The sequence below is a fragment of the Nomascus leucogenys genome, chromosome 6, assembly GCF_006542625.1.
Source record: "Nomascus leucogenys isolate Asia chromosome 6, Asia_NLE_v1, whole genome shotgun sequence".
NCBI classification, from domain to species: Eukaryota; Metazoa; Chordata; class Mammalia; order Primates; family Hylobatidae; genus Nomascus; species Nomascus leucogenys.
Genome location: NC_044386.1, coordinates 100,578,608 through 100,650,696, shown reverse-complemented (window position 1 = coordinate 100,650,696; position 72,089 = coordinate 100,578,608). Strand labels below are relative to the sequence as shown.

At 41.8% G+C, this 72,089-nt stretch overlaps 1 protein-coding gene and 1 pseudogene across 2 annotated transcripts; one reads left to right on the top strand and one right to left on the bottom strand.

The window, feature by feature from the left end:
- Window positions 1-18,249: 18,249 nt before the first annotated feature.
- On the bottom strand, window positions 18,250-32,125 carry CFAP161 (cilia and flagella associated protein 161). The gene is made up of 7 exons (XM_003275419.1): window positions 31,974-32,125; window positions 31,013-31,102; window positions 30,253-30,485; window positions 28,870-28,954; window positions 23,527-23,685; window positions 19,532-19,605; window positions 18,250-19,087 (listed from the first exon to the last, which is right to left on the bottom strand). The coding sequence occupies exons 1-7, from the start codon at window positions 32,040-32,042 to the stop codon at window positions 18,892-18,894; spliced, it is 906 nt and encodes a 301-aa protein (XP_003275467.1). The 5' UTR covers window positions 32,043-32,125; the 3' UTR covers window positions 18,250-18,891.
- A 15,910-nt stretch (window positions 32,126-48,035) lies between these two features.
- Window positions 48,036-49,166, top strand: LOC100603250 (annotated as a pseudogene). The gene is made up of 2 exons (XR_178469.3): window positions 48,036-48,288; window positions 48,464-49,166. The product of XR_178469.3 is annotated as an acidic leucine-rich nuclear phosphoprotein 32 family member B pseudogene (transcript).
- The last annotated feature ends 22,923 nt before the right edge of the window (window positions 49,167-72,089 follow it).

Genomic DNA, 72,089 nt, shown 5'->3' with positions numbered 1-72,089 from the left:
GATGCCTGCAACCCCTGAAGCCCCAGAGCTCTTTTAGCTCTGCCATTCATAGGTGGCTTAAGTATTAACAGCTCAGTGGGCCCTTTGTATCTGCACTCATGGCTTTTGAGCTCTTATCTATTGTTCAGGAAAAATGAGGTTGCGTGAATGAATTGAAGGATGGTAAATGCAGGGGATTTTATTGTCCCCAATGAAAGTGGCTCTCAGTGGGAAGGGGAGCTGAAAAGGGGATGGGACAAGTAGGTAATCTTCCCCTGGAGTCCAGCCATCTCAAACTGGATTCTTCTCTGAAGTTATGCCTTCAAGCTCTTTAAAGTCTAGTCACTTCTCTCCGATGTCTAGCCATAGTCCCCAATGTCCAGTGGCTTCTCCCCTCTGCCAGCTGAGTCTGGGGTCTTTATAGGCACAGGATGGGATGGGGTGGGGCCATGGGTGATTTAGGAAAAGGCAACATTTGAGCAGGAAAACAGGGATAGAAGTTCTCACTTTGGGCCTCTCAGTCTCAGGCTTTTTGACTTGAGAGTGGGGCTTCGCCAGGGATCTGCCCCTGTCTGCCTAGAATTTCTCTGCCTCCTGTCACTGTCAATAATATATAAGTATAAACTCAATTTTATTTAAATTATGACTTAGCTGTGATGTTTATTGTATCAGTCAGACCTTCCAAAGTGACTCAGGGATCCAGGCTGTCTCCACCTTGTGTCTCCATCATCTTAACACAATGCTTCCAGAGCTCCACATTGGAGGATGAGAAAGCACAAAGAATTAGACAAGAGTTTTTCAATGCCTCAGGCCAGGAGTGATATATGACATTTTTACTCATGATCTATTGCCTAGAACTTATTTTCTGACCACACCCAACTACAAGGCAGCTAGGAAGAGCACATGGACATTTAGTGAGTATTCATTATCTCAGCCACATTCTGGTCACCAAATGTCCCTCTTCTCCCTCCTTTCTCCACAAAACAAACAAACACTCAGTCTTACTCCATGGGAGACAACACAAAGTCCCATCCAGTCCAGGCACCCAGCTCAAAAGATTAGAATCTCCAGAAGATGCACAGTGGTCTCTGCATTGAGTCAGATGTGGCTCCTTGTGGTCAAGGAGACTATTATCCTAGAACGGGGGTCACCAAATATTTCCTCAAAGGGCCAAAGTGTAAGTATGTAAGGCTTGCAGCCTATAGCATCTCAGTTGCAACTCCTCAACTTGCCATTGTAGCACAAAAAGCAGTCACAGACAGTATGCAAACGATGAGCTTGGCTTTTGTAAATAAATCTCATTTTATTTACAAAAACAGCCAGAAGGGTCCAGGTGCAGTGGTTCATGCCTGTAATCCCAGCACTTTGGGAAGCCAAGGCTGACAGATTGCTGAGGTCAGGAGTTCAAGACCAGCCTGGCCAACATAGAGAAACCCGATCCCTATTAAAAATACAAAAAAAAAAAAAAATTAGCTAGGTGTCGTGGTGCATGCCTGTAGTCCTAGCTACTCAGGAGGCTGAGGCATGAGAATTGCTTGAACCTGGGAGGCAGAGGTTGCAGTGAGTCAAGATCGTGCCACTGCCCTCCAGCCTGGGTGACAGAGTGAGAACCTGTCTCAAAAAAAAAAAAAAAAAAAAATAGGCAGAAGGCTTGTAGGCTGTATTTGGCCAGTGGCCAATAGTTTGTCAACTGCTGATCTGAGAAGTCAAGTTACCTGCCTTCTACATACCAGTATTCAGTGGTGGAACAGAGACAAGACAATAGCCATAAGGACTCTCATTCAAAGAGGAGAAAAAATGGGAGACTCCAGCAGTCATAGAACCATAGAAATTCTGCAATCCTACTGGACAGCCATTGTGAGGACCTCTGACCTCGAGGGTGGGAGATGTTCCCTAGTTAGTCCTTTAGGCTGTTCTCTGGAGGGCACTCCCGTTTTTATTGTCCTCCAAGGATGTATTTCAGAAGTTTCTTCCTTTTCCCTTGCCTCCTTGGCCTCATCTGAAGTTGGTTTCAGAAAATGTGTCCTCCTGGGGGGCTGCATAGCTTTCCCAGCCTGTTTGCCTCTTGGAGTCTCAAGAGTGGTTATAGGTCCCAAATAATCACAGGCCTTTTAAGGCCAGAATCATGAGAAGGGAGGTTGCTTTGTTTTGTTGGTGCACTGGTGTACGAGTCTCAAAGTTCAGCAGTCAGTTCCTCTTCCAAGAACCACACCCATTGTTCTTAGAAGGCTTGGTTTCCAGAGCTGCTTTATTTCTTCATTCTAGGCACCCCAGCTTCTTTCACTCAATATGTTGGTGGCTACCTTGAGGCAACTTGGAGCCATAGGTGTCAAGGCCACAGCCTTAATCTAATATTTGCTCTGATACATTTTAGCCAGAGGGAAATTTTAACAATAGGTATGGAACACACACTTCGTTTGACTTTTGCCTTAATTCCAACTGGAAAGCACACTCTTAATTTGATATTTGCCTTTGGCCATTTAAAATCTTTCTAAATTCCATTACTTAGCATTTATCATCTAAAGGCAGTTAGCTTTGCAACTTTAATTTCTGGCCTTTCTCTATTTTCTTTTATTACTCCTAGAAACTAGTCAATTATTTTCTGTGCTTATCTCTTCCTTGTAAATTTTGTTAAGCACAGTAATAATCAGTACATGCTACCAACATTCTATTTTCAACCCCTTCCCCTAGAGCTACAAGCTCATCAGGAAGTGAATAAGCCTTCCAAGTTATTGCAGGCTAGTCTTACAAATATTTTACCACTGTACAGCAGGGGCTGCAGGGTTTTCAGTATGATTCCGTTTCCTCACTGCTATTGCCTAACCAATCTGTCAATGCACATATTTTAGTTTTTTTCCTCACTGCTGTTGCCTAGCCAATCTGTCAACACAGCATTCCATTTCTACTACCAATTTCTAAATTAATTAGAACAAGTCAGGAAATATTATCATCACAAATGAATCCCAATATTCAGGGGCTTATACAAGTAATGTGCTTTCTCACAGAAAGTCTGATATGAGTCTGATGGCTCTATATGGCATATAAAATGTATGTTAAGGAGACACATGAAAAATTAACAGTACAGGTACTTATATCCAGTATAAGTATATAGTGAGCATTCACTTAATCCAGTGAGCATTTATTACTTTTTAATCAGAAGAATTCACAAATATTAAAGTCAATAGGTAATTCAGTTGCTTAGAGGGTATGGTTCCTAACAATTAACTGACTTTGTCTTCGGACGTCTAGTCCTCTGAATGGGTCTTTCAAGATTACACATTAGGCCAGGCACAGTGGTTCACACCTGTAATCTCAGCACTTTGGGAGGCTGAGGTGGGAGGATTGCTTGAGCCCAGGAGTTAGAGACCAGCCTGGGCAATGTGGTGAAACCCTGTCTCTACAAAAAAATACAAAAATTAGCTGGCTGTGGTGGTGCACACCTGTAGTCCCAGTTACTCGGGACACTGAGGTGGGAGGATTTCTTGAGCCCAGGAGATGGAGGTTGCAGTGAGCTTAGATCATGCCACTGCACTCCAGCCTGGGCAACAGAGCAAGACCCTGTCTCAAAAAACTAAAGAAGTAAAAAAATTACACACTAGTATATAGGCCCCTCTCTCTACTGGAATGGCCCTCACTCTATGAAGTCTTCCCAATTACAAAGCGTCCCTGAGTCTCTCCCTCTTCTGTTCTCTCACATTCCTATTTGTGTAATTACAGCATTTAGATATTGTATATTATTTATAATATAGGAATATGCTTTTCTTTTTGCATTTGTTTCCATTCTTTTCCTAGGCAGTGTGAGGCATACACCTGCCTGGAGATGGGAGAAGAGGCAAGCAAGTACAGACCAGTAGAGTAGGAAGGCAACACGAGTCATTCAGCTTCTGGCATCCGCATAGGATTTTCTGGATCTCCAGCCATGCAGTAGTTCTATAAGCTAGATTTATTGCAAGAAAGAAAACCAATTGGTATTCTTACCCCCATTCCTCTTTGGCTTATTAGGAGGCAGGCCTGGTTGCTAAACTTCAAGATTCATTCCATAATAGAAAGCAAATACCTTCGGCCTTGGAGAGAGACAATGACCTAAGATGCTACCCTAGGGGAGATGGTATAACATAGAGGAAGTAGAGATTGGAGCTAACACCTCTGGTCTCAGAGAATAATGGACAGAAGAGCAGATTGGTAAGAGAAGGAAAAAGGAGCATAATATTGATACAGGCTGTTTTCTTGACCCCTACATGGGACCCATGACAAGGGTGTCTTGTTTACTCAGCCTGCCATGCTCAACCCTTCATGGGAGGGAGCATGTAGGAAAGCAAGTGCAGGCTGCTTCAGTGCCAGCAGAATCAAACTCTATTTACTCGGGCCCGCTGTGCCCCACCCTTCATGGGAGGGAGTGCATAGGTGAGCGAGTGCTAGAACCAGCCAGCCACTTTGGCGCAGGCAGGAGCAAACTCCGTGCAGGCCTCACAGCAGCATCCAGGTGGGGGCATTTTCCTAAACTTCCCTAAAATATCAGGATTAATATATAGATAGAAACAGGAAATAGAGAATCTCTAGGCAGGCAGGGGAAAGCTGGCAAAGCTCAATCTTCAAGCTGAAAAGTCTGAAACCCATGGCCCAAAATGAGAACTTCTATCCCTGTTTGCCCACTCTTTCCCAATTGGTTCTTTCTGAATAATGTCTTTTTACCAACTGAATATTGCCTTTTCCAAAACTACCTACAGCCCATCCCACCCTCCATCCTGTGCCTGTAAAGACCCCAGACTCAGCCAGTAGATGGGAGAAGCAGCTGGATGTCGAGGACAGGCAACTTGACTTTGGAGGAGAGAGGCAGAGAGGTGACTTGACTTCAGGGGAAAGCCCAATTCAAGCTGGAGTCACCTCTCCTATACAACCATAGGGAAATCATGACTTGCAGAACTTAAAGGGAAACCACATCAAAGTAAACTCATGATTTAGCAGGATCAGGGAGATGGGGCTTGAGTTGAGCACAAACGAGCTGCTTTTCATTCCTGTGTGCTGTGCTCATGATTGAAAAGTTCAATTTGCGGAAGAAGACAAGCAGAAGTTAGCTGAGGATTCAGCAGGAGAGTTTACTAGAGAAGGTCCCTGCTATAGGGACAAAGTGGCCTGTACCTGAAGGCAGTAGGGCAGCCACAGTGCTGTCGAGAACTGAGGGGAGGTTTGGTCAACCAAGAAGGACTATACAGTACTAACCACTCCAGCCACAGACAACTATGGCCAGTATCAGCAGAGGGAGCTGGTCAGCCTTCAGCAGTCATCAGCCCAGAGCAGTCCAGGTGCCTCATGGCAGAGTTCAGCAAGGACCCTCCAGGACAACTCATGGACTCAAGAACCTGCCTTTTCCCCTGCTGCCATGCACAGCTTTTAAGCCCTTCACATGCACTACATACCATCTTGGGTTAGGGAAGGATGGTGGGGACAAACCTAAGAGATCAAAAATTTTACCTAAAGGGACTGTTTGAATTATTGCATCAGAATAAGATTTTATGGTTTATTTAAATCTAATTCATCTCCTCCCCATCACACCTTTGCCAGGTGGTAGAGATTTGTTAAGAAAATCATATAGCTGTAGAGAATAGGAGTCCTTTGTTTTGCACATTTAAATTGTTGTGTGAAGTCTGGCATGGAACACACCTGTAGTCCTAGGTGCTTGGGAAGCTGAGACAGCAGGACTTCGAGGTTACAGTGAGCTACAATCACACTGCTGTACTCTAGCCTGGGTGACAGAGCAAGATCCTATCAAAAAAAAAAAAAACAAAAGCCTGTTATCCCCAGCACTTTGGGAGGCCGAGGTAGACAGATCACAAGGTCAGGAGTTCAAGACCAGTCTGGCCAACATAGTGAAACCCCAGCTCTACTAAAAAAAAAAAAAAAATTAAAAAATATTAGCCAGGCGTGATGGTGGGTGCCTGTAGTCCCAGCTACTGGGGAGGCTGAGGCAGAAGAATTGCTTGAACCCGAGAGGCAGAGGTTGCAGTGAGCCAAGATCGAGCCACTGCAGTCCAGCCTCGGTGACAGAGTGAGACTCCATCTCAAAAAAAAAAAAAAAAAAAAAAAACCTGCAGTGGGAGTAAATGTTCCAACTGCAAGTAAATGGTGTAGTGTTTGCACATAACCCATGCACATCTTCTTATATATTTTAAATAATATCTAGATTACTTACAATACCAATACAATGTAAATGCTATATAAACAGTTGTTACACTGTGTTGGTTTTTATTTGTATTATTATTTTTTTCTTTTTTTAGAGATGGGGTCACTCTCTGTTGCCCAGGCAGTGGTGTAATCAAAGCTCATTGCAATACCTCAAACTCCTGGGCTCAAGCAATCCTCCTGTTTCAGCCTCCCAAAGAGTTGAGATTACAGGCATGAGCCACCATGTCCTGCCTCATGTTATTTTTTATGGTGGTATTATTATTTTTCATTGTGAGTTTTTTTCCCCTACATTTTCTATTCATAGAGATTTATAAGAGTCAGCAGTTAGAGATGAGAAAAGGGATTTTTGGAGAAAACTGGTGGTGTTCTCTGTCCTTGCATCATCCCCAAAGAGGGATGAGAATATGTCCCCCTCCACCTGAAGTTAACAGAAGAGAGCTTCAAGGAGGTCACCCAGGGATATTGATTAGCACCCTCTGCCATTTGAAGGAAACCCAGTACTGGTGCTGACTCCCACCTGGAAAGGCTAAAAAGAGAGAGAAATGAGGAAATATTGAGTTGCTGCTTTGGTGGCAAGAAGAAAGAGTGGCTTCATGGGGCTGGATATATGCACCCAGAATTTGTTGGAGCTGGAAGAGTCCATGGCTCTTTCCTGTGGGCCAGATGTGGGCTAGAAGAGAGAGGGAGAGAGAGAGAATGTGGGATCATCCTAGGCCCCATCTAAGTGGTGTCCTTGAAAGAGAAGACAGACCTCAACAGGAGGAACCCAAAAGTATGGGGGATGCCCAGAGGCTGAGAGCAAGCAATGAGTTGGATGAGAGACCAATCTGCCTTCCATAGAAACCCTAGGAAAGACCCCGCAGAGTGGGAGATCCCCAAGGAAGTCTCAAAACACTCAAGATAGACAGTGACCTTGGCCATCTGCCAAGACCAGAGAACCCAGAAGCTAGATCTCTCAGAACTGGTGTCGAGAAAGAACTTTCCTGATGATCTCATTTATTTTCCTGCCCTCAAACTTCAACCCCAAAAGGGTCAGAAACTGCAGCTGGCGAGGTGGAGAAGCAATTCTACCAGGGGCCTCCTGCCAGCAGTGAGCCGAGCTGGAGGAGAAGTAAAGATTCAACTTTACATTAAGTTCAGAATTTCATTATGACACGGAAAAACAACATTGTAATTGCCAAACTGAGCCTGTGTTTGGCAACATAAAGTGGTCCAAGATCACTTTACCAGCTAAGGGACTAGTGGAGCAGTGTTTATCCTGGGGACAGGAGGAAGCATCTCCCTGGGACTAAACTAAAGGGCCCCTGCTTGGGCAGTAGGAATGAAGGCACTTTATCAATCCATTACTTGCTTGTTCCATGTCTGGGATACATAAGGAAAACAGAGAAGGACAGACAGGTACATAGGGAAAGAGAGAGAGAGACAGATAACAGAAAAAGGGAGATAGGAGAAGCGGCAGGGGAGAGACGGGCAGGGGAGGAGAGAGAAGAGGTGAGCAAGTAACCATGAAGAGTAACAGGAAAAGAAGATACAGAAAGAGAGGAGGAGAGAAATAAGCAATGGGTCCATGCCCCCATCTATCCTTTATCTTCGACTTTTGTTTGCCACTTGTAACAGGAACTGTCCTGTCCTGCCCAAGTTGCCTCTGTGGCTTCCTACTGCAAGTACCCGGGGCTTCCCCTTAGGGCTTTCTCTCAGCCCACTCCCTGCAGCAGGACAAAAAAGCCAAGGAGTTCTCGTCCCCAGAGCGGTCCTCAATCAAAGACAGATGTGAGATGAGAAGCAAATCTCCCCATGTGCTCACCCCTCAGGTGGGGTTTTGCTGAGGCACGTCCTGCCTCTCAGGTTCTGTAGTGGGATGGAGTTCCAGCTGCTCCCAGTGCTACCTGCTTGATAAAAAGCACCTTTTATTGACTTGCCTCTCTTTCCTGTCTCATATCACCTCTCAAATGAGCTGTTTGCACTCACATCCTTGTCTGCTTCCCATCTCTATCCCAGAAGTAGAGGCCACTCCCTCCCCTCTGTCTCCCAGGGGGACCCTAACCTCCTCCTCTTTCCATCTCCAGCCACCTGCGACAGGCCTCTGTCTGTTCAATGTCCCTAACCCATAGCATTATCCCTACTCAGAGGGAAGGAAGGATGTAAAACCAAGAGGCTTCTCTCGCCATTCTCCCACCCTTCCCAAAGGAAGAGACCAGATCTCAGCTCAGGGGATCCCGCCAGCCCCAAGCAAGCCAGGCAGTGTCCTGGTGTGGCAGCTCCCAGGCCCTGGCAGTGCAGTTCAAGGGTGGTGCTGCTTCCTGCCCGTCTGTTTGGGAGCACATTCAGGAGACATGAGCAGATGTTTGGCAAATGTTCAACCTTGTCCATGTCAGCCAACAATAACACAGTGCAGAGATGATGCAGGGATGGAGGAAGGGAGGATACTTGCTTAGTGGCTAGGGATGGCCACAGGAGACACCATCTCCAGCTCCTTCTGGGTGGGAGAGAGGCAGGGTGTTCATGTATGACTTGCACGCGTGAGTTACAGCATGGGACGCACAGTGCCAATATTCTAGGGTGGAGCCCTGGGGGGATCCGCCTGTTTTTCTCAGCTCCCCAGACAAAGCCCACAACCCCAATGCCAGCCTGGCTGACCAGGGAGGCCTGCAGAAGCTGCAAGAATTTGGGTTTATCAGAAAGGGAGGGCCTGGGGCAGGACAGGCTAAAATGTGGCCCACAATCCCCTCCTGGACACATGAGGGCATCTCGAATGCTCTTCCCACAGAGACTGGACATTTCTCTAATCTTTTTCAGCACAGGGCTCCGGAGAACCACTACCCATTGACAGAGCTGGGGAGACGAGTCCCATGCACCGTCCATCCAGGCTGGAGGGATGTGGCGGGCAACTGAGTTTCCAGGGGTGCTGAGGCACCTGTGGGTGCTCAGGGAACTAAGCACCACCTTCTTCTTAAGACATTTTTTATTTTAAAATATTTAATTGGCCAGGCGCCGTGGCTCACGCCTGTAATCCCAGCACTTTGGGAGGTCGAGGCAGGCGGATCACGAGATCAGGAGATCGAGACCATCCTGGCTAACATGGTAAAACCCCATCTCTACTAAAAATACAAAAAAAAAAAAAAGAAAATTAGCCAGGCGTTATGGTGGGCGCCTGTAGTCCTAGCTACTTGGGAGGCTGAGGCAGGAGAATGGCATGAACCCAGGAGGCAGAGCTTGCAGTGAGCCGAGATCACGCCACTGCACTCCAGCCTGGGCAAAAGAGCGAGACTCCATCTCAAAAAAAAAATAAATAAATAAAAATAAATAAATAAATAAATAAATTTAATTGACAAATAGGGTATACATTCAAAGTATACAACATTATGATTTGATATACATACACACTGTGTAAGTTTCCCTGAGGGCAGGAAAACTTATCCCAGGTTGTGTCTCCAGGGTTAAAATACCATCATTAGCATAGCTGACATTTACTGAGCACACACTATGTGCCAGACACTCTTCTAAGCACCCTTTTTCATGCATTAACCAATGTAATTCTCACATATAACCTGTAAGCCAGGTACCATCATTATCTGAGTTTTACAGAAGCAGAAACTGAGTCATGGAGAGGTTAACTTACCCAGTGTTACACAGTTGGTAAGTAGGAGAGCCAGGCACTCTGAATCTGGGGCCAGAACACTTCACCGGTAACTTAACCTCTCAGGCAGAAATCCTTCATGAATTTTTGTTGGCTGCAATTGAATCAGTAAGATTGGAGATTGAGCAATACTGTAGTGTCTCATGGGGAGTGACCCTAGGTGTGCTCAATCAAACCAAATAGCACATCTCTTATCACCCACGTGGATCTGTACATGAGATCCCTGGAAGTTGTTCATCGTATAAACTTTGCATCCTCTGAACAATATCTTCCCATTTCCCTCACCTCCCAGTCCCTGGGAACCACCATTCTACTCTCTGCTTCTGGGAGTTTGACTCTTTCAGATTCCACATGTGAGTGAGATCATGCAGTATTTATGTTTCTGTGTCTGGCTTATTTCACTTAACGTCCTCCAGATTCATCCATGCCTTCACAAACAACTGTGGTCCCACCATAGACTCATAGCAGGGACGGGGGGATGCCCAGCCCCCAGGCTTCCTCCACAGTCCTCACCACTGTTCCCTGCTCCCCAAGACTGGATGGTACCTGGGCTGAGTGGTTCCCCTGGCACCTTGCCTCCCGTTGACTCCTTCCCTCCCACTCACTCAGACATGGTTCTGCAGAACGTTCTCCCTGCAGACATGGTTCTTCCTGTCACCCTTGGATGGTACATTTGAAGCAGGTCTCAACATGGAATTTGAAGGCACACCTAGGGTCACTCCCCATGATACACTACAGTATTGCTCAATCTCCGATCTTACTGATTCAATTGTAGCCAACAAAAATTCATGAAGGATTTCTGCCTGAGAGGTTAAGTTACCGGTGAAGTGTTCTGGCCCCAGATTCAGAGTGCCTGGCTCTCCTACTTACCAACTGTGTAACACTGGGTAAGTTAACCTCTCCATGACTCAGTTTCTGCTTCTGTAAAACTCAGATAATGATGGTACCTGGCTTACAGGTTATATGTGAGAATTACATTGGTTAATGCATGAAAAAGGGTGCTTAGAAGAGTGTCTGGCACATAGTATGTGCTCAGTAAATGTCAGCTATGCTAATGATGGTATTTTAACCCTGGAGACACAACCTGGGATAAGTTTTCCTGCCCTCAGGGAGCTTATGGTCAAGCATGGCAGACAGAGGTAAACATACCATATAATTCAGAGTGACAAGTGCTGTAACAGAGGAAGTACTAACTCATGTGCACCACTGGACAAATCAGTCCACCTCTCCAAGTTTTCATTTACCTGTAAAATGAGGGAGAAGGAAGAACTAGCATTTAGCAGTATGAGCCAAGCCCTGGGCTGAACATGGGGGATGCGGATATTAAAATCATATGTGTATACCCACAGCATCTGTATTTGAGGGGCTCATAGTTAAGTGGAGGAGAGACAAATATTTAAAAATTAGAATGCAGCAATGCAAGTCAGAGATACATACAAGAGACCCAAGTAGTCTTGAGAATTATTATTCTTATTGACATAGTTCTAGACAGGATGCTCAATGCTTAACCACATAACTCGACTTAATCTGCACAGGAAGCCTGAGAGATGGGTAATATTTTAGCCCTCTTTTTAACCTATGAATGAATGGAGGCCCAAAGAGGGGCAATGACCTTCCAAAGACATGCAGCTAGGAAGCGAACAGTGTCCACACTGAGTTGTCTGATCCCAGAGCCAGCACTCAGAACCATGATCTCCTCCTGCTTCTCTCAAATACATTGTCTCATTCAATTTAATCTTCTAAACAACTCTAAGAGGGAGCTAGTAATCCTATAGAGAAAACTGAGGCTTCATGAGGGCAAAGTGGCTTAGCTGAGGATGGTAAGTAGCAGCGAGGGCTTTGAAATCACTATTTGGCACATCATGCAGGAACCCTGACCCGGGGTTTAGGGTACAATTTATTGGAGGGAACTCCAGGTTCCAGATGCAATGTTTATAAAAAGTCCCAAAGGGGCTGTGTGCTAACCTGAACTTCCTTTGTCGCAAACCCTCGGAATGCTGTTTTATTCAGGTTTTACACATGCCTAATACACTGTTTTCTTTATAAAGTCACAAAAAGTTGAACTCATACTCTGACCACAGTGTTTTTACGGTTTTCCCCCTCTTAAAATGTACATTTTGAAAACTGAAAACTCCCTCATATTTTGCAATAAGCTCAATATTTGAGCAATTGCAAGTGTTGACTTGTTAGCATTATTAACATTGACATCTCGTGGCCACTTCGGAAAACTGCAAGATCAAATTGGCAGGACAGAAACCAGGCCTCCTTCCAGGTTGCAAAACCTCTTCAAGGTTCATCAGTCTCGACTTCTCAGCAGCCACTGTCATCAGAGGGGGATCTGTTCAGAATTTGCCTCTGTCTAACCCCTGGGTTTAGGTGTGTCCCTTCCCCTATCTGGGCCTATCTTCCTCACCTGTAAAATGACTGGGGAAGCCAAATCAGTTGGTCCTTGTAGATTCTGACACTCTATGGTTCTGTCATTGCCATCCAATCGGATGAAAGGAAAATGGTATCTCACTGCTGTCTTCCATTAATAAATACACTCAACACCTGCCGCCACACCTGCCTAATTTTTTTTATTTTTGTTTTTGTAAAGACGGGTTCTCTCTATGTTGCACAGACTGATTTCAAATTCCCAAAGCACTAGGAGTACAGGCAGGAGCTACGCCGGGGCCTACGTAGTTGCTCTTAAAAACAAAGCTATTTTCTTTTGAAACAGCTACAGACAAATAAGGAGATGTTGAGTGTATTTATTAATGGAAAAAACAATGTCTCTATTATTTTTTGCCTTTGAAAGGATATTGGGGAAAAAAATCTGCCAAAACCCATTAATCAGACTTTAGCTTTGTTCTCCTCAGGTTTAAGCCTTTGGGGGCTTTCACCAACTATAATTTCAGACTCACAAATGACCTCCTTCAATTACCTCGTACCCCTCACTCCCAGACTGACCTTCCTTTCCTGTCCTATCTCTCCCTTGCTCAAAAATATGCGGTGGCTCCCAAATGCTCCATATATTAATACAGACTGCCACACTCTGACCCCTCTACCTCCTTCAATGTCTCATCTCCCTTCTGACCCTCTCTGCAGTGGAAGCCTTAAAGGTAGAAACATATTTATTCCCCACTGGATCCCCAGTGTCTACCTCAAGACCTGGTATAAAATAGTCAATGATGTCTGCTGGATCCGGTTGAATGCAAAAAGGTCTACTGTATATGGGAAAGGAGTTGAGTCTTCCTCCAGGTATAGAACCAAACGTGATAAAGATGAACTCACTTACTGACTGGGATGTACACCTATCAAATTCATAGGAAGGTGGAGCGGGAGCAACAGAGGCCCTTTCACACATGGGCACCTGCTTTTGCATAGCTACCGTATCCAGTCCTCTCAGAAGCCCTCAAAGGTGAAGTTCTTGGAGCTAGGGTGTGGCAAACCCTAGCCACTGGGCTCGTTGGTTTCTTCCTTGCTCCCGCTGGCAGGATGTTAAAGGTGCTCCTCAATTCCAAAGTTGTATTTGCTATCAGTTACCCAAGACTTAGGTGAGTGTGACAGAGACAAACAGCCTAGCAGATGACAGTGCTGTAGGTGGGTTGCAGCTATATCCACACAAAAACAACCTCCACTCGGGCCAGACATTCCCAGATAACTGCTTTTCACCTTTCCCGTGCACCTGCTTTTCCTCCTGGGTTTGAATCTCAGGGAGGGGCATGTGCCCCAAATCTGAGGGTTCACCTTCTCCTCTCCTAGCCTTATACCCACCAAGCTATAGAGTCATGCCTCTCTCTTCCTGGCCTCTCTCTAACCCATACCCTTTTCCCAGTGCTTCCTGACACTGCCTTAGTTCAAAGCCACATCGGCTCATCCTCCCGTGCCTCCATAATCATCTTTTTAAAGTAAAATCGTGACACTTTCCTCTTCAAAGCCTTTCACAGGCTGACCGTCACCTTCAAGATCAAATTCAAGTTCAATAATTGATATATGAAGTCAAGAGTGATATTCAAAATAGTTAACCACCTCTATAGTTTTTCTTGAGTATCACTCAAGAAAAACATTGGCCAAATAAAACAAACTCCAGGCACCATGCTAGGGTAGGGTCTTGCAGGCCCCACCATTGGGCTGAACATTAACCCTTTAGTTGCTGGTTGTAGGGAAATCCAAGGGTCCCAAGGGAGGTGCCAGGGTTACAGGGGGGCACTTTAGGGGCTTGAGTTAGTAGCTATTTTCCAACCAGGATGGAGGCATTATCGTATTTTAACAGCCAGTATAGCCATGCCGAGTGTACCAGCACACAGCCCATTTTGAATGTCTCTTGCCAGTCCCCACTTCTCCCCAGGAGAGGTGTTGGCCCTTTGCAAACACAGTCTCTTTTGCCTGAAATGCTCTTCCCATGTGTGTCCTTTCCAGCTCAAGTGTCATCTGAAGGCAGGCTTCCCTGGCCTCCGGGTATAAGTAATGTGTTCCTTCCACTGGGATTTCAGCATGCCCTGTGCGTAATCACACAGATGGTCTCTTCTTCCCTCTCTCTTGCATTTGCAGGGTGCTTAGCTTGTTCCTCACTGTCAAATAATTCATAAATATTTGTTCAATTGAAAGAAAGTGAACCTTAGAGCTGGGAGGAGCCCATTGTCCATGATTCAGGACAAAGCTGTGCAGGCATCGTTGCGGCAACAGTGACTCAGTGTCATTTTCTGTATAATGAATGACTGCACACAGCACACAGGATGCTCTCCACAATTTGCGATTGTGCACTCTTCCCAATAAGCAATCCTTCTGGGTATTTGCTATACACGTACATTTATATGTAATTCTATTAAGAAATTTTACTCATGCCCATTAAGCTAACATGTCATGTACATTTAAAAACTAACATTTTGTCTCAAAAAAAGAAAGAAAAAACTAGCATTTTGTCAAGTTGAAGTGTAAAAATAAAAAGATAAACTTGTATTAAAGGTAAAAAATAAAAACTATTTTGGATAGTACAAAGCACACACACATTAATGCACTTTAAAGGATAAAATAATGATATACGCAGAGTTCTAAACTCTTCTTTTCACATCTCAGTGAGCATCTCTGTGCCCCACACTGGAGGTCGCTGCAGAGGTGCTGTGTGCCAAAGTCACTGTACACAGGTCCATACAGCTGCTGCGTCCTGGAGAGCCAGTCTCCACCTGCCAATATTCTAAGTTTCCATCAAAGTCCAGCTCGGATGCTCAAGGCAGATTATTAATATATCTGGAAGTCATGTTAGAGACCACATATTCTAATCTCTATGACACAAAAAAAGGAAAGAAAGAAAAGGAAGGAAAGAGAGAGATAAATACCCATTTTACAGCATCCTTTATAAATGGCAAATAAAAAAAATGGTCTAGAAGTAGGTCTAGACCATTGGTCCTCAAATAGCAGACCCCTCCCAGGGACATTTAGCAATGTTTAGAGATGCTTTTTGTTGTCATGAGTGGAGGGGTGCTACTTCTTCTAGTGAGCAGAGGCCAGAGATGCTGCCAAACATCTTATAATGCACAGGAAAGCAACCACAACAAAGAATTAGAAAAAGTAATTAGATTAGAAGGCCCTTGTCCCGAAGAAGGGATAGAAGAATCTGACTTGGTCCTGCCCCAGCTCTGCTGTTTAGGAGCTGTGTCCCTGAACAAATCTCTAAGCCTGGCTCCTCTGTAAAAGTTATGGATTCATTCATCTGTTGATTCATTCATTCATTCACTTAACAGATATTTCCCAGGAAATGGAAATAAACAACAAAGAACAAGACCTGGTCTAACCCCAGCGAGTAGTGAAAATTAAATAAGAAAATGAATATAAAAGCCCTTTATAATTTTGAGGTGCACAACAGACCCAAGGTAGAAATACTGATTTGTAAATAACACGAGGTGATGCATATAAGTGCTCACTTTCCAGTTATTTATTGTCTTTCATCTATTCTGAGAAGTATAGACTTTTCTTTTCCATCTTTTAACATCTCTGAACTCAGTCTGTGTACATTAAAATGAAGTGCTTCACAATCACCGTCAGCCAGGCAGCAGTCACGCCCCCAGCAGTCACTGTAGTCAGTCACTGATTACCTGAGTGCAAACTTGGTCAGTGGCACTCATTCCTGGTGACACTAAAACTGACACAGAATAGGGAATTAGGGTAACCAAGGGTTAAGGCGTGGGCTCAGCAACATGGACTTCCACTCACCAAGGCTGACCTGGCTACAGGTCAAGTGCCCAATTTACCAGCAGCAGTGACCAAAACTGAGCCCTTGATATGGCACCATTCCTTGGTTCTAGGCAAGATTAGGCAGCATAGAGGCCACATCCTCACTCCTGTGATTACAAGACAACAAGTTTCTACTTCAGCCTCTAATTGGCTGTGGGCAATCTCCACTTCTGCCTCTGATTGGTCATGGGCCAAGTCTCCACTTCAGCCTCTGATTGGTCGTGGGCCAATTATTCATAAGGTATAACCCTCCAAAGGGCACCTAGGGGTGTTATCAAAATTTTTCTAGCTTAGTTTAAACCCTAACAAACATTGTAATCGTGGCTCTTGAGCCTCTTGCCCAAGCCTGCTTGCGCTTTATAGAGTGTACTTTCACTTAAATAAACCTGTGCTTGTATTGCTTATGGCGTTGCTTCATTCTTTTGTCGCTTTGTACGTTTTGTGTTGCTCTGTTTGTGCACTTTGTTCAATTCTTTGTTCAACGTGCCAAGAACCTGGAAAACTCACAGTCAAGACTTTCCATCTGGTGGAAACCTCTCGGTGTTCAGTCAAGAAGCCACTGGAGGATCACTTAGGAAAGGATCAAGAGCCCTGATGTTGTCTGAAGCTTTCAATGGATATCGTATGGTAGGAGCAAGAATGCACTGAAATTGGTTTAGATGCTTTCAGGTGGCTCACACTGTTATAGAATGTCTTTCCCCAGCTGGAGCCCAAACCCATCTGGTCTCACCCCTTGGAGACACAGAGGCAGACCTAACTCTCAGCTAAGCCAGAGGTTCTCAACCCAGACTGCACATTAAAATAAATTAGCAAGTTTTTACATCACATGTTCTCACTTATTTGTGGGATCTAAAAATCAAAACAATTGAACTCATGGATATAGAGAGTAGAAGGATGGTTACCACAGGCTGGAAAGGGTACTAGGGACCTGAGAGGGAGGTGGGGTTGATTAATGGGCACAAAAAAAAAATAGTTACAAAGCATGAATAAGACCTACTATTTGATAGCACAACAGGTGACTGCAGTCAATGATAACTTAATTGTACATTTAAAAATAACTAAAAGAGTGTAATTGGATTGTTTGTAACACAAAGGATAAATGCTTGAGTGAACAGATACCCCATTCTCCATAATGTGATTATTTCACATTGCATGCCTGTATCAAAACATCTCATGGCCAGGCGCGGTGGCTCACGCCTGTAATACCAGCACTTCGGGAGGCGGGTAGATTACCTGAGTTCAGGAGTTCGAGACCAGCCTGACCAACATGGAGAAATCCCGTCTCTACTAAAAATACAAAATTAGCCAGGCATGGTGGTGCACACCTGTAATTTCAGCTACTCGGGAAGCTGAGGCAGAAGAATCGCTGGAACCCAGGAGGCGGAGGTTGTGTTGAGCGGAGATTGTGCCATTGCACTCCACCCTGGGCAACCAGAGCAAAACTCCATCTCAAAAAAAAAAAAAAAAATCTTATGTACCGCATAATATATACACCTACTACGTACCCACAAAAATTAAAAATTAAAAATGTTTTAAAAATTTGTAATTAAATTTAAATAAAATAAATTAGTGAGTTTTTAAAAATACTAATACCTGGGTTCCACTTCAAATAAAAGAAGAAGCTCTGGGGTGGGCCCAAGCATCTGTATTTTTTTAATGTCTCACTCTAGAAATTCTGATTGAATGGTCCAGAGTGAAGCCTGGGCCACGGGCTTTTTCAGTATTCTTCAGGAGATTCTAATGTGCAGCCAGAGAGACTTGCTGAGGAAAGCCTCCTTTGACCACCCTAAGAAACCACTGCTTCTTCCTCCACCTCCTAACACAGTGGGTCTCCGCCATGGCTGCACATGGGAACCATCTAAAGAACGCTGACAAAGCCCAATGCCCAGGCTACACCCCAGACCATTCAATCAGAATTTCTGGGCTCAGACCAGGAATCAGTAACTGTCACAGTTCCCAGAGTGAATGCAATGCATAGCCAAGGCTGGAACGACTGCCCTAAATCCTGCAGTACTTGATGGAAAATGCTTGTCTTCTTGAAGAGGGTCAATCTGCATTGACTGAAACTGCATCTATTTAAAACACATTTACAGCCCATGTTCTACCTCTCAGTATACATATTTGTGAAGCAGCCTAATAGTTTACCTGTATCTACAAGACTTGGAAACCCTACATCCCTTTATAATACCCTACACATCACAGGCACTCAATGAGGAAGGAACAGATGAACAAATAAATGGAAGGACATACATTTATTTTGTCAGGAACTTTCTAATCACATGGGTGCCACGACTAATGTGCCAGTTTCAAAGACAAGGTAGGGATTCTGCAGTTTAAAAATCATTACAAAATAATAGGTTACTGATCAGGTAGAGGTCCTGACCTCGAAAGCCAAAAGTAGAAACAAAAACAGGAGGTTTTACAAAGGTGGAAATGTTTAATTCCAAGGTAAGGCCACAGCTCAGAGCTGTCAGTTTTTTGTGTTTTAGTACATTCAAGAGGGAAACTGTGGTACCAAAAATTCAGTATAGTTCCAACAGCTTTATTACATAGACATAACTTTAAAAAGTAACTCCTTGTCCTTGTAGACAATGAAGGATATAAGTAGAGGAAGCTGAGTTCTTCAGCATTTGTTTATCAACAAAAGGCTATTGTTTGTCACTTTCAAATATGATTTATTCTCCAGAGCTGTTTTTCTTCAGCCCTAGACTCCCACCACAAATTCAATAATCTTAATGTAATCTTTATTTTAATATAGTGCCCAGAGAGTTCTACATCTGATTCAAAAATAGCTTGAGGCACGACCAAGGTTGTTAATTTCTTTTAAAGCTACACTTGATGAGAGCGGGACCGGGGAAAACATGTGCGTGCCTGGTGTGTTACTTCGTGTCAAGGCCCATGGCCTGCTCCATGGCTCGAGTGTCCTCTGCGGGTGGTTTGGGCAGATCCAACATGGAGGACGAGGCATCCCTGGGATTCCCAGTAACCAACATCCAATGGTTCCTTGGTGTTTCAACTCTGTGTGAATCCAAGTATGTGTGAGCTACAACCTCAGCCTCCTTTCCAAAATAGGTGCTGGAGCAAGAGAGAATCAATTGTGGTTTGAAATTGAATAACAACTCTCAAGAAGCTGTTATTAATAATTTAATCTCAAAAGCACCTTAAGAAGCGGATTGCTGGATAAAGCCCTAGGGAATCTCTTTTTTTTTTTTTTTTTTTTTTTTGCCCTAGGGAATCTCTAAAATGGGACATGTTTGAGGGAGGTTGCACCCTATCTGGGCAAAGATTAGGCCGGTAGGATCCCATTAGAACTAAAATCCTCTTGTAGGGGAAGGATTTGTATAAGAGAAGGGGCTGTAATAGGATTTTTCACACCATCGAAGTTCTATGTGGTGGTATTTCGTCAGCAAAGGACATTTTGTGTATGTGCAGCCATACACTGTCAATTGAGCTTCTTTGCTTATATTCATGGCCCCCAGCCCCAATCACAGCATTTTGTTGTACCCTGAAATACAATACCTTAAGAAAAGATGCCGGTGGGCTGCCAGTCCCCGATTTGTGTGACAGTGATTGATGAGAATTTTAGCATTTGCCTTAACAGATAAAGAAAATGTGTTATTAGCATTCTAAAATTTTTTTTGCTTTTAGGGAAAAGCTTCCCTAAAAGCAAAAATTTGGAATTATACTATACATTTATTTCAATTTAGTAGAAAAAAATTATATATATTCACAGTCATGTGCCACTTCACAACATTTCATTTAGCAAAGGACCACCTATGCGACCATAAGACCCTATTTTTACTGTACCTTTTCTGTGTTTAGATGGACAAATACTTACCATTGTGTACAGTTATCTACAGTATTCAGTATAGTAACATGCTGTACAGGTTTGTACACCTAGGAACACGAGGCTATCCCACGTAGCCTTGGTGTGTAGTAGGCTACGCCATCTAGGTTTGTGTAAGTACACTTATGATGTGTAAATCAAAGAAAATTATTGAGGCGAGTCTGAATTATTTTAAGAGGTTTATTTGCCAAGGTCAAGGATGCGCCCACCAAAAAGAACACGGACCAACAGGAAAAATCGGTGGCCCATGCTTTTTCCCGAAAAGAGTCTGGGGACCTCAATATTTAAAGTGAAAAGAGTGAGTACTGGGGGGAAGAGGAAGAAAGAAAAAACAACAACAACAACAAAAGGAGGGTAAATAAAAGAGGCAAGCAGTTGCGTTCTTTTGAGTTTTCGGTCAGTGTTCACCAAATGCACATTTTACATGTGAGAGGGCGGTAGAGAAATAGTTACTTATGCATTCGTCTTGTGCTTGTTGAATCTGCATTTTTACATAAGATGAAATCAACATGGGGCAGAGGGAGCATTCCTATATGCCTTTGTCTCAGGTGAGCGGAAGGATGACTTTTTAGTTCTGTCCTTTGTCGCATACTGTGAAGATAAGCTATCACTTTACATTGTCAGGGTAACATTCCACATAACTGTTTTAAGGTAAAGATGTTGGGTCCACAAGGAATTTCCTTGAGGACAAACTGTGAGGGATGTATGTAGCTTTAAAATATATATATATATTTGTAGCTGTCCTGTTTAAGAGGAAAATGGGAGGCAGGTTTGCGTGACCCCATTCCCAGCTTGACCTTCCCTTTGACATAGTGAGTTTAGGTCCCAAGATTGATTTTCCTTTCGCAATGTCCACACAATGACAAAATCATTGTCAGGGTGACCATGATTGCCTAATGATGCATTTCTCAGAACTTATCCCCATCATTGAGTGACACATGACTGTACATGTATTTATACACACACAGCACAGAAAAATTTACATGCCAAACCATAATGGATGGATGAAATACATTATTGTAGATATCTGTATGATGAAATCATCACTCAAAGTTATATTGGAGAAGATCTTTGCCACACAAGATATGGTCTATGGTGTTATTTAATGGAAAACAAGAAGTATCTTCATGATGTCCTATCTTGTAAAAAGAAATGATAAGCAATGGCTTTCTCTGGAATGGAACTACTGGTAATTTTCATATTATTTTTGTGCTTTCCTGACTTTTCATAAGTGAACATATGTTTACCATCAGGAAAAATATATATTGTTTCAAAATCCTGACTCATGTAAGTTAAAAGCTGTGTAAGAAAGAAAAAGCAGCCCTGCCATCCAGGGGTTGGCCTGGCACTGACAAGTAGGCCTTAGTGTTCTCCTGGGAACAGAATCAACTTCACAGAATGTCCACATCAGACAAGGCCACTCTGTGATGGTGAGGGGTCAAAACAAAAGCAAGAGCACTCTATAATCATATCTGAACACACACAAAACACAAACATTGGCTAAGCCACTAAATACCAAACACTGGCCTCTCCCAGCTAACATGAGCTACTGACTGCTGCTTCTTTACTAATGACAGCTTTGTCCTCACTCTAGTCTGGCCCTCCCTAGAGATAAGATTTATTGAGATAATCAACCATAGGATTATCCCCCACTTCCTGACAGCATCCAGTCCAGAGCAAAGCCTCACTTCTTGGGATTCTCTCCACCACCACCCAACCAATGCCCAAATTCTATCAGCATCCTAACACGCTCTTTCATGCTTCCCCATGGTGTGTGTTCTCCCTCACTGCAATAAGTAATTTACCCAACCTGTTAAACCACAGTTGTTCCCGGTGGTCTCTCTAGCCAGAGGTCATTGACATGTGCAAGGTAGCTCAGACAGGTTTGAGGTTTCCCATTTGCAGATGTGTAACCATGTCTCAGTGAGGCCTGGGGAGACTTTCCTGAAGCCATAAGGTGAATTAGTAATGGAGAAAAGAACTCCTGGTGCCTGGAAAACTGACTGCTCCCTTAACCTCTTAGAAAAACCAGCAACCGTATAACAACAACAGTCATGACAACAAAAAACACTTCTGGGTGGCTTCTATGAGCCAGGCACTTTTCAAATTAGCACTCTAAATGTACTAACAATTTAGTCTTCACAAAACCTCATGAGGTAGGTACTATTAACACCCCGAATTCAGATAGGGAAACTGAGGCACTGCCAGTTTAAATTGTGGAACTAGAAGGCAATTCTCAGAAGAGCAAAGCTTAGCAAAGGACATCTAAAGAGAATAATTTGTAAAGCCTGTTTCATTGTAGATAATATATATGTCCTCCGTGCTTGGAGAAAAAACCTTGTGAAGTCAGGGTCCACCTGGCAGAGGTGAGGGACAGGCATGCTGCATCGGGTAGACTCAGTGGCCTGCAACTGCGGCCACTTCCTGGTCAGTCACAAGCGAACCTGGCCATGCTTGCTACTAATTCCATACTCAACGTAGTGGCTGCCAACACATCTTCATTCTGTCTGCTGGATGCCTCGTGAGCAGGAAAGCCTCTGGCCCTTGAAATAGGGAGGCCTACTCTGTGCCCACAAGACCTCCCACCTTCTCGTCAGGACCATGCCCCAGGCTCCAGTCCCATGGGTCCCAGCATCCGGAGAAAACGTCACACAGTGACAATGAGAATGATGCTGTCCTGCAGGACCCCTGCATTGACTATGTGGCTACCCTGCTGTCTCCTTGGCTTCTCCCTAAGCTCTTTTTCTTTTTCTTTCTCTTTTTTTTTTTTTTGAGACAGGGTCTCACTGTTGATCAGGCTGGAGTCCAGTGGCACAATCACAGCTCACGGCAGCCTCGACCTCCCAGGCTCAGGTGATCCTCCCACCTCAGCCTCTCAAGTAGCTAGGACTACAGGTGCTCACCACCACACCTGGCTAATATTTATTTATTTATTCATTTATTCATTTATTTATTTATTTTGAGACAGAGTCTCACTTTGTCACCCAGGCTGGAGTGCAGTGGTACAATCTTGGCTCACTGCAACCTCTGCCTCCTGGGTTCAAGAGATTCTCATGCCTCAGCTACCTGAGTAGCTTGGATTACAAGTGTGTGCCACCACATCCCGCTAATTTTTATATTTTTTGTAGAGACAGGGGTTTCGCCATGTTGCCCAGGCTGGTCTTCAACTCCTGGCCTCAAGAGATCCTCCCACCTTAGCCTCCCAAAGTGCTGGGACTGCAGGCATGAACCACCACACCTGGGCTCAAACTTCTTAAAAATTAGTACTTAGCAGAGGCCTTAGCGAAAACAGTGCAAAGGAAGCAGTGTCACAACCCTTATGATCGCACATCAGTGGTTCTTAACCTGATGACAGGGGCAGGGCCTGAGCTTTTTAGAAAGTTCCTGAGGCGATTCTAATGTGCAGCCAGAGTTGAGAAACTCTAATGCAGGATGCTGCCATGGGGTAAATTAGTACCTTCCAAACTTGTGTTATAAATGGAAAAGAGAGAGAAAGTCATAAGGCATTTGAGCTATAAGTCTGTGTGTTATAAATGGAAAAAAAAAAGACAGAAAAGAGAGAGAAAGTCATATGGCATTTGAGCTATAAGTCTTTGTTTTATAGACAGGAATAAATTGCATCCATTTCATAGCATAGGCATCCATGTCTTCCCAATGCTGCACTCACCGGGACAGGGAAGCCTTCATATTCCAGGCGTAACTGGGGGTTGGGGAAGGCAGCCTGCCAGCAGTTTATATGGGAGACTTCATCTGTTAGGTACACTTCCTGGAGCCAAGACCTCTTAGATGATTTCAGGAGGGTCCTGTGGTCACTTGATAAATACAACTGAAAATGACAGCAAGCAGATGCACTAAGTCAGAGCTCTGTGAAAAGCTGGAGAATAAAGAAGCAATTGACTGGCTGGATGGTAAGCACATTCAAAGCAGTTCTCAAAAACTCTGTTCTTACTGATTGTATGAGAAAGCACAATTTTCCTCTACCTTAGATATGCCATCTGGCATGCTGAGACCAAGACACACACACACGCCTACACACACCCACATCTCCAACTACTTTTCCTTCCTCTGAATACCAAACTCAATCTTCCTCTCTCCTTCCTACTCCCTGTCCCCTGTTCCCCTTCAGGATATAGGAACTGGAACAACGGGTTTGTTTTGTTTTGTTTTGAGACAGGGTCTCATTCTGTTGCCCAGGCTGGAGCGCAGTGGCAATCACGGTTCACTGCAGCCTCCAAATCCTGGGCTCAAGTGATCCTCCCACCTCAGCCTCCTGAGTAGCTGGGACTGCAGGTGCACATCGCCATGCCCAGCTAATTTTTTTTTATTTTTTGTAGAGATAGGATCCCACTGTTTCCCAAGCTAGTCTTGAACTCCTGGTCTCAAGCAATCCTCCCACCTCGGCCTCCCAAAGTGCTGGGTTTATAGGTGTGAACGACCATGCCCAGCCATGGACTAATATTTTATTTAATATAAATGATGTTGCGTTAAACTCATCACATGAAATGAATTATTCTTCAAATCAATATCCTCACAGCTGATATTCATTTGTGAGCCTTCAAGGTGACCCACACCCCTCTGGAATTGATGTCCATGCTGGAAATTTATGTCGGCTACCTGGCTGCCTGTAACCTTGCCAAGAAAAAACCCCCATCCTTCTGAAAAGTCCAAAATGTTAGTCCTTTGCTAGTTCTTCACTGGTTCAGCCCCACCCTGAACGTAGAGGTAGTTTCTGCATATTTCGACAGGTTTCCAATAAGCACCTTTCCCATGCAAGGCTGTGCTGTGAGGCACTATGGGGAAGGCAGAGATGAGTTACTATCCTCATGAGGTTCTCCACCTAGCAGAAGAGGTGATTGAGCACAGAAATGGGAAGCACCTGCATGCACCTTTCTGGTTAGGGAGGTCCAGCAGATTTGCAATGAGCTGTGGGAGGCAGAGGTAGCAGCACCTGGCAGCACCCTGTCTAGTATGGCCTGAAGTCAGGATAGACTAAAAGGGCAAAACAATGGGGCCTGGGCTGCTGAGGGGCTGCAATGGACATGAGAAACAGGCCAAAGTGCAGTACGAAGGGAGAACAGTGCCTAGGAACAGAGGAAGAGACCTGGTAATCAGCTGGACGTGGGTGGGGAAGGAAGATGGGCCCAAGGTAGATTCGCCATTGGCCCTGGATGATGGTGTCTTTCAGAGCAACAAGAAAACCAGAACTTAAAAAGGCAAGTAAGGCCAGGCACAGTGGCTCACGCCTGTAATCCCAGCACTTTGGGAGGCTGAGGCAGGAGGATTACTTGAGGTCAGGACTTCGAGACAGTCTGGCCAACATGGTGAAACCCTGTCTCTACTAAAAATACAAAACTTAGCCAGGTGTGGTGGCAGGCGCCTATAATCCCAGCTACACAGGAAGCTGAGGCATGAGAATTGCTTGAACCCGGGAGGCAGAGGCTGCAGTGAGCCGAGATCGCACCACTGTGCTTCAGCCTAGGCGACAGAGTGAGACTCTGACTTTAAAAAAAAAAAAAAAAAAGGCAAATACTATCTGTCTCAAACCACAAACTGCTTTGTTCACCTAAAGTAAAACAATAATAAAAATCAGGAACTAGCCCAGTAGGCCACTATTTCACCAATGCTTCTATGAATGCCCCAGAAGGGCTTGCTAATTCAAAGACAAGAAACCAAAATTCGAGGTATAAGAATTGGGGAAGAGAGAAAATTGTCATCATTTGAAGATTAAATGACTGTCTGCCTAGAAAACATAAAAGAATCAACTGAAAAAACTATAGAATTAATAAGAGTAAGTGATTTCATCAAAGGTGAATATACAAATCAATAGCCTTCTTATATTTTTATAAGAGAAATTATCCTTTATTCTATCAAATGTTCTATCCTTATTCTATCAAAAGGACCTCTCTACAGTAGCATCTGAAAATATAAGATACCAAGGAAAAATCCTTAACAAAATCATTGTCAAGTCCATGTAAAGAAAACCACAAAATCTTACCGGGTGATAGAAAATTTTGCTGAGAGAATAAATGGAGAGACATCTCAGAAGAAGAAATATGGAAAAGTTACTAAATATGTCAATTTACTTAATTTTACAATGCCAATCAAAATATAATACCAAGCAATATTTTCCCCACAAGGGCAGAGGGACTTGAAAAAAATAACCATTACATTTAACTGAGAAATTAATTCCTAACATAATTCAGACAAAGAAGTGCAATGAGAGGCAACTAGCCCTATGAGCTGTCAAGGTCACAGGGCTATGAGCCCTATCATAAAGCTCTAATAATTAAGGCACTATAGTCCTAGAATAAAAATAGACAACTGGGCTGGGTGCAGTGGCTCACACCTGTAATCCCAGCACTTTGGGAGGCGGAGGCAGGAGGACCACTTGAACTCAGGAGTTCAAGACCAGCCCGGCCAACATGGCGAAACTCCATCTCTACAAAAATAAATAAATAAATAAATATATATATAAATAATAATTTTTTAAAACTTAGCCAGGTATAATGATGTGCCCCTGTGGTCCCAGCTACTCAGGAGGCTGAGGCAGGAGAATTACTTCAGCCTGGGAGGTGGAAGCTGCAGTGAACCATGTTCGTGACACTGCACTCCAGCCTAAGTAACAGAGTGAGACCCTGTCTCAAAAAAAAAAGAAAAAAAAAAGAAATAGACAACTAGGGCTTAATGGATCAAAATAGAAAGCTCAGAAGCACAGGGTAATATATACAGTAATTTAATATATGCTAAGGGAAATGTCATGCATCTGTAGAGAAAGGAATAATCATTCAAGAGATAAGATATAACTGACCAGTCATCTGGGACAAAATGAGATATTCACATAAAACCCTTTATCAAAATAAATCCCAAGTTGATTAAATAATAAATGTAAGCAAAAGTCAAATTGCAAACATCTAGAAGCTAATTCAAGTTTTTCTTTTTATCAGATCTCTGAAGCAGTCTTTAAAAGTTAAAAGCAATGGAAGGAATTACAAAGAAAAACACTGATACATTTTACTCAAAAATATAATATTAGAACAACTACAATTTAAAAGCCAAGCAGCAAATGGAACTATTAGCAACACATATGACAAAATTTAGTAATCAATGGTATATAAACCCAAATCAATACAGAGGCAAAAAACGGATGATTTGCAGGAGAGAGGAGAGGGAGGGAGAAAGAAAAAAGAAGCGAGAGAGAAAGGAAGAGATAAGGGAAAGAGAACAAACTTAAAATACAGGAGAAATTACAAGTAGTACAACATTTACATATCATTTTTTCTTTTCATTTTGTTTGCTTGTCAAATTAGCAAAGAGGTTTAAATTATGATATTTAATACAATCAATGAAGCGCTATATGATCATTCTTATTGTTGCTGAGAGTGCAAATTGGTACAGCCCATTACAAAAAGAACTCTTTATATGTATCAATACTTTTAAATGTGTTCATATTCTTTGACTCAGTAATTCTTTGCCCAAAAATCTATCCTAAAGGTAGAATTCCTAATTTGAAGTTTGAGAGGGGAAGCTTTAAGCATTTATATACAAATGCACACTGGAACTTTACGTATAAGAGAAATATTGGAACAAACCCAACGGCCCAAAAGTAGAAGAAAAGCTAGGTAAATTATGATACCACCACACAATTATATCTTATGCTCTCATTAAATGCTTTTGTCATTTTAAAAAGCTTTAAAAATGCTATTTTAGAAAGAATAACCTATCTGTATATTTATCTAAGTTTAAAAAAACACATAGGAAAGTAAAAATAAGCCAAAATGTTAATGGTGCTAATCTCTGGTTAAGAAATGGTAATTTACTCCCTTTTTTCAATAAGTCAATATTTATCAGGCTGCAACTTACCATCTGTGGGGTGTCAAAGTTTAATTGGTAGCATTGTTTCTTCTTCTTCTTTTTATTTTTGATTTTTATTTTTTGACACAGGGTCTCTTTCTGTCATCCAGGCTGGAGTACAGTGGTGGAAACTCTACAGTTTCTACCTTCCGGTTTAAGCAATCCTCCCACCTCAGCCTCATAAGTATGTGGGACTACAGGAGCGCGCCACCATACCTGGCCAATTTTTTAAAAATTTTTTGTTGAGATGAGGTCTTGCTATGTTGCCAAGGCTGGTCTACAACTCCTGGCCTCAAGTGATCCTCTTGCCTTGGTCTCCCAAAGTGCTGAGATTACAGGCATGAACCACTGCACTCACCAGGCAGCATTGCATTTTCTTAGTGGTATCAAAAATAATAATAATAACGCTACATCATATAGTAAATGAATTATTAATTCAATAAAAAAAGTGATATAGTACTAGCTCTGCTACTTGCTAGCTGAGTGATTTGAGTCAGAAATCACTTAACCTCTTAGTGCCTCAGTTTTTCCATCAGTAAATTAAAGGTAAAATAGTCCCTGCCTCAAAGGCATGTTTGGAGGATTAGGAGAGTTGAAATATGTGAAGCATTTACAACACTGCCTGGCATGTAGTAAGGCAGATTAATACTCACCATCTTATAGATGAGAAACAGGCTCAAAAAGCATTAAATAACTTACCCAAATTCCCATCCCATAGGTACGCATCTGAAATTCAAACCCAAATCTATCTGGTTCTATTATACTTCCTAATCCCCAAGGCTCCCTGGTTTATGCAAATTTAAGCATCTCATATTGTCCTTACTCCCATACTAGGCAAAAGTCTGATCATCAAAAGTTTAAATAAAAAAGTTGTCAGATAATATGCCTTGCTAGCGTTGGCAACATTTGACAGGTATCAGATGGTTATTAATGAATTCAATCATTTAATTTACAGATGGAAGTGGTATAAACTTTTGCTTTTTGCCAGCTGCATTGTGAAATGGTTTTCCTCCCTTACTCTTTAGCTTTTAAGGGTGTAGTTTTTGTAATTTGGGAAGTTAAAAGGAAAGACTGGCTTGGCCCAAAACTGCCTGTGAAAAGCTGCAAGCTGACACCAGAAATGACTGATCCAAAGTAGATATTCAAAGTGATAACTCACCATTTTGTTGTCAAATCCTCCTGTTATCCCCAGGCAAAAGTCCTGCCCATATCTAAGGACTTGACCAGTGGCATCTCTGTGTACACTGTCAGTGGACAATAAGTATAATGTAAATGTAAACTCTCTGTATTAGAATCATTCTATGACTATTTTTTAGGCATGCAATTTTGTTTGTAATCAGTTTTTTGATAATTTATATTCACATACTGTAACTGAATTAAATAATTTTAAAAAAAGGTGTTTTCTTTTGGTCTTAAAATCCAGCTAGCACCCTACTCCCTGCCCTGCACCATAGCTAGCACACAAAGCATCCCCACTTTGTGAGCCTCTGGTTAGAGTAAACTAAGCACATCTGGCTAATGTATACTAAGGAATTCTGGTCAAGTGCATTGACATCTTCAGAGAGAACCAAGGTAACACATTTGTAGACATTTAATACAGTTCCCTCTTAATCCTTCAGGAAACAGAGGTTGTGATCAATTTTTAGTTGTGTTAATGTATGTATTCAAAGGAAATCTAAATTAGAACTTGAAGAACTGTCTATATATTCTTTTTTTCCCCCAGGCTGGAGTTCAGTGGTGCAATCTTGGCTCACTGCAACCTCCACCTCCCAGGTTCAAGTGATTCTCATGCTTCAGTGACATGAGTAGCTGGAATTACAGGAGCCTGCCACCATGCCCAGCTCATTTTTTGTATTTTTCGTAGAGATGAGGTTTCGACATGTTGGCCAGGCTGGTCTTGAACTCCTGACCTCAGGTGATCTGCCTGCCTTGACTTCCCAAAGTGTTGGGATTACAGGCATGAGCCACTGCACCTGGCCCGGGTCTATATATTCTTGCAATGCTTACATTGCTGTCATATGAATTAGTAATAGTTTTTAATTGTATCATGTATCTATTTCTTCTCTAAGGATTTAATTGTTCATTTACAAAATCTCTTCAAGTACATTTTTAATGGACAGTTAATTTTAGAAGAGCAAATCCCATCTAGTGCCACATTGTATTAAACTATACGTTTTTATTGTAAAAAAAAAAACATAGCCATATTAAGAACAATGAAAACACTCAAATGAGCTCAGAATTCCAAAATGTTATAGGGAAAACCCACTTTGCTTCCGGGCAGAATATGGATTTAATTCCCTGGATCCTATACTCACGATTTAAGCATTTTGAATTGAACACAATTATCCTGCTGTCCAAGGTAAAAAGGGATTGTAAAGTTCCCTTGACAATAATTCTCAAGGTAAGCAAAGCAAGATGAAAATCACGAAAAATGTTCACAAAACCTTTCCCTCCAGTCAGTGGCTCCAATACCCAGGAATCTTTAAGCTACAAGTGAAACATATTTATGATGAAAATGAACTGAAAATTAAAGTCTCTTTACCTCAAAATGATAAAAGTGTTTCTGCCAATTGGGGTCTTGGCTTGAACTGCACTCAGGCCACAGGGTACCTCTAACTCATCTTTCAGATGGGACTGAATTTCATCTGGAGTCATACACAGGCTCAGGTCCCCACCCAGAAACACATCAGCTTCTGTGTCAGGATCATCAGGATTCACAAGCATCACTTTGTCACCGTAATGAATATAGCCATCTTCAGTTACGGAAAGTTGCATCTACAATTTTAATAGTAGTTTATTACATAAACCATGCAATTCCTCAACAGTCACTGCCAAGGCAATTTTCTTCCTTCTCAGACTAGTACCCATTTCATTCAGGATTTCACTTGGATTCCCTCGAACCCTTAGTTCCTTCTTCCTTTCCCTTCCCCTTTGCCAAGGCAAAGCTCCCAATAATCCCAAATGAAGTCAAATAAAGCTGGTGAAAATCACATGGATTTACTCATTATTCTAGAAATTCAACATTCATTGAAAAATTTATCGATTACCAACTAAGGGGCATTTTACTTATTTACATATTAACTCATTTATTTCTTTATTTGTAAAATGCAGGTAAACATGATTTAGGGCAGACTTCGTTTATGTTTCTAAAATCTTAGAAGAATTTAAAACATTGCAAATTTTGTTTTTAAAAACTGTTATTTTCCAAATGGTAACTCAGTTATGAAATTTTTTTCTTGCTTAACATATACTCACACCAAATTCGACAGAATTTTGAAAACAATGTTTGAATTTAAAATTACCTGTCTCAAGAGATTCTGTTTTAGTCTTCTACTTCTCTGTATGAGAAGTTTCCCCTTGTCTCTCTTCTCTAAGAAGTCTTTCATGAGCTCCTAGTTAAAGAGAAAATCAACAACAGTAGCCCTGAATAATACAGATGTTAGTATTAACAACTTTTAGGTCAGAAGCTCTTCCAAGTTGAAAAAGCAAAATTTGAGTACAAAAAAAGTGATGTGAGCATAATGGGAATGATGGAACGTTTTTAGCACTACTTTAATATTTTTACTATATTATAGAATGTTTAGAAAAATGAGAAAGGCAAAACAAAGAAAAAGAAACATCACCAGTAATTACTCCAGCCAGATACCATCCTGAGTGACATTTGGAGGCCATGTCTCCCCTGCTGAGGTGTCCCCTGACTGTATGATGACTGACACTAGAAAGTTCACCCCTCCCCAACCTGACCCATACACGAATGGCTCAGAGCCTTGTTAAGACCACCCTTGGGAGAATACGAGGCAGTGAGTACAACGTCAATAAAAGGAATACTCAGGGTCATTTAAGAGGGCAAGTGTGGCAGAGTTGGAGTGGGGAGGGATATTATTTCTACCTAGAGCCTGTGTCCTCACCTGGCCCGCAGCCCGAGACTGTAAGACTCTAAGGAATACGGGGGACTTAGTGGGGCTCTAGACTAAGCGGGAGACACAGGCCAGGGGCTTGAGAATCAAGGCGCCCGACTTTGGGAGGACAAGCGACCCACAGAAAGAAAAGTCAGGGTGCTCGGAGTAGAGGTCAGTGACACCTGGGTTTGCAGTTCGGCAGGTGAGATTCCTTGGGAGTTTAGAGAAGTGGGGAATTTTAGAGGTATTCGCTGTATGCTGGGTGAGAGAGGAGGCTTGAGGGGCTCAAAGCAGGAGATTGAATTTAGAGCACGGTCTGGGAGTCCCTGAGCTGCGGGTCTGCGCCTGGCCACACCCTGCGTACCTCCTCCAGGTAGACATCCTCGTTCCAGTTGCCTATCCGGACTCCTGGACCATACAAGTTCTGCGCCATCGCTCCTTGCTGTTCAGCAAGTGGGCAGCCCTCCGACACCTTGCGTTAGCTTGGCCAGTCGCCATGACGACCCGGCCCCAGGCGATTGGTCAAAGTCTGGGATCCTGCTGGCCAATAAGTGACAGCGCGCAGCCTGGCTCTGGGGCAGGAGATGGGGTGTCTGGGTCAGCGGCTGTCTGTGGCCCTCCAGCCCGCCCCACTTCCACCTCTTAGATTTCCTTAACTGCAGGGCGGGCGAGAGGGAAAACCCTGGCTGACAAAGTGCTTCCGAGAGAGAAATTTAAAGCTTTCTTTCTTTTTATTAGAATCTAACCGAAAAGTGCTATCGAGTACCCCTTGCTTGTCGAGGCAACAAAGAAGAGCTTTTAAATGGAAGCACAGCTTGCTTGCAGCCTATTTTTTGTAATCAGCAGCAGCAGCAGCCGCAATTTCGCCCTAATCATAAAACAATACCTGCCCAATGTAGACATTTGGAAACCAAAATCGCATAGAAAGAAGAAAGGAGAATTAAAAATTTCAGGGCCTTAAAAGTAAGAAATATACCATGTTAGTGTATTTCTGTTTATAGGTTTCTGAGGTTGTCCATATTTTTGCCGACTTGACAGCATTCTCCCTCCCTCCCTCTGTTGCTCCCTCCCTCCCTGGGTCTCAAAGTTAAAGGACGAGCCTGTGATTTGCGGGAACTCTTAAGAAAACCAGACTCTGCTGTTGTCAACATTATTGAAACAAAACATTATTTTCTGGAGAGGGGAGGGACACCAGTTACTGTAGGACCACCGGAGGCTTGATGCTGATTGAATGCATTCAGTAATTTACCTGTATTTAGTGTCTAGTAAGACATGACTGAAATGGAAGACAGGAGCCTTCGCTCCCTTCAGCAAAGCCAGTCTAAAAGAAAAGATAGCTCATGAAAACTAATTACTTCAGGAAGACTGTGAAAAGTGCAATTAAAGATGTGCTGATGGGCTGGCATGGTCCTCAAGCCTATAATCCAGCACTTTGGGAAGCCGAGGCAGGAGGATCACTTGAGCCCAGGAGTTCTAGACCAGCCTGGGCAACATAGTGAGACCCCATCTCCACTTAAAAAAAAAAAAAAATATATATATATATATATATATGCTGATGAAGGGCCATGGAGTTGAAGGATCCTTTCTGCCTTGAGGAACTGTGAGAATGGGAATTGGATGGCCTTTGAGTCATGGGAGAGGGGCTGCTTTGGTGCTGAACTGGGAAGAATTTGAACTGGCAGGCTGAAGTGTAGAATGAAAATAGGAACATTCCCACATACTGGTGAATCCACCAGCTCTGTCAATACATCACCACATTCGAGGATACTTCTGAAGGACACATAGGACAAAGCAGTTAGATCAGATAGTATACCACTAACTGCATTTGATAAATTCAGAAACGGAGACTCAAAGAAGCTAGCAGTCGAAATTCAAACTGCTAAAAGTTGCTCAAAGAGAGGACTCAATCCAAACTTTCCGACTCCAAAGTCGTGTTTGTTTGTTTTTCCTTTTAAGTATTTTTCATATTCCCCATAAAATCAAGAATAAAACAAAGCAGCTCTAGTCTCTACATTTTTAACAAGGTTCTAATGATTGGGTCATTCAGTAAATACTTACACTGATACAGATTTGCTCCCACCTACTTCCTTGGTGCTATTTTTGACAAGTATATTACATTTTAATATATAAATAGACCCAATAATGCAATTATACATAGTGTTTTATACAATTGCTTTAAATCACTTAGGAGAAGAAATATCTTTATTGATAGTGCTCCATGGTATTTTTCTATGAATACAAATTACTGCTTGGTGTTGTTTTCAACCTGAATTAACTTCCTTTCATATTTCTTATAAATCAGGTCTGCTAGCAACACATTCTCTTGGTTTTTGCTTACCTTAATTTTTGTAAGATGCTTTTTCTGGGTACATGATTCTTGGTTGATAGTGGTTTTTTCTTTCTTTCAATATTTTAAATATGCTATCCTACTACCTCTGGACTCCCTTATTTCTTTTTCTTCCAAGACAGAGTCTCACTCTATCAACCCAGCTGGAGTGCAGTGGCACAATCTCGACTCACTGCAACCTCTGCCTCCCAGGTTCAAGCAATTCTCATGCCTCAGCCTCCCAAGTACGTGGGACTAAAGGCATGTGCCACCATGCCTGGGTAATTTTTGTATTTTTAGTAGAGATGGGGTTTTACCAGGTTGGCCAGGCTGGTCTTGAACTCCTGACCTCAAGTGATCAGCCCTCCTCAGCCTTCCAAAGTGCTGGGATTACAGGCATGAGCCACCGTGCCCAGCCATGGCCTCTATTATTTCTGATGAGAAATCAGCTATTAATCTTATTTTGCTTCCCTTACACATACTCTTGCTGCTTCCAAGATTTTTTTTTGTCTTTGTCTTTTAACATTTTAACTAGATATATTTGGATATTGATCTCTTTTCTTTTATCCTGCTTGAGCTGCCTGAATATGTAAATTAATGCTCTTTTCATCAAATTTGAGGAATTTTCAGGCCTTATTGTTTGGAATATTTTTTCTGATCCTTTGTCTCTCTTCTGTCTTTATGAAACTCCCATCATGTGTATATTAATGCACTTACTGATATCCTACATTCCTCCAAGATGCTATTTGTTTTTCTTCATTTTTTTCTCTCTGTTCTTCAGACTGCATAATTTCTATTGATTTATCTTCAAGTTTGCAAATTTTTGTTTTGCCGGCTCAAACTTACTGCTGTATTCCACTAGTGAATTTTTTATTTTGGTTATGGTACTTTTCAACTACAGAATTTACATTTGGTTATATTTTATAATTTCTCTCTATTGATATTTTATATTTCATAATGAAACGCTATCATCATACCTTCCTTTAATTCTTTAATCATGGTATCCCTTAGTTTTTTTTTAACATATTTATAATGGCTGCTTTGAAGTCTTTGTCTGCTAAGTCCAACATCTGGGCTCTGTCAAAGGCAGTTTCTGTGGACTTTTTTGTTTGTTTGTTTTTTATCTTCTTTCTGTCTGTGGGTCACAGTTTTCTGTTTCTTTGCAGGTCTCATGATTTTTTGTTGAAAACTAGACATTTTAGATACAGGAATACATCATTTTATTGCAATTCACTTTATTGCACTTTGCAGATACTGATTTTGTTTTACAAGTTGAAGGTTTTTGGCAAGTCTGCATCAAGCAAGTCTGTTGGAGCCATTTTTCCAACAGCATGTGCTCACTTGATGTCTCCATGTCACCTTTTGGTAATGCTCAAGATATTTCAAACTTTCTTATTATTATATCTATTATGGTGATCTGGGATCAGTGATTTTTGATGTTGCCATTGTAATTGTTTGGGGCACCATGAACCATGGCCATATAAGATAGCAAATCTAATCAATAAATGTTATGTGTTCTGATTGCTCCACCTACCAGCCATGTCCCCATCTCTCTCCCTCTCCTCAGGCCTTCCCAGTCCCTGAGACACAACGATATATAAATTAGAACAATTAATAACCCTAAAATGGCCACTAAGTGTTCAAGTGTTCAAGTGAAAGGAAGGGCCAAATGTCTGTCTCTTTTTTATTTTTGTTTTTGTTTTTTTTTTGAGATGGAGTCTCACTCTGTTGCCCAGGCTGGAGTGCAGTGGCACGATCTTGGCTCACTGCAACCTCCACCTCCAGGTTCAAGCGATTCTCCTGCCTCAGCCTCCCAAGTAGCTGAGACTACAGGTGCATGCCACCACACCCAGCTAATTTTTTGTATTTTTAGTAGAGAGGGAGTTTCACCATGTTAGCCAGGATGGTCTCACTCTCCTGACCTTGTGATCCACCTGCCTTGGCCTCCCAAAGTGCTGGGATTACAGGCATGAGCCATGTCTGTCTCTTAAATAAAAAAGCTAGATATGATTAAACTGAGTGAGAAAAACATGTCAAAAGCCAAGATAGGCTGAAAGCTGGGCCTCTTGCATAAAGCAGTTAGCTAAGTTGTGAATGCAAAGGAGAAGTTCTTGAAGGAAATTAAAAGTGCTACTCCAATGAAAACACAAATGATAAGAAAGTAAAACAGCCTTTGCTGATATGAAAAAAGTTTTAGTGGTCTAGATAAAAGGTCAGACGAGCCACCACATTCCTTTGAGCCAAAGCCTAATCCAGAACAAGGCTCTAATTATTTTCAAGTCTATAAAGACTGAGAGAAGCGAAGAAGCTATAGAAGAAAAGCTAGCCAAGGTCGGTTCAAGGAAAGAAGGTTTAAGGAATAAGCCATCTTCATAACATAAAACTGCAAAGTGAAGCAGCAAGTGCTGATGTAAAGGCTGCAGCAAGTTATCCAGAGGATCTGGCTAAGATCATTGATGAAGGTGGCTGCACTGAACAACAGATTTTCAATATAGGCAAAAAAAAAAAAGCCTTACATTAGAAGACGTCATCTAGGACTTTCACAGAGAAAAAAGGTAATGCCTGATTTTCCACGTAGGCAAAAAAGGCCTTACATTAGAAGACGTCATCTAGGACTTTCACGGAGAAAAAAGTTAATAGCTGATTTTCAATGTAGGCAAAAAAGCCTTACGTTAGATGTCATCTAGGACTTTCATAGAGAAAAAAGTTAATGCTTGCCTTCAAAGCTTCAGAGAACAGGATGATTATCTTGTTAGTGGCTAATGCAGCCCATGCTCATTTACTATTCTGAAAATCCTAGGTGATATGGTTTGGCTGTGTCCCCACCCAAATCTCATCTCAAATTGTAGTTCCCATAATTCCCACATGTTGTGGGAGGGACCCAGTGGCAGATATTTGAATCACGGGGGTGGTTTTCCCCATACTGTTCTCATGGTAGTGAATAAGTCTCATGAGATCTAATGGTTTTTTAAGAGGTTTCCCCTCTACTTTAGCTCTTTTCTCTCTTGTCTGCCACCATGTGAGATGTGCCTTTCACCTTCCACCATGACTGTGAGGCCTCCCCAGCCATGTGGAACTGTGAGTCCATTAACCTCTTTTTCTTTATAAATCACCCAGTCTCAGGTATGTCTTTATCAGCAGCATGAAAACAGAGTAATACACTAGGTCCCTTAAGAATTATGCTAAATCTACTTTTCCTGTGCTCCATAACTGGAAGAAGAAAGCCTAGATGACAGCACATCTGTTTGCAGCTTCGTTCACTGACTATTTTAAGCCCACTGTTGAGACCTACTGCTTAGAAAAAAAAAAGATTTCTTTCAAAATATTACTGTTTATTGACAATGCACCTAGTCACCCAAGAGCTCTGATGGAGATGTACAAGGAGATTAATATTGTTTTCATGATTGCTAACATAATATCCATTCTGCAGCCCATGGATCAAGAAGTAATTTCAACTTTCAAGTCTTATTATTTAAGAAATGCTTTTTTATTTTTTTCTTGAGACAGAGTCCTGCTCTGTTGTCGAGGCTGGAGTGCAGTGGCATGATTTTGGCTCACCTCTGCCTCCCAGGTTCAAGCGATTCTCCTGCCAAAGTGCTGGGATTACAGGTGTAAGCCACCACACCCAGCCAAGAAATACATTTTTAAGGCCATAGCTGCCAAAGATAGTGATTTCTCTGATGAATCTGGGTGAAGTAAATTGAAAACTTTCTGGAAAGGATTTGCCATTCTAGATGCCATTAAGAACATTTGTGATTCATGGGAGGAGGTCAAAATATCAACATTACTGAGAGTTTGGAAGAAATTGATTTCAATCCTCATGGATGACTTTGAGGAGTTCAATATTTTAATGGAGGATGTAATTGCAGATGTCACAGATATAACAAGAAAACTAGAATTAAAAATGGAGCCTGAAGATGTGACAGTGTTGCTGCAGTCTTGAGGAGGAGTTGCTGCTTATGGATGAACAAGTAAAGTGGTTCCTGGAGGTGGAATCCTGGTGAAGATACTATGAACATTGCTGAAATGACAACAAAGGATTTAGACTATTACATAAACTTATTTGATAAGGCAGCAGCAAGGCTGGAGAAGATTGACTCCAATTTCAGAAGAAGTTCTACTATGGGTGAAATGCTATCAAACATCATCACATGCTACAGAGAAATTTTTCATGTATGAAAATTGTCAGAATTAAAACAGAGCCACTAATGTTAAGATAATTCTGACAAATACAGCTGGGAAAGGCCATAAAGAGAGGGTTCTCACACTTATATGCCTGATAACGAAAAGATTCTATAAAAACCACAGCCTTACACAAAGATCATTACCACCTTATACAAAAAATACTTCTACAAGGCCATCTACCCAACACTTGCCTATCCAACCTTGGATTGGTGTCACCTTGTTATTGATCTTTGTGACCAAGGAAAATTATTTAAAAACAACTATATAGTCCTAATCTTTTCCTTTAAAAACCTTTATCTTTCTTTACCTCCCTGGATACACACATAGTTTACTATGGCATGCATAGTCCCCCTGCAATGCTCTGTCCCCAGATAAGTATCTTTTCTTTTAAAGAGCCTCTCTCTATTTGTTATTTAGGGTGACATATATGGTGTCAAAAGTGGAATCGGAAAAAGATCAGTCTTGGGAAGGATCAGTGATTCTTGGAACCAGTGTGCGGTACTCACTTCAATCCTTTGGGCTCTGCTTCCATAGTTCATCTTTTCTGCCCTGGCGAGTTTTCTCTCAGGTTGAGCCCCTCTTCTTTTGGTAGAGGCTTTTTAAATATTATTTGGGATCTGGTTTAGATAAGCCCACCTTAATAAAAAAAAAAAACATACATCATTCTTGGGATGAAAAAAAGACTTTTTGTCTTTTCTGATACGTTCTTTCTGGTATAAAGACAAATGTTTTTTTCCAGATTGAGTACTCTTGGTTTCCACAGAATTTACATTCTGTCTCTGAGGCATATCTTCTGGTAAATTTACTTTTGGCCTAGCTTGCATACCTAGTTTAATATTTTGTGTGATCTGCACGCCTAGGTTAAAATGTTTGTGAGCATTCTTATCTGGGTTTTTTTGCTTTTGTTTGACTTTTTCCCTTACTTGTTTCTGAAAATCTTCTGAGAGTAAAAGTAAACACTCTGGATGGTGGGTGCAGGATGGCTAATTAAAAGCCACAGGGCAATCACCCTCATCTAAAACACTGGTCTCAATTCCTGATGTTCTCTGACATGATTTTTGGATTTTCCTTGCTCTTGAGAGATTAATAAGAAAAAAATGGGATTCACAAACATTAAGACATGCCAGGTTTTCTGAGACTCCAGCCAGCTACATATTATGGCCTGCTCTTGTGTACATTTTCAAACTGATAGGCAAATTCCATCAAGGAAAATTCAGAGTTCAAATGGTCTTTACTCAAAAAACCTGCAACTATAGAGTTAAACTGGAGAGTCTTACATGTTCTCTATCTCTCTATTTTTTTCTACCTACTTTGAATTTGCTGACTTTTCCACTGGTGTTAAGATAAAACTCATCACTTACGGCATTCAAGCAAAGATTTTTAAAAGTCTTTAAGAACTTTCAAATTGATGGTTTTGCAAATTCCAATAGTTCCATGGTAACCAACAACCCTGATATCTTTTAGGAATGTAAAATAGGTTTGCCTAACAATTGTGTGCAATGATAAAATACTTAACTGACAAATTAATAATCTAAAGTGAAAAGAAATAGATAAATATTTCTAAAAATTAGGCTCTCAGATCAAACAGGTCAAAATCTTGAGCTCAGAGCAATAACGTAAGGTATCTCTGTCCAGCATAAAAATTTTACCTTTTGGCTACACTGAGGCCAAAAGGAAAAAGCTGAGAAAAAGAGAAAAATAAACTGCTAAAATTCTTCCCAGCCCACATTTGTTAATTAAGTAAACCAGATCAGCAAATAGATTTGTTACTTGTTCAAGGCTACCTGGAGATTTAATTTTTCTTATACAATTCAGCCAATCCTAGATAAAATGTAAATATTGAAACTTTAAACTTGAACTCATTTGAAGCTAAAAAAAATAAGATGAAGGAAGTTTTTCAAAATCAAACTGACATGGAAACTGCTTTCCCCAAAATTTTGATCTTCAGCCTTCATTCAATTACCTATCACGGCAAATAAAGTTTAGCAATGTGAACAAATCTCAATTTTGTTAGAAATATAATTTGGATCTCACTTTCTTTTATACACCAGTGAGTTGGCCGGGCATGGTGGCTCACGCCTGTAATCCCAGGACTTTGGGAGGCTGAGCTGGGTGGATCATCTGAGATCAGGAGTTTGAAACCAGCCTGCCAACATGGTGAAACCCCAGCTCTACTAAAAATACAAAACTTAGCTGGGCATGGTGATGCACATCTGTAATCCCAGCTACTCCGGAGGCTGAGGCAGGAGAATCACTTGAACCCGGGAGATGGAGGTTGCAGTGAGCTGAGATTGTGCCACTGCACTCCAGCCTGGGCAACAGAGCGAGACTCCATCTAAAAACAAAAACAAAAACAAACAAACAAACAAACAAACAAAACAATGAGTTGTAATACTATCTCATGACTATAATACTAAAATGAAAGCTATAAGATTTTTATTTGAGTGTGTATATGTGTTTAGATGTGTTATGGATATGTACATTTATCATGTTGTATGCTGTGTTTACATAGTAAAATCTGATGTCGTTGGTCAGAAATCCTCTAAGGATAAATGAGTACTCATATAAAATATAATATGTATACAGCCATTAACCCAGATACCTTTTAGTTCACATGACTAAAGTAACTCTTTAGTAAATAAACTGGTTTTTAAATTACTGATAAAATAAAAATAAAAATGTCTTCAAAATTGTCAGTATGCATTTTTGCTTAAGTTTACTGGTCAGTTTTATATTGTCTTTGCTAGATGTTTTAAGGAATCAAGGTTTGACACAAAGGTTACAAAACTATAAATCCAGCCTAAAACAGAATTATCTGTTTGGGTAATTTCCTGACAAATAAGACTTCAATATTGCCAGTTTAATGAAAACAGATGTATCTGCTGATACATTTTGCTGAATATTTACCAGCAACATATTCATATATTTAACTTTAAGCTTTGTACTTAAATACCTAAGACAGGCTATTAAAATGATTAATAGGGAAATAACTTGAAATGGTGATGGGCTTTGTCTACTTTTCGGTTCTCATAAGTAGTCTAGGTAAACTGTTTTTAAAAAAATCAAGTAAATGTAAATCAAATAAATGCTTATAAATGAACTTTTTATGGTTTTTTTTTTTTTACTTTTCTTTTAAATAAACTTTTTCTGTAATTGGAAATCTTAAAGTTGTGTTATGTTAAATTAAATAATAGATACTCTGGTATCTATGCCTGGGTGATTTCCAAATAAAAAGAAAATTTTAACTGAAACAAATTGCCAAACACAAATATAAGCTTGTTCTTGGCTTCTTAAGTTTTATAGAAAGACTAAAGTATATGAGTCTATTAATATACATTAAAAATTATGTTATGCACAATCAGAAATGATAAGGGGAATATTACCACTGACCCCACAGAAATACAAACAACCATCAAGAATATTATAAACAGCTCTATGCACATAAACTAGAAAATCTGGAAGAAGTGGATAAATTCTTGGACACATACACCCTCCCAAGACTCAACCAGGAAGAAACTGAATCTCTGAATAGACCAATAATGAGTTCTGAAATTGAGGCAGTAATTAGCCTTTGAACCAAAAAAAGCCCAGGAGCAGATGGATTCACATCTGAATTCTACCAGAGGTACAAAGAAGAGCTGGTACCATTTCTACGGAAACTATTCCAAAAAATTAGAAAGGAGGGACTCCTTCCTAACTCATTCTATGAGGCCAGCATCACCTTGATACCAAAACCTGGCAGAAATAAAACAAAAAAAGAAAACATCATGCCAGTATCCTTGGTGAACATTGACACAAAAATCCTCAACAAAATACTGACAAACTGAATCCAGCAACACATCAAAAGGCTTATCTACCATGATCAAGGAGGCTTCATCCCCAGGATGTAATGTTGGTTCAACATATGCAAATCAGTAAGTGTGATTCATCACATAAACAGAACTAAAGACAAAAACCACACGATTATCTCAATAGATGTAGAAAAAGCTTTCAATAAAATTCAATATCCCTGGTATTGAAGGAACATAACTTAAAATAATAAGAGCCATATATGACAAACCCACAGCCAATATCATACTGAATGGGGAATACTGGAAACCTTCCTCTTGAAAACGGGCACAAGACAAGGATGTCCCCTCTCACCACTGCTCTTCAACATAGTATTGGAAGTTCTGGCCAGGGCAATCAGGCAAGAGAAAGAAATAAAAAGCATTCAAATAGGAAGAAAGAAAGTCAAACTATCCCTGTTTGTAGATGACATAATCCTACATCTAGAAAACCCCATCATCTCAGCCCAAAACCCTCTTAAGCTTATAATCAACTTCAGCAAAGTCTCAGGATACAAAATCGATGTGCAAAAATTGCTAGCATTCCTATATACCAACAACAGTCAACCTGAGAGCCAAAAATCAAGAAGACAGTCTCATTCACAATTGCCACAAAAAGAATAAAATACTTACGAATACAGCTAACAAGAGAAGTGAAGGATCTCGACAAGGAGAACTGTAAACCACTGCTCAAAAAAATCAGAGATGACACAACAAATGGAAAAACATTCTATGCTCATGGGTAAGAAGAATCAATGTCATCAAAATGGCCATACTGCCTAAAGCAGTTTATAGATTCAGTGTTATTCCCATTAAACTACCATTGACATTCTTCATAGAACTAGAAAAAAACTATTTTAAAATTCATATGAAACCAAAACAGAGCCTGAATAGCCAAGGCAATCCTAGGCACAAAGAACAAAGCTGGAGGCATCACACTACCCAACTTCAAACTATTCTACAAGGCTACAGTGACCAAAACAGCATGATACTGGTACAAAAACAGACACATGGACCAATGGAACAGAAGAGAGAACCCAGAAATAAGACTGTACACCTACAACTATCTGATCTTCAACAAACCTGACAAAAACAAGCAATGGGGGATGCCCATTTAATAAATTATGCTGGGATAACTAACTGGCTAGCCATATGCAGAAGATTGAAACTGGACCCCTTCCTCACACAATATACAAAAATTAACTCAAGATGGATTAAAGACTTAAATGTAAAACCCAAAACTATAAAAACCCTAGAAGAAAAATGAGGTAATACCATTCATGACATTGGCATGGGCAAAGATTTCATGATGAAGATGCCAAAAGCAATTGCAACAAAAGTAAAAATTGACAAATGGGATCTAACTAAACTAAAAAGCTCTGCACAGCAAAAGAAACAATCAACAGAGTAAACAGACAACCTATGGAATGGGGAAAATATTTTGCAAACTATGCATCCAAGAAAGGTCTAATATCCAGCATCTATAAGGAACTTAATCAAGAACTTACAAGAAAAAACAAACAACCCCATTAAAAAGTGGGCAAAAGACATGAGCAGACACTTATCAAAAGAAGATATACAACAGGCCAACAATCATATGAAAAAAATCAACATCGGCCAGGCATGGTGGCTCATACCTGTAATCCCAGCACTTTGGGAGGCAGAGGTGGGCGGATCACGAGGCCAGGAGTTTGAGACCAGCCTGGTCAACACAGTGAAACCCTGTCTCTATTAAAAATACAAAAAAATTAGCCGGGTGAGGTGGCGGGTGCCTGTGGTCCCAGCTACTCGGGAGGCTGAGGCAGAAGAATGGTGTGAACCCGGGAGGCAGAGTTTGCAGTAAGCTGAGATCGCGCCACTGCACTCCAGCCTGGGCGACAGAGCAAGACTCTGTCTCAAAAAAAAAAAAAAAAATACAAAAAATAGCTGGGTATGGTGGTGCGTGCCTGTAATCCCAGCTACAAGGGAGGCTAAGGCAGGTGAGTTGCTTGAACCTGGCAGGCAGAGGTTGTAGTGAGCCGAGATCATACCACTGCACTCCAGCCTGGGCAACAAGAGTGAAATTCCATCTAAAAAAAGAAAGAAAGAAAGAAAAAAAAATCAACATCACTGATCATTAGAGAAATGCAAATCAACACCACAATGAGATACCATCTCATACCAGTCAGAATGGCTACTACTAAAAAGTCAAAAAATAGCAGATGCTGGTGAGGTTGTAGAGAAAAAGGAATGCTTTTATACTGTTGGTGGGAGTGTAAACTAGTTCAACCATTGTGGAAGGTAGTGTGGCCATTCCTCAAAGACCTAAAGACAGAAATACCATTTGACCCAGCAATCCCATTACTGGGTACACTCAAAGGAATAGAAATCATTCTATTATAAAGACACATGCACGTGTATGTTCATTACAGCACTATTCACAATAGCAAAGACATGGAATCAACTTAAGTGCCCATCAGTGATAGACTGGATAAAGAAAAGGTGGTACATACACACAATGGAATACTATGCAGCCACAAAAAGAATGAGATCATGTCCTCTGCAGGGACATGGTGGAGCTGGAGGCCACTATCCTTAGCAAACTAATGCAGGAACAGAAAACCAAATACCACATGTTCTCACTTATAAGCGGGAGCTAAATGATGAGAACACATGGACACATAGAAGGGAATAACACACGCTGGGGCCTCTCAAAAGGTGTAGGTGGCAGGAGGGAGAGGATCAGGAAAAATAACTAATGGATACTAGGCTTAATACCTGGGTGATGAAACAGTCTGCACAACAAACCCCCATGACACATGTTTACCTATGTAACAAACCTGCACATCCTGCACATGTACCCCTGAACTTAAAAGTTAAAAAAATTATGTTATGGGGAAACATATTTCTAAAACTTATAAAATAGTTTTAATCTCTAAAATACTGATATGTAACAGAGAAGTCAAGATTTCTTGCTTCCCAGGTTTTTGCTAAAAATTTAAGGTTGCTAAGAGTTAAACATTCTAATTAATATATATAACTTTGTATTTAAAATATACCAAAAAAGTCAGATGTGTTTTTGATGAAAAAAATTATAAGAAAAGTATACAATATGCTCTTTGTTGAGAAAGAAAGAGTAATTTTGTCTAATTCAGAGGTTATTTGAAGGTTGTTTTAAAATATAGATTTAGGAAGGAAATAGAAATAAAATGGAATCAGCAAGCAGGAGAGAGAAATGTAAAGAAAAGTTAGAAATATGAAAATATGTTTTTGGTAAAAAACATGAAAAAGAAAAGAGAATAATTTTGAATAAGAAAGAATCTTGCATGGTAAATTTTGTCCTAAAGTAAAATAATTGGTTATCTAAGATAGAAGAAGTATAGGAAAATGCAGAAAGCCCAAGTATGTCATCAGTGGTCTGAGTAGGTTGCAGTAAGTTTCATCAAAAATAATGTATAGAAGGAATTGTTTTTGTGATCAAATTGGCTATAATTAGAAGGAAATTATTTAAAAGTTTTTCTAAAGATTGAGTTTGGACCTAAAAAATGCATTAATCCAAAATGTTAAAATGTGGTTCTCCATGTAAAAACAAGATTTTCTTAAAGTATTGATTTGCTCTTAGTAGAACTGCAAGAGGTTTTTATTTTTAATTCTGAAACCTGTTTCTTTAATAGCCATCTTCTAAACTACAGACAGTTTCTATTTCATCCAGATATCTAATTAGTTTATCTAGTTTTAGGTTGGAAAATGCTGTGTTTTTCATTTAGAATGGTAACTTCATTTCTTGAGGTAAAATTTTCCTTTTTAAAACTTCTCAGACTTATATAAGTTCAACTTTTGCTGTACCTCACCGCATATGATTTGTAGGACATACATCATTGCCTTCTGCTCTTTCTTCCCTTGAAAAGGTGTATCTTTTTGCTTGGCTCTGGTGATAACTCTCTCCTTCAACCTTTTTGTCAACTACTGTAACTTGTGTGTGTATGTGGAGACGAGGTCTTACTATGCTGCCAGAGCTGGTCTTGAACTCCTGGCCTCAAGTGATCCTCCGACCTCAGTGTTCCAGAATTCTGGGATTACAGGTGGGAACCACTGGGCCTGGCCAACTGCTGTAACATTTTTTTCAGTTTTAACTCTGTTGTTATGACCTGATGATGACATTTTATTTTGGAGGTCTAGAAAAGCAATGTTTTCCTCCAATATAATTTGATTCCATACTCTTGGCTTTTCTTGATGTGTCTGAATTGTTCTTTGTAACCAGGAAACTTGTCATGCTATTACTAAGAGCCATGCATTCTCCTGGTCAAGGTATTAGTTTTCTTGTTTACGTTCCTTTATAACATAGCTTACAGTCATAATCCAGGGTATACCCTTCATGTGTCTGATTAATTTGAGTTCCAGGTTATCTAAATGGGCTTCACCTAAGGAGGAGCAATCACACTACAGGAGATTTTTCTTTAGCTTTTCGGTAACTTGCCTTAAAAAATATATATTTTTTAAATTTTATGAAGATACTACCTGTATTGTCTTTATTAAGTTTTTTATTATTTAGGAAAACTGGGCTTTAAAGAGGTTAAGGTTTTAATATCCATGCAACTTTCTGTACTGCTTTTGAGCCTTTTATCACTCTGGATAATGAATAACTTATTTTATAGTGACTGGTGATTCTGTTTTTTAAAACTATTTTTATTTTTTTAAATTTTTTGTAAAGACAGGATCTTGCTATGTTGCCCAGGCTGGTGTTGAACTTCTGGCCTCCTGCATTGACCTCCCAAAATGTTGGGATTACAAGCATGAACCACCATGGGGGCTGGGGCCTGTGATTCTGTTTTGATCAACTGTTTTGAACCTTTTAATATCTTTGGCAGGTTTCCCCAGAATCAATATTCTAAATTATCTCTTTCTGACCTAAAATTAACTAGGATTTTCTGGGTGGGCCTCCAGAGAGCCTCAAAAAATGTCTCTCTCATCTTCTAGAGATACTAAATGATTAGACTTAGGTAAATTGTATGGGAAGCATTGCCAAATGGTAAGTGATGCTGGATTTTCTTTCAGTTACAATTACGAGTATGCTATTAATATAACGTTTCAAAAATTATATAACGTTATTAAAATCTGTTAATTTGTTAAAAGCCATAATTTTATCGCTATGTTGAATGTTTTCTAAAGCTGTATTTATGTGGCTATCTTATTAATATGAGTATTCTAACGATAATATAAAATTTATAAAAGATTATAAAAATTTATAAAAGTTCTGATGTGACACTGTCAGTCATGATTCTGGTTGTTATCTGAAAATACTGCATGTAGTAGAAATAAATAAATTTATTTGTCAACTGAGAACTTTCATCAGATTTTAATCATGGTTATTCTAAGTTTTTGTCATCTATAATTATTGTTTTGAATTCTTCTTTAAAAGTATTTGCAATCAGCTATAATCTAAAATTGCTTTTCATGGAAAACACTCTAGCAACAGATATCTGGTAACTTTAACATCAATGGACTCAATAAAAATTTCCAGAGCCCTAATTAAAAAACCAATGGGTTCATAAAACTGCTAATTAACATCAAGCAAAACAAAACAAAATACATGAAACTAAGCAATTGATAAAAATAATGTTCTGTCCCAGCACTTTGGGAGGCCGAGGCAGGCGGATCACGAGGTCAGGAGATCGAGACCATCCTGGCTAACACGGTGAAACCCCGTCTCTACTAAAAATACAAAAAAAAATTAGCCGGGCGAGGTGGCGGGCGCCTGTAGTCCCAGCTACGCGGGAGGCTGAGGCAGAAGAATGGCGTGAACCCCGGGGGGTGCAGCCTGCAGTGAGCCGAGATTGCGCCACTGCACTCCAGCCTGGGTGAAAGAGCGAGACTCCGTCTCAAAAATAATAATAATAATAATAATGTTCTGACGACTATTATTTAAAACCTTATTGGTTCTTTACTTAAATTCCAGATTTCAGGAAATTTTATCTCATAAGCTATCTATAGTTTATAATAATTTGGTAACGTATACAAAAATAGAAGCAATTGCTTCTTCTTCCTACCTGATTCTTCCAAAATTCAGAAACTATTCATGAGTATTTTTATTTATATAAGTTCAATAAAAATGCATTCTCCCTTGGATGGTTTGGGGCGGGCCTCAGCTAGGCTCTGCTGGCGGGCCGTGCAACCTCTGGCCTCGCTAGAGTACCGTTGCGGCCCTCGTGCGGCGCAGCTGCGTGTGCGCTGGTCCGGCCTGGAGGAATCGCCCCTTTGGTCTCCCGGGTTTAGCGCGACTGCCCGCCACCGCAAGCCCCCCCCCCCGCCGCCCCGCGGACTGGCGCGGGGCCAAGTGGCGCTGCGGGTGGACGCCCCCGCGGGTGAGTGGCTTTCCCGCTGAGGGCGGCCCCGCGTGGCCTCCCACCCCGCTCCGGTCCCGCAAGCAGCCGGGTTTCGTGCCCTCAGGTGGCTGTGGTTAACAAGCCGCGAACTTGTGGGAATTCGTCCATCAGGGTTTTACCTGGTGTGCTCGATGTTTTTCAAGTGAGATGTAAGAGTGTTCAAAGACGGTTCGAGAACATGTCTCGGACAACTGCAGATCAAATGACTGGAAAATTGAGAGCTTAACAGCTGAATTTGTGAACTTAAGAGTTCCTCCGTTTAATAAATGTAGGTTTGATTTCAATTTCAAATCTCCCCAAGCTGCCTAAATTGAAAAAGTTTGTACTCCGTGAAAATAGATTCTTTGGAGGTCTGAATATGTTTGCAGAAAAACTTCCAAATCTCATACATTTAAACTTAAGTGGAAAAAAACTGAAAGATATCAGCATCTTGGAACCTTTGAGAAAGTTAGAATGTCTAAAAAGCCTGGACCTCTTTAACTGTGAGGTTATTAACCTGAATGACTACCAAGAGAGTGGCTTCAAGCTCCTGCCCCAGCTGACCTACTTGGATACCTATGACCCAGAGGACCAGGAAGCCCCTGACTCAGATGCCCAGGTGGATGGTGTGGATAAAGAGGAGGAGGATGAAGAAGGAGAAGATGAGAAAGAGGAGGAGAATGAGGATGGTGAAGAAGAGGAGTTGGATGAAGAGGAAGATGAAGACGAAGCTGTAGAAGGGGATGATGACAAAGATGAAGTCAGTGAGGAGGAAGAAGAATTTGGACTTGATGAAGATAGATGAGGATGAAGAGGAGGAAGAAATCGGAAAAGGTGAAAACAGGAAGAGAGAAACAGATGATGAAGACGATGGTTAAGACCCCAGACCACCTGCAGAAACAGAACTGTTCAGTATTGTTTGGACTATTCATGGATTTGGTAGCTGTTTAAAAAAAAAAAAAAAGTAGCTGTGATACAAACCCCAGGACATCCACCCACCCAAAGAGCCAAAGAATAGGTTCTGTGACATTCTGCCTTTCTCCATTTGGTCCCTCTTGGTAATCTACCACCGAGCTTAGGGACTTCACCCCAACAAAATTGTAAGCATTGTTAGCTTTTTGTGTGAGACTCTTGCTGTAGCATGGATAGCTGTGATTGGTGAGTCAACCATCTGTGGCTACCAATTACACTGAGATTGCGACAGCATTTTTACTTTCTGTACAACAAAAAAGCTTTGAAAATAAAATCTTAACATTGAATATATATATGTGTATATTACATATATATGTGTATAATCTCTTCATAAGTATGATACAATTGGAAACATTGGTTATATTACCAAGATTTTGACTAAAATATCATACTTAAGAATGTGTAGAAAATGCCTGGCTTCCAGAGTTCCCAGCCTCACAGTGAGTACAAATTGTCACTTCCTGGCAGGTCCAAGAACCTTAAAACTGTATGTAAAATCTAAAGTGTGCCTTCCTATGGATTCCTAGCCCCAAAAGGTTTTTAAATATGAGATTCCTAAGTGATCAGTGCAGAGAGAAAAAGTTAGTTTTCCAAAAACAACACTATAAGCCATCTGTATTGGATCGCAGCCTTGTGAATTGTTTTCAAGTTCTCATTATCTACCTGTAGACTAGACTAGACCCTGAATTCTCCTAATTTTCTCTAATATTTGGCTACAACTCTCCAACTAAAAACAAAAGTTGCCCTATTCCTAAAACCCTACAAGATGAAACTAGACAAATTTTAAGAAACAAGCCTCATGCTTGGTGTATGAATCACACAAAAAACTCACCAAGTCACCCAATGTCATGACCAGAGATGCTCACACTATAAACCAAGAGAAAGAGTTGACGCTTTCTCACCGTAAACAGCTTTTCCCAAGATGTTGAAACAAGACTCCAGGCCAGGCGCGGTGACTCACGCCTGTAATCCCAGCACTTGGGGAGGCTGAGGCGTGTGGATCACCTGAGGTCAGGAGTTTGACATCAGCCTGACCAACATGGTGAAACCCCGTCTCTACCAAAAATACAAAAAAATTAGCTGGGCATGGTGGCGTGCGCCTGTAGTCCCAGTTACTTGGGAAACTGAGGCAGGAGAATCCCTTGAACCCAGGAGGCGGAGGCTGCAGTGAGCCGAGATTGTGCCACTGCACTCCAGCCTGGGCAACGGAGCAAGAATCCATCTCAAAAAAAATTTTTTTTAATAAAATAAAATTTTTAAAAAAGAAATAAGACTCCATAACATAATGAGACTTTTACCTCCCTTAATGTTACCTTTTTCACCTGGCAAGTGAAATGGTGTAACCGAAATTTCACAGTTAATAGCTGGTGACCTAACAGAACCTACCCTAAGAAATCCTTTAGTAACCACTGGTTAAATAAGAAAATGTCTGTACTGTTGCTAATACTACATGCTGCACCTAGACACATTCTTCTCTGGAAAAGTTCAGATCCAAGTTTACAATATAAGATAACAGGCCACATGGTTACAACAGGTCTCACTTAATTCCCTTTAGTCATTTTATTTATTCAATTAATTGTCTTTAAGCCTAGATTCTGGTTGAGGTGGGAGTATTGCTTGAGCCCAGGAGCTCGCAATCAGCCTGGGCAACATAGCGAAACTCCATCTCTGTTAAATAAATAAATAAATAAATAAAATAACAATTTAATTAGCTAGGCACAGTGGTACCTGCTGTAGTCCCACTTGAGCTTGAGAGATTGAGTTTGCGGTGAGAGGCAATGACTCCATTGCACTCCAGCTGCAGTGACAGAGCGAGCCCTGTCTCAAAACAAATGAAAAACAAAAGCCTAGGTTCTAGCTGAAAACCATTATGCAAACTAGAATTTTGTCATATAATTATTAATTTTACTTTGTATTTTCCCTTTTTAAACTTTGGATCTGTTATTTATTAAATGTTTGCAGAAGTACGAAATAATGCTGGCTCAGCATTTTGACATAACGGCAGAATTGAGCTTAGTAATGGATTCTACTAGACTTGACTTAAAGCCACTTCCTCCAACCTTCCTTGTTGCGCAAACGTAGCTAAAAGGGTTTTGACACTGACTACTAGTCACCAATTACCCCCCTCCACTGCTCCCAGTGTGACACAAGACCAGCCACTGGAACAGGTTCATCCCAGCATCGAGAGACATCAAAACCTAACTACAGGTTGATTGATCAGTGATGCTTTTGGAAAAAGATATTGATCAAAAACGGGAAATGTGAAAGTTATCAGAATCAAAATGGAGTCACTAACGCTACAAAAAAAAAAAAAAAAAAAATTCCCTGACAAGTAGAGCTAGAGAAGGCCATGAAGAAAGCGTTTTCATGCTTGTATGCCTGATAACAAAAAAGACTGCACAAATCACAACCTTGCACAAAAGTCATCACAAACTTATACAAAAAATCCTTCTGCAAAAACAGCTTCCCAACAACTGCCTGTCCCACCTTGAACTGGGCATCACCCTCGTTATTGATCTTTGTAGCCAAGGATAATTGTTTCAAAACAATCATGCAATCCTCATTTTTTAAATTTTAAAAACCCTTGCGCCTGTAATCCCAGCACTTTGGGAGGCCGAGGCGGGCAGATCACAAAGTCAGGAGATAGAGAACATCCTGACCAACATGGTGAAACCCTGTCTCTACTGAAAATACAAAAAATTAGCCAGGTGTGGTGGCAGGCGCCTGTCGTCCCAGCTACTCGGGAGGCTGAGGCAGGAGAGTGACGTGAACCCGGGAGGCAGAGCTTGCAGTGAGCCAAGATGGTGCCACGGCACTCCAGCCTGGGCGACAGAGCAAGACTCCATCTCAAAAAAAAAAAAAAAAAAAAAAAAAAAACCCTTGTCTTCCTCTACCTCCCTGAATATGCACTTAGTTTACTAAGACATGCATATTCCCATTGCAATGTTCTATCCCCAAACATACAACTTTTCTTTCAGAGAGCCTCTCTCTGTTTGTTTAGATTGACATGTGAAAGAAGAGTCAATCAATGTGGCAAACTTCATTGTTGTGTTATTTTAAGAAATTGCCATACCCACCCTAATCAACCCCCACCCTCATCAGTCAGCAGCCATCAACAGCAAGGCAGGATCCTCCACTCTCATAAAGATTACAACTCACTGAAAGCCCAGATGGCTCTAAGCATTTTTTAGCAGTAAACTATTTTTAAATTAAGATATGTACATTTTTTAGACATAAAGCCATTGAACACTTAATAGACCACAGTATGGTGTAAGCATAAATGTTTATATGCACTGGAAAAACAAAAATTTATGTGACTCACTTTAATGCAATATATGCTTTAGTGCAGCAGTCTGGAAACCAACCCGTGTTATCTCTGAGGTATGCCTGTATGTTGTAGCAACTCTGTCTATTGTTTCTCCATGCCCAGGGCTTGTTTTTGTTTGCTTGTTTGCTAGTATATTTGTTTGGCAACTGTGGTATTATAAGAAACATATTCGGTTTTTGTTCTTTGTTCTTAGCACAGAGCTCCTAAAATCCTTGGAATTTCCTGAGTGATGAGAATGTCTTTTGTTATTCATAATAAGCTCCTTTTGATCACACTGAATTTATACTAATAAGGTGACTTAGGGTGGAGCCCTTAGATAGCCTCGTGATGGGACTGGCCACCAGAAGGACCAAGTGATTCGAGAGTAGAGACTTTTAGCTCCACTCACCCACCTCCAAGAAGAAAGGTGAGGGGCTGGAGATTAAGCTCTGAGAGAACTCTTGAACAATAAATGTTGATGTGCTTCTGGGCTGGTGAACACATCAAGGTGCTGGGAAGGTGGCACCCAGAAAAGTCATGGAAGCTCTGCATCCCTTTCCTCACTCCTTACCCTGTGCATCTCTTCCATGTGGCTGTTCCTGAGTTGTATCCTTTATAGTATCCTTCGTAATAAATCAGTAAACACAGAGTGCTTTCCTGGCTCTATAAGTCATTCTAGCAAATAATTGAACTTGAGGAGGGGGTCATGGGAACTCCTGATTTCACAGCCAGAAGTATGGGTGGCCCAGGACTTGCACTTGGCATCTGAAGTGAGGGCAGCCTTGTAAAACCGAACCCTTTTAGCCTGTGAAATCTGACACTAACTCCAGGTAGTTAATGTCAGAATGGAATTTAATTGTTGGACACCCAGTTGGTGTCTGGAGAATCAATAATTGGTTGTTAGTGTTGGAAAACACTGCAGTGACCTTGGCTAGACTATTTTGTTGAAGTCTATTTCCTGGACACTGTGCAGTCTCTGGTGTTACTCATTAGAGGGCACAGCCTTGGGCATGAGCAGAGTCCCTTGATTCCCCAAATGAATCTTAACAAGATAAACAAAGTAACATAAAGAATCATCTCACAACTTACAACGCAGATGGATTTAAAAGCCAGGTGATAATAAAATAATAAACAAATATGCAAGGGATTTTTTAAATTATCTTTTTATTACTTTTTACTCTTTTTATCATAAAATATTCATTTTACATGTGATTATATAGTTTTAAATTTGCATTCCTCAAAAACTCTCAAAGCCAAAATTAAAACGGAAATGCACTCATACATTATTGGATGCTGTGCAATTTACTCAGTATAACTTAGCCATAAATATCCCCTTAAAATCAGGCCAGCACTCCCCTCGCTTTATAAGTATTATTATTTTGACATAGGCTAGCTATATACTAGAAAACTTAATTTGCTATTCTTTTCTTTTTTATGATTTATGTATGTATTTTAGGGTCTCAGGTGCATTAAATTGGATTATGACACACTCTCAGCAGTGGTCCTCTAGTTATTTAGCCAGTTATTTTAAATAATGTAATAAGCACTTGTAAACCCATAACCCCAAAATAAAAGCTAAGATCTTGATAATAATCGACATCTAAGTATAAGAGTCTTTCATTCCCCATGCCTCCCTACCCCCAGCCAAGGTAACCATCTCCTAAAGCCTGTGTTCATTATCCGCTTCTTTTCCTTTTATATAGTTTTATTATACCTATATGTAATCTCAAAATTATACGTTTTAATTTTAAGTTCATAAAGATATAACATGCTCTATGTATTGTTTTCATTATTTGATGAAGCTCTTGGGAAAATTTAATTGGAGCCTTTCATTACTTGTAAAATATCTGGCAGGAAAGAAAAGTGAAAGAAAAACTTGGGAATAATCATTTTTAGAAAAGAGAAGTAGAACAAAATTCAGATGTTAGGAAAGATAAATACAGGCTATTATCTTACTTTCCATAGTTCAGAAAGTTTAAAAGTTCCTGCTGGATGACAAATGTAAGTCATCACAGTGTAGTAAAGAAAAAAAAAAAAAACAGATTGAAGCTCCTTTCACTTGGCTTGTGCAAGTATTTTTGTCTCTGAGCCTCAGCATCTTCGTCATTAAAAACAGATTAAAGATATTACCGGTAACTCTCCGGAAAGTATTTCCAAAATAATCTGCAATATGTTAATAGGTGTGAAAGAGGAAAGGGTTCTATGGTCAAATACATTTGAGAAATGCTGAGTTAAATAGGCTTCTTGATTGCAGGTCTTCTCAGATCCTTGAATTAATGGCCTGCACTATAAATCTACAAAATGGCAATAATCCATACAACACTTCCTAAGCTAATTTCAACATCAAATCCTTTTCTTAAGAATCACCTTTTAAAACTGTTATTTAAGGAACAATGACTCAGAGACTTTTTGAAACTTAAATGACATAATAATAGAAATGATGAATAGGATTTGTACATGCAGATGCAAGAACAGAGGTAAGCACTTTCCAGGCAGAGGAAGGAGGATGAGGCGAAGCACAGAAGCAAGAAAGCAAGGGCCAGGAGGGACACAGGGTGATGAGAGGCAGAGGGGAGATGATGGGAAAGTACCTTCAGGATCGAGGCAAGAGTTGGTGGTTTTCTTCTACGAGTAGTGGAGAGCCCCTGAAACTTTCAGAAGAGGAAATTGACAAGGGACAGAGAGTAGAGCTTTTGGAAGGTTGCTGGGGCTACAGGCCATTGCCTGGATTTAAAGCAGACAGGCCAGGGTAGGGGGTCAGGAAGCCTAGTTAAAGATAGCCCCAGGAGAGGTGATGCTGTGTGCTGAATTAAGCAGTGGCAGTGGGGATAAGGAGGAGGAACTAAATAAGAAAAGAATCAAAAGTGATATTGTCAGATCTTGGAAAAATGACACTGCAATGGGCGAATCCTTTCAATTGTTCATTCGACCCAAACTCACTGTGTGTCAAGCACTGCGCTCAGCCTTCTGGATGCAGTGGGAAATAAGATACTCATGGTCCCTGCCTTTGTGGAGAGTCAGAAGAAGATTGTTTTGAACAAGTAATTACATGTGTAAGGTGTGTTGTCAAAGGGTCAGTACAGGGAGGATTTCTCTGAAAGGAACTCAGCAATGTTTTCCCACTAAATAACAATCCTTTGAAAAAGCAGACAGGATATTGAAAATAATCCAATGTAACAGAACTACATAATCATTTTTTAATAGCTCATCTGATCAAAGGCACATATTCCTATTTTCTACAAAGAACATAGAGTGATGTCTCTACATAGAAAGGGTCTCCTAGTCTTTTTTGTCTCCATCTATTTTTGCCTTCTGCTTCTATCAGACCTCTGGAGGAAAGAATATCACACCAACTATGCACCTTTGCTTCTCCGCAGCCCAGCATGGCCACCAGAGCCCAGCATTCGTCCCCAGGAACAGGACCACGAGCCTAAGGTCTTGCAGCCCCTTTTTAGTGTGCTCGATCATCTGGTGGTCAGTCTCCAGTCCCCTTCCACTGAAGCTGACCACTTGGCTAACATGCCTGCTTATACTATGAAATCCTGAGAGCGGAAGAGATTTCTTACTATTTACATTCTCCACTGGCTTCTGAGGAGGGTGGGCCCTGTTAAAAGGAAACCCTTTTGTAGTTAACACTCTGGTGGGTTTGGGAATGCCAGAGTAGTGTTTAGTCTCAGTCTCTGCCTAAGAGAATGAAAAGAAACTAAGTTTCCCATCTGTGGTGATGCATTCTGCAGAAGCACCCAGAGGCAAGGGTGACCAGGAGAACAGCACCCTCCTGGAAATTCACAGATATCCTGGGGAGGGTTTCGGACTTCCAAGTGGCATAAAGGGGGTGGAGGGAGTGGGGGCTTCAAGTCATTTATTCTAGATATCAAAAAACATAGAGACCTTTAACTGATATTTATGTTATAGGAGGACGCTGTCCTTCAAAATCACGAGACATTTTTTAAACTTTTCCCCCCTTTTAAGCAGGGGAGGCTTCTTTTAAACAAAAGCAAGACAGAATTCAATTACATAAAACAAATATGAGAGGTCTTCAAAAAGTTCATGGAAGACACATCTTATGAAAAAAACTATACATGGATTTAAAATGTTTTTCACCAAAACAAACTCACACTAACTTGTATTGCATGTCTGAACAGGATCTAGTTTGAGGCACTAAAAAGGATAAGACATCAGTTTGCAAAGATCCCGTATCCAAGCTACATGGATTCTGCTAAAATTTAACAAAGAGCAAACATCAAATTTATGGAGAAATTTGGGTGGAAAAATGGTGAAATCATTGATGCTTTATGAAAAGTTTATGGTAATAATGCCCCAAAGAAATCAGCAGTTTAAAAATGAATAATTCATTTTAATAAGGGATGAGGCAATGTTGAAGATGGAGCCTGCAGTGGTAGACCATCCACAACAACTTGGAAGGAAAAATATTATCTTCTTTGTGCCCTGATTAAAGAGAATTGACATTAACAGTAGAAACAATAACCAACATCATAGACATCTCAACTGGTAACTTATACAATTTTTTTTTGGAGATAAGGTCTCTGTCACCTAGGTTGGGGTGCCATGGTGCAATCATAGGTCATCACAGCCTCAAACTCCTGGACTCCAGTGATCCTCCTGCCTCAGCCTCCTGAATAGCTGGGACTACAGGCATACACCACCACACCCGGCTAATTTTTAAATTTTTTGTAGAGACAGGGTCTTACTATGTTGCCCAGGCTGGAGCATATACAATTCTAACTGAAAAAAATCAAAGTTGAACAAACTTTCTACTTGATGGGTGCCAAAACCATTGTGCCCAGCTCAGCTGCAGACAAGAGCACAGCTTTCAATGGAAATTTTAAACAAGGGGAATTAAGATCCTGAAGATTTCTTTGAAGAATTGCAACAGGAGATGAAATATGGCTTTACCAGTATGATCCTGAAGACAAAGCACAATCAAAGCAATGGCTACCAAGAGGTGGAAGTGGCCCAGTCAAAGCAATAGTGGACCAGTCAAGAGCAAAGGTCGTGGCAAGAGTTTTTTGGGATGCTCAAGGCATTTTGCTTGTTGACTTTCTGGAGGACCAAAGAATGATAACATCTGTTCATTGTAAGAGTGTTTTGAGAAAGTTAGCCAGAGCATAAGCAGATAAACACCCAGGAGAGCTTCACTGGAGAGCCCTTCTCCACCATGACAATGCTCCTGCTCACTCCTCTTATCATACGTGGGCAATTTTGTGAGAGTTTCAATGGGAAATCATTAGGCATCCACCTTACAGTCCTGATTTGGCTCCTTCTGACTTCTTTTTGTTTCCGAATCTTGAAAAACTTTTAAAGGACACCCTTTTTTCTTCAGTTAATAATGTAAAAAAGACAGCATTGACATGGTTAAATTCCCAGGAACCTCAATTCTTTACAGCTGGACTAAGTGGCTGGTAATATTGCTTACAAAAGTGTCTTGAATTTGATGGAGGTTATATTAAGAAATAAAGCTTATATTTTTTATTTTTACCTTTTAATTACATTTTCCCAAGAACTTTTGAAGTTGCCTCACAGATTTAAAAAGGGTGGTCTTATGATAGACTCAAAGGGTGAGTTGGGGCCAAAACTTCCACCTTGCGACACCAGAGGGCCCTAAGAATCTGTAGAGCATAGATTGAAAACCAATCTATGGTTTGGCCCTTCTAATTTTATAGCTGAGAAAATAAAAGCCCACAGAGCAGGTCCAAACCCTTGAGGACCACAAGCCCCTCAGGAGGAATAGCAGGGGCTAGAATCAATGTCACTTGACTTTTTGTCCAAGGCCTTTTCTACTTCCTACCCCTTATCTGGCCACAACTGTGGGAACACTCATCTGATTCTCATTGACCCATTCATCTCCTCTTGCTGGTTGGGAAAAAAAAAAAAAATGCTGGCCCTTGTGGCTTCAGAAAAATATAAATAAAAGCATTTCATATATTGAATATAAGTCTCAGAATGCAACAAGAATGAATCTGTTTGGGTCCATTTCTCCTATTTTTCTGCAATTTAAAAGTCAGCAATTATAAAAGGTTTGGAAGCAATGCAATTATTCACTTACAGTACAATAGGGCAAAGTTAAGAAAGAGACCATTTCCAGGAACTTAAAGATACTGGATGAATGTGCACAGAAGGGTATCAAGGCAGACTCATTTCCCCAAACCGTCAGCTTCTCCAGTTCCCTTAAGCTGATGGGAAAAGATAGGGTGTGTCTCAGTTTCACAGACAAGGAAACGGAAGTGCAGAGATAGTATGGGAAATACACAAGTTAACATGGGAGTCAGAACTAAAACCCACCACCAAAAAAAAAAAAAAAATGTGATAAGAGAGGAGGAAGGGAGAAAGAAAACATTGAAAAATAAAGCCTTCCTCATGTGTTCATAGCATTCGCGGGTCTCAGACCATGTTTATACACATCAGTTTTATTTGGGCACTTCCATTACAAGAGGTTAGAAAATAATTCTATATTATATGACCAGCTCTGTATTTTTATTTTATTTTATTTTGTTTTATTTTATTTTTGAGACTGAGTTTCACTCTCGTTGCCCAGGCTGGAGTACAATGGCATGATCTCGGCTCACCACAACCGCTGCCTCCCGGGTTCAAGCAATTCTCTTGCCTCAGCCTGGGAGGCCGAGTAGCTGGGATTACAGGCACACACCACTACACCTGGCTAATTTTGTATTTTTAGGAGAGACGGGGTTTCTCCATGTTGGCCAGGCTGGTCTCAAACTCCCGACCTCAGGTGATCCGCCCGCCTCGGCCTCCCAAAGTGCTGGAATTACAGGCACGAGCCACTGTGCCCAGCCTCTGTAATTTAAATCACAGGCTTTGGAGTCAGATATTCTCAATCCAAATGACAGAACTAAGCACTCACCTGCTGTGTAAACCTTGGGTGGAATCACAATCTATGACTTTGTTGCCTCATCTGTAAAATGGAGAAATAACATCACTCACGTCCTATGATGAGTGTGGATGTGTATGTAAGATGACGTGTGTGACACATTGGCACAGTATCTAGGACACAGTGAGTACTCAGTAAATACTACTGCTTATTATTGTGAAAAGACTGACAGCAGACCAAGAATGGGAACCAGTTTTCTGCTCAAATTCCTCCAGGTACCTCATTCAGCAGATGTTTGCAGGTTTTAGATAGTCGCATTGGGCTTGTTTTCCGTTTTGTTTTGTTTGAAACAGGGTCTTGCTCTATTTAGGCTGGCGTGTCATAGTGTAATCATAGGTCACTGTGGTCTTGCACTCCTTGGCTCAAGCAATCCTCCCACCTCAGCCTCCTGAGAAGCTAGTACTACAGGTGCACACCATCACGCCCGGCTAATTTTTAAGTATTTTGTAGAAATGGGGTCTTGCTATGTAGCTCAAGCTGATCTTGAACTCCTGGGCTCAAGCGATCCACCCACCTCGGCCTCCCAAAGTCCTGGGATTACAGGCTTGAGCCACCACACAGCCACACTGGGCTGTTTCTCATGCTCAAAAGTAGTGTCTCAACCAGAAGAAATGTTTAGGACAAGGGCTTCCCTGACCTTTTGAAAGAGCATGTTTAATTCCATAATTGGGCAATTGTGCCCTCGTGTGGCAACTCATGGGTACAGCTTCTGATTTGTAACTAGAAAAATGATGCAGTGATAGCAAGGTGTTCTCCAGGCTCAGTTCAGAAGACTCCAGTTTACAAGTGGGTCTCTGATTCCAAAGGGAGTTGTAAACCTTTGCTTCTGGAACTAATGATACATCTTCTCTCACTGTAATAAACACTGAGGTTAAAAGCCAGCCGGGCACGGTGGCTCACGCCTGTAATCCCAGCACTTTGGGAAGCTGAAGTGGGCGGATCATGAGGTCAGGAGATCGAGACCATCCTGGTTAACATGGTGAAACCCTGTCAGTCTGATGTCAAAAGCCTATTAAATTATTGTCTACTTGCAATAGTCTCAGGTTTCACTCCTGCAAATAATCCTGTTTCACATTATGTTCTAAAAATATCAAAATCCTTGAGACTCCCCGACACTATGTCTTTCTTGCCCTTGCTTTTAACTCTATTTGAATTTACTTTCTCAAGACCCTTCTCCATGTGATTTCTACTCATCCGTCAAGATCATCTTAGAAGCCATCTCCCTCAGCAACATCCCCAGCCCAGATTAAGCTGTCTGCTACTCCCTGGCTCTCATGACACTTTGCATTTTCTCTGCAAATCCCTATTATGAGCAATTTTTCTTCGCGATGAGCAACTTGGACTACTGTAAGCCCCATAAAGACAGGGGTCTTTTTGTTTCATCGATATAGCCTTAGCCCCAACGACAATGCCTGATAGACAAGGGGATATTTGAAAGCACTTGCCACATCAGTGAATTGTTCAGTTTATTTTGCACTCTCCTGGGACCATCGGTAGTACAGTACAAACACCCATAGTATCATAAATTTTATTCACTGGAAATACACAACTACCCACCCTCCAAAACCTGTGTTTGCACATCACACAGGCTTAATAATTTTCTGCCTGCGTCAGCCTTCAAATGCCTGTCCACCTGGATCTCATAGCAGCCCGGAAGTGTTAATACATTAGTCATGAGCTGCTGCAATAGGCAGGTCTCGGTTTCCCCAGAATTGCAGGAAACCCTCCTCTATTTGTCTCAGATAAGTTGCTATCCCTCCACTTCTGCCAACCAACTTCTCCAGTGGCCACTGATTGCTTGGCTCAGAAGCTGAGGTGGGAGAATTGCTTGAGCCTGGGAGGTCAAGGCTGCAGTGAGCTGTGATTGGGCCACTGCACTCCAGCCTGGGTGACACAGTGAGACCCTATCTCAGAAAAAGAAAGAAGAGAAGAGAAGAGAAGGTGTGAGGGAGGAAGGGAGGAAGGGAAGAATGAAGGAAGGAAGGAGGGAAGGAGGGAAAGAAGGAAGGAGGGAAGGAGGGAAGAAAAGAAAGTTAGAAAGGAAGGAAAAGAAAGGAAGGAAAAAAGAAAGAGAAAGAAAGAAAGAAAAAGAAAGAAGGAAAGAAAGAGAAAGGAGAGAAAGAGAAAGAAAGAGAGAGGGGGAGGGTGGGGGAGAAAGGGAGGGGGAGGGGGAGGGGGAGTGAGGGAGGAAAAAAGGAAGGAAGGAAGGTACAGAGGGAGGGAGGGGGAGGGGAAGGGGGGAGAAAAAAAGGAAGGAAGGGAGCAAGGAAGGAAGGGAGGGAGGGAGGCAAGGAAGGAAGGGAGGGAGGGAGGCAAGGAAGGGAGGGAGGGAGGGAAGGAAGGGAGGGAGGGAAGGAAGGGAGGGAGGGGGGGAGGGGAGGAAGGGATGGGGGAGAAAGGGAGGGAGGGAGGAAGAAAAGGAGGGAGGGAGGAAGGGAGGAAGGAAGGAAGGGAGGGAGGGAAGGAAGGAAGAGAAAAGAAAGACAAAAAATTGAGGTGACACAGCTACAAGACAGGGAACATCAAGGATCGCCAGAAGCTGCCAGAAGAGGCATGGAACAGATTCTCCCTCAGAGTCTCCAGAAGGAACCAACCCTGCCAAAATCTTGATAACAGGTTTCTGGCCTCTAGAACCTAGGAGAATAAATTTCCCTTGTTTTAACCCACCAAGTTTGTGGCAATTTCTTACAGCAGCCCTAGAAAACCAACATGCCATACAAATAGCAAACTAGAGAATATCATATACAGTAGATGGCATTTATGTAAAATTTCATACCCATGTATAGAAACCTACAGGGATGCCTGGAAGAATGTTTTTCAGACTGGGATTGGAAATAACCTCCGACTAGTGGCATTTGGGATGATTTTCCAAACTTCCAGATTGGAATAACTTAAGACTTAGATATAAGATATTTGGAAAGAATTCTTTTATATATTTCCTCAGCGTGTGAGATCCAAATGCAATCTTTCTAGAACCTTCCAAATAAGATCAGAAGGATGCCTTGTAACTCCCTTGAATACCATATCCCTTTGGCACAGCCTAAGTCCCACTCGTGGGAGAGGATACCTTCCTTGCAGTTCCTTGTGGAATACTCGCTGTCTTTAAAGTAGCTGCCAGAACTTTGGCCTGCTCTCGTTCAGTTCAGACGACCTGAGTAAGGCCTAGGAAGCAGTCCCTACTGCCCCATGCTCACTGTCACAGCTTTCTGGTCTCTACCCAGCTTCACTGCACTAGAGGGAAAATTGAAGGCGAAAACTGAAGTTGGCTAAAAGCTCCTGTCTGTGGATGCCTCCTGGCAGCATTTGACTGAGCCAGTCCCTGTTTTCCATGCTGAATTCTACTGCTACTTTCTCTGCCTTGCAGAAAAAAAATTTGATTTTCATTACTTAATTAGAAGCCTGCCCATTCTTTTTGTTTAGTGGAAAATCACTTGACAACCAGCTCCATCACTTATTAGCTCTGTCACCTTTGAGCAGTTTTTGTTCTCTTCTCTGTGCCTCTATTTTCCCATCTGGAAAATGGGGATAGTAATTATTTAGGGAAAAACTCTCTGAAATCAAGTTTTTCCTCACCTCTCATACCACCACAATAATCATCAGCATAGAAGAGGACATCTGTGACCAAACATGAGGGGATCTCCCCCCATTCTCCAAGCAGTGGACACCAGCTAGGTGCCCTCCAATTCATTCCAACACTATCTATCCAGAGATAGTGTCAGAACCCATGGACTGAGGACTCAGTTCCCAAGACTACCCCTCAAGCCAGATACCAGTTGCAAGTTCAGGCCTTCAGAGCATCTGACCTTCTGACTTCAAGTTGGGATTCCCATAATCCCCTCTAGGTTTGAGATTTGCCGGAGCAGCTCACAGAACTCAGGTAAACACAGGTGGTAGCTTATTATACTGAGTACTGCAAGGGATACAGGTGAAGAAATGCATAGGGCGAGCTATGGGGGACGGGGCGCGGCGCTTCCATGCCCTTCCTGGGCACATCACCCTCCAGGAACCTCCAGGTGGTCAGCTATTCTATTCAAAAGCTCCCCAAATTCACAGTCCTCTTGGGTTTTTGGTTTTCCTCTTGAGTTTTTATGGAAGATTCATGAGGTTAGCAATCCTTCCTCTAGGATATACGGTGGGATCCTCCCTGGGGAGGGTCTTGAGACTCCAATCAGAAAGGTGGTGAAAGACTAGAGTCCTGCCTTGGGGCAAGTGAAAGGAGGGCAGGAGATTCTGTTTCCTGAGGCCAAACACATCCAGCATTATAACAAAAGCCTGTAACTTGTGTTATGGGAGTTATGAGCCAGGAATCGTAGATGAAAACGAGTCTTTATCATAACACTACAGTAATACTACCTATTTTGTTCACTTACTGTAACGAGTTAATGAGTTAATACATATAAATTTGATGTGAGCAGTGCCAGGCTCATACTAAGTGCTCAGTAAAAGTTGCCCATCATCACCATCATCATCATCATGACGTGCTTCCTCGGTCTTCTCTTCCTCCAGCGGCTGTCCTTCAGTGAGGCTAAGATATTTGGTCTTTCAACCCAGGTATATTTTAAAGGCTTGTCTGGCAGACTCTCCAAAACCCTCCTTTATTCTCAATCTTTTGGATGTTCTATGTCTATAAAACTTCCTCATCGATTCAACCCCATAGATCAAATTCTTCCCTTCCAAATTAATACCCAACGTAATGATCCAACACCAACTACATTTCTTGTCCTATCATCTGTCCTGGCATATGAGTCCTGGGGCTTGAGGTATCTGCAAGCTAAGCCAGTGTCTCTTTGGGTTTGCCTGCCATGGATACCAGTCTGCCCTCTGCAGAAGAAATACACATATCTATAAAGTATCTGTGGCTCACTTTTTAATTTTTTTGAAACAGGATCTCATTCTGTTGCCCAGGCTGGAGGGCAGCGATGCAATCACAGCTCACTGCAGCCTTCACCTCCTGGACTCAAGTAACCCTTCTACCTCAGCCTCTGAAGTAGCTGAAATGATGTGCATCACCATGTCAACTAATTTTTTTGTAGAGACAGAAGTCTTGCTATGTTGCCCAGTCTGGTCTTGAACTCCTGAGCTCGAGCAATCTTCCTGCCTTGGCCTCCCAAAGTGCTGGGATTATAGGTGTGAGCCACAGCACCAGGCCCTGTGACCCACTTCTATGACTGGATTTACATAACACTCTGCATAGATCACCTCCCCTTGAATTTTCTGCAAAAGATCTTGTGCTGGAACTGGCCTAGAAAATGTGAACATGGCCTGGTCCTGATACTTTCCCAGACCCAGCCCTCACCCAGCAGCTCAGGGATCTAGATCAGAGCTACTCTTTTCCTGATCCTCTCCTTGTGTGAGAATATTCTGAGCACAATTGCTATTTGTGCTGAACAAATTTGCACTACTTGGCACCATTCTCCTAACAGTTTGGCTGCCACATGATAGAGCCACTCTTTGGCTCAATTCCAGGGAATGATGAAATTCAATAACAACTAAATGCCAATCTCAGTTCAATATTACAGATGGTACTTGCCGTCTCCAAGTGTACCCTCAGAGCTATACCTTTTGTCCTGGAAGACGCTGGTGGTGTAGTCTGCAGTGAGGTAGTAAGGTCAGTTGGCCAGGCACATGGTTAGATTCCTGGAGAATGTTGGACAACCATCCTGATTCTGAGTTTGGGGGGATGTCATTGCTAATCAAACAGCATTGCAAAGCATCCCTGCCAGAGGACAAGAGCAAGTAGAGACACTGACAGAGCACCTGGGAGCCAGCTCCACAGGAATTGTCCCTGACACTGTGGGCTGGACTTCAGTCTGATATCACTAGATGCACTGGCTGGCTGAGTGTTAATGCATTGTTATACTTCCATGCTGGTTGGCAAAGAGCTATTGCCCAGAGCCTCCTGCATGCTCCCTACTATAATAACACTTCCAGCCTCTCCCTCTCAGATCACTCACGAATCACCCCACCACCACCATCTTTTTTTTTTTTTTTTTTTTTTTGAGACAGAGTCTTGCTCTGTCACCCAGGCTGCAGTGCTGTGGTGCGATCTCAGCTCACTGCAACCTCCACCTCCCAGGTTCAAGTGATTATCCTGCCTCAGCCTCCCAAGTAGCCAAGATTACAGGCACCTGCCACCACACCCAGCTAATTTTTGTATTTTTAATAGAGTCAGGGTTTCACCATGTTGGCCAGGCTGGTCTCGAACTCCTGACCTCAGGTTATCCAATAGACTCGGCCTCCCAAAGTGCTGGGATGACAGGCCACGGCACCCAGCCACCACCACCACCTTTATTTAACAAAGGGTAAATATTTGGCACAAGAGGGGCTTCTAGGCCTCTGCCTCAACACTACCTCTGCCTATTCCTATTAGTCAGGGCAGGTTGTTAAATATTTCCATTGCCAACCTTGCCAGGACCCATTCACAGAAGGAAGGCTGGATTGATCAGAAATGAGATGTGGAATGTTTGCCCCAGTAAAGCAACATTATCAAAAACAAAACCAAGCATGCACATCTAGGGATTTTCTAAACTCCTTCCTCAAGCCAGCCAAGTTGGTGGCCAAGTTATTGAACTAGTAACACAGACTTAACCAGCCAGCCCTCTACCTGGAGGAAAATGAGAGGAGCTACTAGCATTCAGGAGGACAAATCCAGTGACGACCCAAGGATGACACAAAGACATATTTCGGAGCCGGGCATGGTGGCTCACTCCTGTAATCCTAGCACTTTGGGAGGCCAAGGCAGGAGGATTGCCTGAACCCAGGAGTTCAAGAACAGCTGGGCCAATATGGTGAGACCCCATCTCTAAAAAAATAAAAATAGAGAGAGAGAGAGAGAGGAAATACCTGGCCAACTTAAACCTCTTTTTGTTAAGAATGAGAATTTTTAAGAGATAAAAAGTGGATTTTTTTTTAATTTCAAGGATAAAGGAAGATGCCTTTAATTATCTGGGCATGTAAAACATTGTAGGCAATGGAAGAAAAATGGAGCTAGCCTCAGGGTACTCCAGCAGCTCCATAAAATTCTGAGGGGGAAAGTTTGCAAAGCAAGATTTCAAACCCCAAAAAGTCATCCATTGTTCATTATTTAAAGCAACAGAAAGACACTCTAAGGTATCTGTAAGGTCTCAATATGCCTCTGCTGTACCTTTCCATAAAAATACTATGCAGTTCATCTATACGTCAACATAAAGAACTCTATGATAGAAGACTGTATTATGATAGGACAGATAATCAGCACTGAAATAATTTAAACTTAGAACTAAGATGAAATAAGTATTATGAATACAGTTTCAAAATAATGCAGATGTTAAATAATTCTTGGAGAAAAAAAATACATCAGTATGGTAACGAGCATTAAACTTTGTCAAAAGTCCCAGACTATACCAAAAACCTGGGATGCAGACAGGCAGAGCAGGTGGAAGAAGTTTTAAGTGAACATTTTCTCCTCTTATGATAACACTTATTGAGTGTTTGCAAACTGCTTTAAATGCCTTACATGTATTATCTTATGTACTTTAATACTCGTGCATCTATGAGGCAAAGATCATTCCCATTTTATAGATGATAAAACAAATGGACGGAAGCTAATTACTTGTGTAAATACAGGGAAAAAAACCTTTGGAAATATACATGAGGAGGAAGATAGTAGGAGAGGAAGATTTACCTACCTTTAGGTCTAATAAAACAGATTTAAAATAAAATAAGCACTTAGAAAATTTAAATACTAGAATTAATATGCTTGATTTAACATATATTTAGCCTCTCTAACCTGCAGTTTCCTCATCTATAAAAAAGGGATGGGACTTCCTTCCTGTTATAATGTTCTAAGGGTAGTAAAAGGATGCTTCATCTCAACAGACAACCCTGCATGTTGGGGCTATTTGTTGAGCTTTTGGAAATTCCAGAGCATAATTTCTAGGAGCTGAGCTGTTCATGCCAGAATCCTGGACTCAATCCAAGGAAAGGACCAAAATTCCCCTTTGCTTTCAATTACAGAACTGACCTGCGCTCCTGACTTCCAGTGGCATGGAGTGTTCTGGGAGGGGCAGCTGGGATTCTGCCCATGGTCGGGGACAGTACTGGAAGTCTGGCAGGAATTCTTCATTGACACATGAATGAGAGCGGGCGCCCTTGGTGCTGACCCTTAGCTGGCAACCCTCTTCTTCCTCCTCGGGCTAAGCACGCCCCCTTTGGGGTAAAGGATTGGGCAGGGCTCCTCTCTGGTGTCTGCTCCTGGAGATAAGTCCTTGATGACTCTCTGCAGCCTCCAATTTGGGAGATAAATTTCCGATTTGGGAGGAAATCACACACCCCACCCCATGCTCCAACAGAGGTTGCTACATCTCCTATCCCTCTGCAACGGTGGGAAGTGACTACACCCACCCTTCCCCAACCCTGGGGGATTCCAGAATTTGAAAGTTCAGAGCTGGAAAGATAAACATCACTGCATATCCCTCACTCCCTCATTGTTTCTCTTCAGGAACAGAAAAGGAACAGAGAACCAGACTGTGCGGAAATTCATCCATCTGCAGGCGTTGTTAAGGGAACTGTTGCTGAAATTACGTTGGTGGGTTCCTCCCTTTCCTCCTTGTCAACACCCCCACCCACCTCTTAAGAAAAAAAAAAATAAAGAAAAAAAAAAACCAACTTTGATCCTTAGTCCAAGGTAAGCTTCAACTAGCTTGGCCCTGCAAATCTCTTCTTTATTTCCAGAGATGAAACTTAATGTAGTAAAATTAGTGTGAAATTTGGTGCTGGTTTTCTCACTTACAGCCTGTGTCACTTAGAATGAATTAACTGCCCTGTAACCGGGTTACCTGATCCATTACAGGAAACAATCCTATTTCCTCTGCCACTTCACAGAGTTGTTGAACAAAAGGACATATTGAACCCAAGATCTTTTTTTTTTTTTTTTTAAAGAAATGGGGTCTGGCTCTGTTGCCCAGGCTGATCTCGAACTCCTAGGCTCAAGCAATCCTCCTCCCTCAGCCTCTGGGTAGCTGGGACTACAGGCTTGAACCCAAATTCCATTTATAAATTGCAAAATACATATCATGTGAAAGAATCTTATCCTCAGCTCCCACTGTCTCCTTCATGTATCCTACCTGCCAACCAACTCAACTCCTAGTGCTTTTGCCAAATGCGGAGGATGATTTATTTTTTTTCCAGTACAAGTCTTTGTTCAAACTGTTTTCTCAGTCAGAGATGTTCCTCCTCTATCTCTGCCTTCAAAATCCTTTCCATCCTTCCCAGTCCAGTTGAAATTCCCTTCCATCCAAGAAGGAAGACATTCTGATGTCTCTTTCCAGAATCAATTGCTCTCCTTCTGAACCCCTCTAGCTTTTTCTTTGTTCCTTGATGTCGGCACTGACCCTATTCCGCCTTACATTTGTGTTCTTTCTGTGCCAGCTTATCCCTGCGATAGACTAACCATGAGTCATTCACAGGCAGCGCCTTTCATCACTGCATTCCCAGTGCCTGGCATTTAGCCTGGGCTGGGGACATAGCAGTGGTGATGGTAAGAAAGGGACAGGAAGAGGCCATCTATCTCATGTATATGTGCTTGTATGCATGGATTTATTTGGAGAAAATTTACACCTTACTATTTCCCAAAGGAATCTAAGGAAACATTAAAAACAGAACACAACTCAAGGACCAATGAGCTAGAGTAAAAAGAAAACAATATGTTTCAAGGCACCTGGGATGTTGTTTACTACAGTTAAACCCTGGATTTATCACTGAGTTTCCTGGATAAAAGGGAAACACACTGGCTCATATACTTCTCATTGTACAATAACTTTGGAATCCGATTGGAAAAAGAAAATTTTCCTGGCACTGTGTTCAAGGAGAAATTTATCAAGTGGATCTTTATATAACAGACATGAGGTCACACAACGAGCAGCATCTCCAACAGCAGTGTTGGAAAAGGACACAAAGGTCTTCCGATGGGCAATTCTTACATTCCACTGCATTTCAGAGAGAAGGGGTTTCTGCAAGGAAACGAGACGTGGCCCATAGCCAGGGCTTTCTCTACATTTGTAAGAGATCCCTTGAGAACCTAAAAGAAAGAAAAGTTGGTGTAAGTCTGCTTAATATCCGATCTCAAAGACCACCTCTAGGCCAGGTGTGATGGCTCACTCCTATAATCCCGGCATTTTGGGAGGCCAAGGCAGGAGGATTTCTTGAGCCCAGGAATTTGAGACCAGCCTGGGCAACATAGCAAGATCCCATCTCTAGAAAAGAAAAGGAAATTAGCCACTCATGGTGGCACGTGCTTTTGGTCCCAGCTACTCAGGAGGCTGAGGCAGGAGGATTGCTTGAGGTCAGGAGTTTGAGATCAGCCTGGGCAACATAGGGAAACCTCATCTCAAAAAAAAAAATTTAAAAATTAAAGCCATGTCTACATTTCCTTTATGGATCTTGGTGGCTAGTTTGCAACACCTCAAGGCAGGAAGAGGCAGGGAGCAAGCAGGAAGCTGGGACAAGTGTCCGCTGAGGCAGGCAGAGCTCTGTGTCCACAATAGCCAGTGTCTGTCCCTCCACAGGGATGACATCAGTGGGCACCTTGTTCATCAAGACGGATGCCCAGGCCTGGTAAGCCTCAAAGGAGAGGCTAATAGGTGTCTTGGCGGCAATGAAAGAGTCCTAGGGAATGATAGTTCATAATGGTAACACCAGACCCCCAGAAAATTGAATTCTAAGACTACCAACATGACAGAAAAGAACCAGCCTCAGGTGGGGCTAAATCAGAATGTGGGCACCTTGGGGTATCCATCTGTGAGTTTCAGAAGCAGGAAGGAGAGGTGGGAGCTGACCATCTCAACTGATCTCCTTACTCTACGATGGGAAGAACCTAGACTGACAGAGAGAAACTTACGCCCAGGGGCTCGCATCTGTGGCTACACAGATATAATTCCTGTGGTCGTCAGTATTTTGTTTTGTTTTGTTTTGCTTTGCTTTTCGGAGTCTCACTCTGTTGCCCAGGCTGGAAGGCTGGAGTTCAGTGGCGTGATCTCGGCTCACTGCAACCTCTGCCTCCCGGGCTCAAGCAATTTTCCTGCCTCCATCTCCTGAGTAGCTGGGATTACAGGCGTGCACCACCATGCCCAGATAAATTTTCATATTTTTAGCAGAGACGGGGTTTCACCGTGTTGGCCATGCTGGTCTCAAACTCCTGACTTCAAGTGATCCACCTGCCTCCCAAAGTGCTGGAATTACAGGTGTGAGCCACGCGCGCAGCCTGATCGTCAGTTCTAAGACAGCTGTTTGTCTCTGCATAAAAGGGGACCACTTGTCTTCTGGGCCTCCACACACCTGAGGAACAGCAGCGCCTCACCAAGAGTTGATGCTGAGATAGCCCCAGGGTTTTCAGCTTGAGACTTTTATGTCTAGAAAGAACTCTCTCTCTCTTTTCAGTCTTCCGTTTTTGTGTCTGCTGCTATGAAGACCTCCTGAAATAGTTGGCTCAGTCTCTCTCAGTCCTGTGACTCCGGAAGCCTGGTCCCATCTCTCTGAAGTTATTTCTGGTTGGGAAGCTGGTCTCTCAGTATATCTGACTCTAGTGAGACCTGAGGGTCAAGACCCCCCAGTCACTTTAGGCCACCACAGACCTCCTGAGGTTGGCAAAAACAGACTTCTGTTGTCCTTATCAGTCAGTGCCAGGGGAAGGGAGAGGTCAGAGAGAGACAGCGAGAGAGAGAGAGAGCATCACAAGGTCAGAGGAGGGGGCGGCCAGGATGCCTAGAAGGAAGAGTAATTCTGTATTCCCTTCCCTGCTTAGAAGATGTAGCTTCATTCTGGGTAGGCTCGTATGGCCACTTTGCAGCCCTGCCAGGGCAGTTCTGTGAAGCACTTTCTCTGAATTTTGCTCAACACATCCAATCAATAAGATTGAAGATGCACTGCAAATGGAGCCCACCAGAAGTGAGGGCATCAGAACCACTGTGCAGGGAGTGTCACTTAAAGATGCAGCTCAGTCCTGCCCCACCAGGAGTGCAAAACCTCAACCCATTGTTCTTATCATTATCGTTATGATTATTACTGCTATTAACAACAACAGTGATAAGAATGGTGTTATGAGTGTGAAGAGCTTGGCAGTCAAGTACAAAATTGAGGCACAGGCCGGACACAGTGGCTCATGTCTTGGTCCCTGCACTTTGGGAGGCCAAGGCAGGAGAATCGCTTGAGCCCAGGAGTTTGTGACCAGCTTTGGCAACATAGTGGGACACTGTCTCTACAAAAAAAAAAATAAATAACCAAGTGTAGTAGAGTATGCCTGTCATCCCAGCTACTCAGGAGTCTGAGGTAGGAGGATCGCTTGAGCCCTGGTGGTTGAGACTGCAGTAAGCTGTGATTACGCCACTGCACTTCAGCCTGGGTCTGGGTGACAGAGCGAGAAACTGCCCCAAAAAAAAACCTGTCTCGTGTGTGTGTGTGTGTGTGCGTGTGTGTGTGAAAAACAAAACTGAGGCATGTATTTTCCCAAAAGAAATTAGGTGTGTTTTAATCTCTCCATATGCCAGGATTGGCATGAAGTCCAAAATCAACTATTCTTCCCTATGACCAAACATAGAGAAATCTAGGCAACTGATAGGTGTCCAAAAACAATGTTTC

Coding starts and splice junctions, on each gene's coding strand:
- CFAP161 (XM_003275419.1), bottom strand. CDS start 32,042: ATGGCGCAGAACTTGTATGGTCCAGGAGTCCGGATAGGCAACTGGAAC. Junction 31,103..31,973: donor AGGATGTCTACCTGGAGGAG/GTACGCAGGGTG, acceptor CTCTTTAACTAG/GAGCTCATGAAAGACTTCTT. Junction 19,088..19,531: donor CACCGGCATCTTTTCTTAAG/GTATTGTATTTC, acceptor CTCTTGCTCCAG/CACCTATTTTGGAAAGGAGG.